Genomic DNA, 72,089 nt, shown 5'->3' with positions numbered 1-72,089 from the left:
GTGTTCAGCTTGTACTTTGTACATGTTGCATAAAGAGATGCACCAGCATTCTCAATGCCTAGCCTCCCCCTTTCAGTCTGGATTTCTTCTTGGATCTGTACACTGGGTACTCGTGTACAAGAGCTAAGTGCAGCCCGCAGTAGTTCCGCCTGCCAGCGCCGAGGTCCTGTTGACAGGGGTTAGGTTGCTAATTTGGTCGGTGGGTAGATGGCATGCCCCCGGCCCCCTTCGCACAACCCTCAGACCTTGCCCCCGGCTAATCTGCATTCGCTGCTGTCATAAATTCCCGTCTAATGGAATGCTTTATTTATTTATTTATTTATTTATTTATTTATTTTATTATTTTGCATGTGTGTTGGTGAGCATCGGGGTGAAATCATGTAAGCCTCTTGCTCTTTTAAAGATTACAAGTGCTTTGAGTCATCGCAGATTGTTAGCAATGTCCTATGATGCATGCTCACCTCCCACAAAGCTGTCAGTAATCCCTAAATCATTTTAATCTGCATTGATTTGAAATGCTAAGGCAAACACCACACGTTCAGGTTGTCTTTGGCAGGTGAGAGCACGCTAAAAGCAAGCACACTTGATGCTTTAGTGAACTTTTGGTGTTGGCAAATTCAGATTGACTGAGATCTTCCTTTGTCTAATAAAGTAAGACCCTCTGTCCTGAACATACCCAAATACCAATATGACAGTAGTTATATCCAACCATTCATTAAATTAGCCCTTCTCACAGACTCCAGACAATGGGGCAATTATCACCTTTCATGTGAGTTTGTCACCAGGGTTGTTGCCATAATGTTCCCTCTCAAAGCATTGTTGCCATGACACTTCTCTGACAGGGAAGACATCCGCCGCTGATTGTAAAAAGGAAATGGCATTCAATTAATTTCTTTAAATGCCACGCAATAATATGTCGCTCATTTTTATACGAGACTCTGCTTAGACTCGGGTAGTTTCAGACTTGGGGGAGAATGTCAGGAGATGGCCTCTCTACAGCTTACCTACATCTCATTTCTCATGTTTGAAACAGACGCAGTCACGCTTGCTGCTGTGCAAAGATATTGTATTAGAAATGGGATGAGTGATGTGTTGTTGTGAAATATACTTACTTTTACCATAATGATGTCATTCTTTACTGTATATCATATCTGCAATCTGTGCCTCTTGGTGGTTTGTTTCTGATGCTTATTTTTATTTCCATGGCTTAGAACATTAGAGACTTTTAAATGATTAAAGATCAAGGTTGGGGCTGGGATTAGGTCTACGACTGAGAGCATATAAACTATACAAACTATACATATGATTGTTGTGTTAAGTAAACATTGTAAAACTGCCTCAGTGACATTTCAAATCACACCATGAATGGCATAATGACCCTGGCTGAATGAACAAGCTGGTTGATGCACAGAATTGCGACATTTGTCTTAGTCTGCATGAAAGACTTTGTCTTCCGACTGTTCCCCAGCCGGTAGAGTTTTTAGATTTCTATTTGTCTCTGTTTCCCTTGCTCTCTTCTTCGTATGCATTAAAGCCGCCTCATTTTTTGGGCCACTGCACTCAATTATGCCATTTCTCTGTCTTACTAAGGAGAATATTCATGCTTTTCATGTAATGGGTTTCATTTATGAATGATCAGTTAGTCATGGGGTAGCACTGCAGATGAGCACGGCTCCTCCGAGTATCAGCCGTAATGCCAGAGCTCCCTAAACTCTCCTGGGTAACTTCATACATTAAATGAGCCTAATAAGTCCATGCTTACCGAGCTCATGCTAGGGCTCACCGGGGCACCAGCAGAGACTCAGAGGCTGCTCCACCTCCAGGGAGCTCACACATGGAAAATAAGCTCCGTGTCCATGCCAACGGGGCTCCACTTTGTGATTTGATTAATAGATAAAAGGGTTCCAGTGTCATGTACTTCTCAAATACAATTGTACTATATACAATATTTATTTATATACACTTTATATTGCAAGATCCCCAATAAACTATCTCCAGATGCTAATTGAACTAAATCTTATGCTCATTTAACTTAATCTTAACAACAATTTATGTTTAAAGTTAAGGTTAGGGGTTGTGTTTGGTTAAGGTGATGGTCAGAAATTGTTCAGCAACAAATTTAAGACTAAACGTGAATTTCAAGAAACCAAGTCTCAACAAACCAACCATCAAAGTACAGTTTTAACTGCATTCCTAAACATAACCTTGCTATTTATCTTTTCTTTGACCTAACTTTACACATGTTTTTTTATGTCATCCTGTTATGTGCTCTGCACAGTCATCTCTATTGGAAGGGTCTGTTGAAGTTAACAGGTAACATATCTTGATGAGATTTACTGTAAATAATGGATTCATTGATGTTAATTTTGGCTTGTTTCAGCCTACTCGAGAAAACCTAAAAATAGGGAAAGATAAAGATCCTTGAATGGAGATAGTATACTGGAAGGCCAAAACTAAGTTTGCTGCCAGAATTGCTGTCTAGGCTTGCAACAGCTCATGGCAAGTCTTGTGAAAAGGGATTATGATATTTACCCCTGTGCTTAAAGTGTTTCTGAAACAAATGTATGGCTCCTCAAAAACAGAAATTCCATAATGGCTACCAGATGCCTGGTTTAAGAGAGTAACCATAGCTGTGAGCACCTTTCTTCTGAAAATTAGCTGATGTAATTCCCATTGAAATCTGTGTTTTAGCTTGTGTTTTACGTTTGGCATGCAAAACACTATTCAAGCCGTTCACCAGTGCTAGTTTACTGCACTTAGAGGGGCCCGTTTGAATGCCGGAGAATAGACAAATGTGACAGGCTTCAGGATTTGTAATAGCATGCTTACAATGTAATTAGGGATCTCTTCATTACATTGTAATTATGAAACATTGGTCATTTAGATTCACATGCGTCATACCTCTTCGACCAAATTGACCATAATTGTAGACAGAATTGAGTACATCGATCATTACAATCAATCTGGCCAACCTGAGTTATGTTACAATATGTTCTCCAACACTAGTATTTTCAGTATCAATTACAGGCTATACAGGCTATGTAACACACACTGTTGTTGATTAAACATCAGACACGTAAGGCTGTGTGGGCCAATTGCGCATTAAACTGAATGACGGTTTCCAGGAAAGGGTGCCGCAGGATTGAATAGATAACACCAGGCACGATGCAGAATGACAAAGCGACTGCAGTTGAGATAAGCCTATTATTGTTCTCTTTAAAAGGCTTCTGCTGCATTTGCATGGCATAGCCTATCCACCTGTGTGCGAGGAGGGAGTTAAAGCACGATTTAAGGCCATTCAGGGGTCAAATCATATTAGGTTCTTTCTGGTTCTTGACATTTTCATTTTTATATCACAAAATGTGCCATTCAAGTGTTCAAAAAGAGAAAATCGTTCATTTTTTTTCTCTAAAAGTGGTTTGTATAATTAAATAAAGTAGTGTCACATTGTTTACTGAAGTTAAGACAATGTTACTTAAATGGTATGTAGGCTAAACTTTTCTTCAAGTCTTTTACTTTTGTCTATGTATAGTTAAGTAATGATTATTCTATTTTTCATATATTGTGTAGCCTGTTGTACTTGAATAAGATATAGATTTACTTTCTGCACTTTCTGCATGTTACAATCTAACTTTACTGTAATGGCAGTACATTGATATCTTTCTTTGTATTTTTGTAGTATCTGTGCTTGGATGTCATGTCTGTGTGCTTATGTGTATGTGTATAACCTATTGGACACCTTAATTTCCTTCTGGATAAATAAAGTATCTCTATCTATCTATCTATCTATCTATCTATCCATCATAATATTATTATTTGAAATGTTTTGTCAAATTTGATATAGTCATCCAAACTCGCAGGCATCTGGCCTGTCTTTGATCTCTGTTCTTTGCTTAGAGCTCGCCTACAGCAAAAATCTGACTCAACGGACACACATAGGCTAGTCCAGTGATAAGCAACAGACTTCTGGGCGCGCCGGCACCGCTCAGAAAACTGGCACGTTATGTTGGGCGCAGTCCAAGCAAGACCCACTGTCACTCGGTGCACACACACTGTTCCAGACGGTCGGGAGAAAAGGTTACGTTTAGGTGGCTTCCCCTGTGCTTAACTGCAGGAAACGTCGCTCTCGCGTAGCCGTTCCGATCAGGTTAAATCACGGCCGTTGACAGCGGAGGACCTCGGACACTGTGACAGCGTGCCCAGGAGGCACTGCGGTCCTCTGCTGCAGCCAGACGCGCGGGAGAAGGTGAATGAGACATTGGTGCATACGCAGAGTTAGTGGGGAGGCAGGGGGAGCACTGTCCCCCCTGGTGGAAACGGGTAATAGCATTGTTTCAAAAATTTGTGAAATAGGCCTACTGTACGTCTAGCATGACCAGATATTTTAAAAATAATTTAAATAACACAAAACAACGATTTAAGGAACGGGCTATGCGGTTGATGATGGGAGCAGCCAGGTTTTCTTCTCTTGCGATCCTTCACATCGAAAGCGACATTACGGCCAACCTGACGAGGCATGCAGGACGCAAAAAACTAAAATTACTGTTGCACTAGTATGGACATCTTGCCGTACCAACGTTGCAATAAAGGTTGCCTAAATACCATGTATATAAATGTCCTGTCAGCTTACTAATTGATTATGCGTTGTGTGTAGATTTGGACTTTTTATTCGACTTTGTTTAAACAGCAAAGTGGCGAAGCCTTGTTCACCTGTTTGGAACTGGCTGGTGAATGTGACGCGTGTAGGCCTGGCTAGATGACCCTTTTTGTGCATCTAGGCCTACTGATCGCTGTGGATTACTTTTTTTCGTGTCATTGGATTACAGCAAAATATGAATATTTTAACATGTCTTCTTAACATGTCTTAACGTAATGGCATGATTGCGCTTCGTTTCTGCGTTTGGAGAGGCATCAGACTGTGAACACTTCCTTTGATTCTTGGAGTTCTCGCTATGATTTAGGTCTGCCCTGCACTCAATAGCCTACAGTTTGGAGTTTACTTACTTTGCCTTTGTAGAATCGAATTTAAGTTTTCAATGACTCGTTCTCCTTAAGCTAAGCATACATGAACCGATGCATCTTATTATTTAAAACTCCACTCTGGAGTCAGGTGGCTCGCATGCCAGCAGCACTCTTGAGGCGGGGTTTACCAGTGTTCCACAAGCACAGCTAAGCTAGCTGGCATCATTTACACTAGGCTATATAGTTCGTATTTAATAGCAAACAGAAATGTCAAGATGGCAACAGGACATTACATTCTTTAATTGACAAAATATGATTGTACAAAATATTCAATCAATGTGGCACAAATGAGGCTAGAGGCGATGGATTAATTTATCAAAAGTGAGCAGCAACCAGACTCTATGGGCTAAGCCCCGAATGTTTTCAACTGCTAGGCGACACCCCTGCGTTTCAAGACAACCGTGCTGCATTGGATTTCATAAGGACGAATTGTTAAATTGTTACAATGTAATTATATATATCTTTATTTAGCATGTTTGTTTTCTCCATATGTACTCATGCTGTGTTCCCCAGGTGGTAGGCCAGGTCTCAGCTGCTACAATTATTTATTTTTTATAAAAATGTATTTATTTTTTGTCTGCCCCCCCTGGCTCGAATGTCAAACTCCGCCTATGCATTGGTGGGAAGGCTGATCTGCGCTGACCTGTCGATCAATAACACTTCTGACCAGTTGAAAAGGTTATAATGTGGGATTATTATGTTATACAATGGAGGAGAAAACTACATGAGAAAAAAAAAACTTTTTTTCTGAAGAAGGCCTAGGCTAGGCTAGACTACAACTTCATCTCCTGTCTCTGTTGGGATGATGATGATAATAGCTATTCTGGAACATGTTCTTAGGGCGGTCGGGTGATGTATATAATGTGTGTCTAGGTCAGGACTGAATCAATGATCAGATTAGTGGGAGGCTGGCTGATTCTAAGAAATGAGAAATATCATTTTGATGGAGGCCAAAAGACCTCAAGTAGCTTCAGGGCAAGTCGGTGACCATGGCAACATTAAGTTAGAAAGAGCAGGGGTTTGCATAGCCGCCTATACAATATGGGGAAATAAGGGCAATTCCATGCAAAGGTCATCTTTACCATGGAAAAAAAAAGTTGTGCACACAAAAATATAACTATTGTTAAAATGTTCATTTAGGTCTATATTTTATTGTTTGTAACTTTTTTGTTTGAATTTCATGGAGAATTACACTCTTTTTACATCATAAATATGCGTGCAACCATACAGAAACAACAGTTTTCACATGGCAATATTATACATACTTAAAAAGGGGATAAATGGGCTCAAGGTTCCAACAAATTGTTATCATTTGACAAATTTAAGATTGACAAGGGAATGGTAGAGCAATGTGTATGCTCAGTTTGCCTTAAGAGCACAGCTCCTTACATTTGTAAGGCTTTTGGTTTTAAGTCAGCAAGTTCCATGGCCATGTCACATCCATAACGTTTTATAGGAAAAGTTTATGCTACACATACAGTGTTGATGCAGCAATGTCCAAAGTGTCTGTGCAAAGCTGATTTATATCAATGTAAAGTATGATTAACAAATTGTGCCCCTTTCTTACTTTTAAAACCTTTAATGGTGCATTATGGATGTGACATTATGGATGTTACATAATGTGAATTTACAGGACTGGAGACTTTATTTTACCTCAAAGCTGATAAATGTCTGTTCTGGTGGCATAATAATGCCTCTGTCTGTTCTGGCGGCAACACATTTCACCTTAGTGTTTACAATTGATGTTTCAGAGATTATTAGGCTGATCAAAACCACAGGACGGCCTCAGCATTAGCAAAACAAAACATAATATTAAAATACCTCCAGTGATTGACATAGCCTATTTTCGAGTGGTCTAATAACGAAAATCTGAGCGATTATCTTCCCGTAATTGTCATACTGTTGTTGTACAGTAACTGGATTATCGTGTTAGCTGGTGAGGATGGCTGACTTTGCAGCTGGAGTTAACGTAGCAGAGTTAACTTCTGTTGCAGATGTGTTCAGCCTGCCGTTCACATCTGTTTAACACAGTTTAATTTTAAATGTGACGTTCATTGACAAAGGTTTACAACACGATATGCCAGCATTTGAAGTGTTAATACCCACAGAGTAACATGAGTAACGCCAGTAATAAACTAGATGTACTGCATAGCAATAGAAAATATGATCGCTGCTTGGTCCTGGACATTCTCTCCGCAAAAATAAATCACGCTTGTCAATTTGTCTCCATCTCCTACTCCTGCAACTCATATGCATGTAAATGAGTGTGTGCATGTGTGAGTTTGCTTTTGTGTATAAAAATGTGTGTGTGTGGCCTCAGCTGTGGCACAACTGGCTGGGGCACCTGCACCGTACGCCGGCGACCTGGGTTTGATTCCCGCCCCGTGGTCCTTTCTGGATCCCACCCCTGCTCTCTCTCCCATTCGCTTCCTCTCACTCTCCACTGTCCTATCATTAAAGGCATAAAAAGCCCAAAAAATATATTTAAAAAAAATGTGTGTGTATGTTTGGGTGTGTGCGTGTGCGCACGTGCTTAGATAGATCGATAGATACTTTATTGATCCCCATGGAGAAATTCAAGGCCTGCTTGCCTGTGTGTGCGGGTGTTTGTGCGTGTATAGTGTGTGTGTGTGTGTGTGTGTGTGTGTGTGTGTGTGTGTGTGTGTGTGTGTGTGGGTGGGTGTGTGTGTGTGGGTGGGCGGGCGGGTGGGTGGGTGTGGGCGCGCGCGCGTGCATGTACTGTATGTGTCCAAATCACAAATGAGTGGGTATGGGCTAGGTTGATGCGGGCTCTTGAGACTAATAAACCATAAGCATTTTATCATCTTGGGTGCATCAGTTCAGGTAGGGCTAGGTATTTAGCCTAGCGCAGTGGAGGTGTGGCCAAAAATGTCATGTTCCCTGGTGTTTCAGTAACCCGGAATCATTGACCAAAATTGACAGTAAAAGAAAAAAACATATTTCTTTTTTATATTTTAAATGACTTGTCCTGATTCTTCCTGTGGATCTTAATGGGCACTGAGGAAGCAATAATTTCATTGCTAGTTTTTCATAATTACTATTTCAATTGTTTTATATCACAATTCACTACTTAAGTATGGGTTTTATGTAGTTTGTGGAGGACTGGTTCAGACAAGTCACATCCATAAAATGAAATTGTCACATCCATAACGGCAGTTTTTCCAACATAATGCATTACGAAAATGACGCATAGTTTCAAAAACAGACTTTTTATGTTCATTCAAATCTCCTTCATGCTACATATATCACGGTTTCGGCAGTTTCCTTCAAAATTCACAGAGTCTGTAGAAAACCTGTAATCTCTCATAAAAGTGTGTCTATTTCATGTCACATCTATAACGCTGATAAAATGCCTTGTATTCTTAGGATGTAAATGATTATATAAAATTTGAGGATTTGTCAGTATTCAGAGGACAGAGGTTACATTAAAAGTTATGCAAATTAATTCACTGATACTAATTTTGCCCCCACTCTAAGGCATTTTGTTTACCAATATGAGTCCAACTGTCACATTCATAACGCTGGAACTGCCCATAAACACACATGCTTTAAACACATATCTGAATCACCCTTTACAATATGTGCTGTGCCTTTGCTCTAAAGAGGGGTTATTTTCATGACTTCGTCTTCAGAGACGAGGCAGACTTTCATAAAGAAAATCACACAACAACCACTGCTACACTGTATAATCCACAAATGGATAACGGGCTACGGTGAGCAAATCATGGCCCAACAGAACAGCTACAGTTGATAGCCTACAAGGCTATTTTGTCATATTTGAATGTTCACCATTATCCAAATCTTTTTGACACCTTTACCTAGACGTAACTTGGTGAACAAGCAATGACTAATGGATTATCACAAATCTGAACAATATGACTAATGGATTATCACAAATCTAGACATCCCAACCTGCAAAAAGTAATTTCAGGGAGGTATCCCGAAGACACTTATAAATAAATAAATACAAAATATATAAATGAATTATTTTAGCCTATAGGTATACTTAGATACTGAAATACACATGAATGTTTGTTAAATAATTTCTAGTCAGTACACCAAATAAGGAAGGCCTATAGATAGAAATTGTGATGATAAAATATGTAGATTTTATAGGCCTGAATAATATGCACATGAAATGACACTTGTTCAACTCACCTCAACATGTCTTTTGTAATCATTTAACCTGCCATGGGCAATAAGTCACTGTTACAAACAGTGCAGCATGCAACTACAGTATCATTATTTTTTACTCTTATGAGACAAGGGTAGGCTTACACTTTCGTGTTGCCCTAGTCTGATGCGAAATGGGTCTTACATTTTCATTTTTTTTGGAACACTCTGACTGCCTAGATACACTGAACTGATTAATTTATTTCGGGATAAAAGACATAAAAGCCTGACAACATTGAAAACTGATTGGTTGATTTAGCAAAACATGCCAATCAGGATGCGTCTTGCTTCAGGCACACGCCCACCACCCCTCTCTCTCTCTCTCTCCGTTGTGTGCGAGCTAAACTCAGATGCATACGTGATTTGAAGTCTCGGTCTTGCGCGCGCGCTTTTGCTCGCTCACTAGATTCTGGGAGATTTCATCTAATTTGCGGGCATCAGGGAGCCGCTATCAATATGAGGAAGACTCCCGGAACTTCCGGGAGACTTGGGATGCCTGCAAATCTGAGTGTTAGTTTTCATCATGGAAACCAGCTGATTTTAGTGATTACACCATCTAATGGTAGTGCTTACACATAACAGTTGTTAGTTGTTACTGTATGTGTCATGTAGTGACAAGCTTATTACAAGTTTACTACAGATAAACATGTAGATATAACTTAACTGAGTTGAATTAACAAGACGATTAGACTAGGTTGAGTCAGCAAGTCATTTTAAGTGTAACCAATGAAGTGTACAGGTGGCACAATTCAGGTTAATGAGCATGGAGAATTCACTGTCGAGGCAATACCTTTTACATGGTAAAATTAAATTGTAATGCTTGCTGCTTTTGCCACATTAGGTGTGCTAAAATCTGTAAGAAAGATAATAGGCAGGGAGGGAATGGCTTTGAGTGCCACGTTGTCGTTGGGACCCCACGTTTAACATATTTTAAAATGTTTGGATTCTCTCTTTCAGGACATCACCTGGGGAAGTCAGGCATCGATACACAGAGCTGTAAAGAATTTGGAGGAAAGACAAGCCTACAGCTCCAGCCAATACAATGAAGCCCAGAGCTACAGTAAACTACAGGTGATTAACCGGCCTTCTGTCACATAGTCCTAGTCAATTATCTGCTCTTCCTTCAAACGACTGCACACAAGACCTGCAAATCAAGATGGCACCTTCTAGAGTCTGTCTACAAACCTTTATGTTCATCATTCTCGGTCCCGCCTTCTGGTCTGCCCAGTCAATCAGTGACATAATGTTTGAGTGGCATGATGCAGTTCAAACCCCCCTCAGTCTTTCTGAGTGTCTGATTGGTTGAAGGCAGGGGTTTGGTTAAGGATGGGAACATTTCTATAATGATGCCTATGACTGCTTAATTAGTCTGCCTCAAAGATACCTGTTGGGAAATATATATCCGTCTGTGTTTGTTAAGTTTTTGTGTGGGTGTGTGTGTGTGTATGTGTGTGAGAACTTCAATGCAGGGACAATATCAGTGTGCACCGAGGTTGTCAAGAGATGATGATAATTGTTATATATTTCATATGTAAAGAAGCTGAGATGAGAACTTCAATGCCTTATATTTCATATGTAAACAAACCTTATATTTCATATGTAAACAAGCCTTGGTTGTCAAACAGCTTCTCAACTTGAAAGCTGTCTGTTTATTCAGATGGTTGTTTACAGTAATCATTCGAGAGCTATTTTAGACATCCCTCTAATTTTATTAAATATTATTATTATTATCCTTTTTTATTTTATTCATTTGATTGCGTTCAGCCTATGTGTTCTCACATACCAGACTAATGGATTCATTTATTATATGGTGTTGAACCTAATGAGGTTAGTTACGCAAAGTTTATTGGCCCTCATATTCCTGGCCTAATTATTAATTCATGTTTAATTAAACGCTTGGACTCTCCACGGGGAAGGAAATGACAATATGGCTGATATTCTGTGTTACATCTGTGTCTAGATCCACTGCCACTGCCCTTTGCTTCTAATGAATGCATTATCCTGCAGCCAACTCTTCCACATTAGTGGCAAGCCACAGATAAAAGTAAGCCTTATTCATGTGAGGGGATATTGCAAATGAAGAGCAGGATGTCGTTTATATGAGCTGACTCTGGCGCTCCATGTGATGTTTCTGATTCTGAGCATGAACTCAGTAACAAGTACAACAGTGCATGTGTGATCTCTCATTGGGAGACCAGTCAGTGTGCAAATTTAGTCAGGCTGAAACTATTATTCTTTTACTTTTCTGACATTTCAGACCGTTTCAGTAGTTTCCTCACGCGTACGACTTTCATTCTCACAGTAATATTTTAATCAGTTCAATGAAGGTGAATCATTCAGCAATGATGTCAAGCGTGAGGACATCACTATTAAAAATATGCCAAATCTGGAGAAAGAATTTGTTATGGACACAGACAATTATCGGATTATCATGACACCCACCATTACAAACCTATTATATTTTCTGTATCTTCAGGTGGACAGCTTGTGAATATAAGGATGTTTAAGTCTGAATTATAGTATCTTGTCCATTTTATGATATGACCAATTATTGCTCAATAGCAGAATCTTGCAAGGTGAAACTGGTGCTTACTTTTGAAGAGGGTGTTTATGGGATAGCTTGTGGAACTAAAAGAACATAATAGTACATATAGAATGAAAGCTAAAATGTAAATGTAAATGTAGCTAAAAGTAACATGATGTAGGAATTTCCCCTTTTATCAATTTCCAACACACTGGGTACCCATTTAACGTTAAAGGTGCTCTAAGCGATGCTGGGTAACGTTAGCCTGGGTGTTCCCATGCTGCCTTGCGCGCGATTTGATTCACGCTGCTAAGGCAGCCTGGAGACCATGGAGCAAATTTTCGCCTGAGATAGGGAACCAATCACAGAACAGGGGGGAAAGCAAGACGATGATGAGCTATGCACAGACGCATTTGATAGACATCCGTGGTACCCAATAAACGGATCTGGGCATTTTTTTCAAATACGAGAAAATGAACGTTTGGTTCCCAGACCACGTCTTATTGAGAAGTGGTGGCGCTAGCCAGGCTAGGGTAACGTCACTTCTGTTGACTTTCAAATAAAACAGAGAGCTAGCTCGCTACTTCCTCCCCCTCCCTCCCGTGCTGCTCCCGTGCAATTGAAAACTCTCCTAAACGTGCATCTTGTCTGTGATTTGCTGGAACAGTTTGTTATGTTTTTATGGGCTAGGTTTGCCTGGGTTGTTTTTGTTGCCGTTTTTGGAGCCTGGGCTGTCCACAGAGATCACGGTTTTTTACAGTGTATTCAGGGCACAGACAGGTAGCGGTTGGTTACAGTAGGTGATGTTTGCAGTAAGTGACATAAAATAGTTTAGCCTAAAAACGTGCGGCATCGCTTAGAGCACCTTTTCGCTTAGAGCACCTTTAGACACCCAGTTAGTCTTCAGTGGGCGACAACATCATGCTCCTCCTAGCAACAGCAACATCACATAGTGCAATACTAGGTGTGCTTGGCGCACATTGATCTTGCCAGACACCATTCTCCCTAATGAAAGTCAGTGTGCCGAGTTAAAGATCTACATTATGTTGCTTCAAAAGATTAAACAGTACTTTGACTAATTGATGACAACCATCATTCATGAACACATCATATAAAACTAAGTATTTGGTATCCTTCAGACTTGTATCTGGGGTCATACTTTTGGCAAGATTATTACAGTTCAATTTACATATTCCTCTGACTTTACAATATTTATGCAACTCAGAATGATTATAATTTAGGCAAACTACTCCATTATGGAAAATCACTCTAAAGTGTTTTAAATGTTGGCCTCCTTGAAATGGCTGTCATCTCTTGGTAATAAACCCAAACATAACTGTGATTTTAGAGGCTGATTAGGGTAAGAATGGTTACACTAATGCCTTTTGCGAGGTTGGAAGCAGTTGTGGTATTGTAGATAAATCATTGCAGTCAGCTGCACCAGATGCATCATTTCTTAATCTCGTCATCAAGAAAATGTGGATAGGATGCCAAGCACGTCTGTCTTTACTTGCACAGAGTGTAGATATCTTCAAGTGTGGCCGTTTTAATGCAGATCGGTTTAGCCGAGAGATTTAGGTGGTGCGATAAACTGATTTACTGTACAAACAGGCACACACTCATGAGTGTGTGTGTGTGTGTGTGTGTGAGAGAGAGAGAGAGAGAGAGAGAGAGAGAGAGAGAGAGAGAGAGAGAGAGAGAGAGAGAGAGAGAGTGTGTGTGTGCAAGAGACACTGATGCTCTCGCTTTGTAATATATGTGGAGTCTGAGGAACAGAGTGAAGAATGGGTCGTAATGCAGTCGGCCTCGTAAGTGACACTAAAAGGTCAGGAGAGAAAGATTGCAGGTGCTGAGTGGGAAAGGGAGTTTTTTAAAGACAGCCCTAACTAATCCAGCCATCAGTCACACTGAATGAATGGGAAGAGTTGTGGGTGCATGTTCTCCTCAAAGAGATACACCCCATGCGGTATGTGTGTGTTTATGCATGTGTGTGTGTGTGTGTGTGAGAGAGAGAGAGAGAGAGAGAGAGAGAGAAAGAGAGAGAATCTGTGTGTGTGTGTGTGAGAGAGAGAGAATATGTGTGTGCGTGTGTGAGAGAGAGAGAGAGAGAGAGAGAGAGAGAGAGAGAGAGAGAGAATGTGTGTGTGTGTGTGTGTGTGTGTGTATGTGTGTGTGTGCACCCCTCTGAGGCAAAAATGAGCATCTCTGATGGCAGTATGAAGCTGAGATCAAAGATGAAAAATATGAGTGGGCTTATTTCTTTGTGATAAGGACATCCAAAAGTTTCTAAATGCATCATTGAAATCACTGATTGCCATTTTTCTTGGCAGATACTTGAAAAACTGTCTGTAAATGTCAAAAGCCAAACATTTTCTATTTCATCCTTGCCCCATCTGTCTCAGGCACAGCACAGTGCGAAACAGTGTGTGTCTGTCGTCTGACTGCCGTACAACAGAATCGCTGCTAAAGTGTTATCACTACGTCAGGAATGACAGTGACTTGGTGACTTCTCTGCACTTAATTGAGAGCTTACACAGAGCCTATGGGTCTATGGGTCAGAGAAACACAATGAGGGTGTTGAGGGATATTATATGGTTCACTGTCAGATCCTGCTCCTGTGATTTAGATGTAGACTAATCAACCAAGCCCTGGAATGTGAAGAACACCATTAGAGTGTGACAACCTCATAGAAGGTTGGTGATAATTGATTACTTTGCCACATTATTCACAATATGACGTCCTATTGGAAATACTGTGAATATTCCAATAGGACGTCATATTGTGAATAAGGTGTTTACATGCCTTGAGCTTACCTCATATTGCGAATAAGATCAGAATACTCCATGCACATACATACTCCACATCCATTACTTCAGTTATGCTTACTCTGAATATGATCATATTCTGGTTAAAGGTGCCATGTGTAATGTCCGCCAAAAAATCAATTCATATTCCACATTCCATAAAAGATGGCGGCAGTATACCTCCAGAAAGTGAGTTGGTCTACCCTAGAGTAACAACCGAGACACGTATATTGCAGTTTGGCTGGCCTCCCATGGCCGAAACTGGTATTATGACACCTGTCGGGCTGTGGCTAGTAATTTAGCATGCTAATTCAGGTTGATATCTCTGCAGCACTATACCACTACACCCTTATTTCTTCTCATTCTTTTGATGCATGTAGCTAATTTTTGGGGATATTTTTACCTCAATTCATGGCACCTTTAAGGCAATCAGAAAATGCTGTTTGCATGGCAGTGTCTCATTATGAATATTGTCTTAACCCGGTTAATATCGGAATATTAATGTCCATGTAAACATAGGCCTACTCACTGTGAGTAACTCCATGTCTATTGGAGTATTACAGTGCTGTTTCAGTTTTTGTGTGCAGGTTCCAGGTGTCTGGAAGGTTCGCTAATTATTAACTAAGCTAGAGAATTTTACCAGCTGTACTCCAGTGTAAATTCTGGTATTCTTTAAGCAAAGTTTGTCATTGCAGCCCATACTATTTATCATTATAGCATCTGTCAAATCAATATTGTTACTGCTATATTGTTATATCTGTCAAATCTATACTACACTGCCTATACACAGTGGTGGAATGTAACAAAGTACAAATACTTCGTTACTGTTCTTAAGTAAATTTTCCACGTATTTGTACTTTACTTAAGTAAAATGTATAGTGCATACTTTTGACTTTTACTTCGTTACATTTTACAGCAATTATCTGTACTTTTACTCCGTTACATTTCTACAACATCATTGTTCCTTTTTACGATACATTTTATGATCAGTTTTTTTTTTCTCTCTGACAAACACGTTTGTTTTACCAGGGGGCGGGGTTGCTACCAAAGATTCTGGAGCGCTACGTGCATTCTTAGAAACATAAGCTTTTAGTCTAGACCAGGCAAAGCGTGAGCTTGTAGCCATCTGCATTCGGTAGGCTATATTCACCAGACCCATGGCTACACTGTACATGCAACTGTGTTCTGTGCCTTTCTCTGTCTGTTATCTGCAGCGTTAGGGCCTCCTCTCCGATGAGATTGCTATCCGCGGATCAGCGAAGTTACAGTCTATGCCCATGCTTCTGTCACACGTCTGATCCTTTACGGCACAAATTAATGGTAGCCTAGACTATTAATGAACCGGTGGCCGGAAAAAACGTAACATTTTCCAGATTAGGAAATATTCCTTAATTGTGTGTGATCAAATAAAGATGCATAGCCTACAATTGGGGGGTAGTAATGTGAGCGCTCATTCAATGTCTATGCGTCTGCGCAAGTGAAACTGAACCTAATCATAAAGACACCTTTCTCAGCAACTTTTCTGTTCAATCAGCATAATTGGCATTACGATCCACCCGACGTTTCCCTTGTCTACCCCGTTAAACTTCAGGCTCTCGTGTTTTGCTGAATGATATTACTCAGCAGATCACCCTAGTAACCAGAATTACAGTCTTGTAGGTCAGAATGTAAACTGGGCCACAGATGGCAAGCACAATTGCATTATCTTAAAACTATCTAGTTGAGTATAACCTAAAACTAGCTTAATTAAAATGCCACAGCCCATACTGATTTTTCCTTTTAGAATATAGATATTAAGAGAATAAATCATTATGCAAATACTTTTACTTTTAATACTTAAAGTACATTTAATAGCAGGTACTTTTTACTTTTACTTAAGTAGGGTTGTCATTGTGGTACTTTTACTTTTACTAAAGTAAATATTTCTCTGTGTATTTGTACTTTTACTTAAGTACTGAGTTTCAGTACTTCCTCCACCACTGCCTGTACATGTTGTTCATACATTCTCTACACATTGTTCATACATTGTTCATACTACATAGCCATATTTATTCTGCTCTTATAAGGTAACTGCTAATACACTGCACATATTTATATTTAATTTATATTCCTTCTGTAAACCAGCTGTATACTACACTGCACTATATCTTGTCCTGTCTATGCACCACCTATCAATACTTTGTGTATCACATTGCACTTTTCTGCTTTTTTTGCACTTCTGGTTAGACGCAAACTGCATTTTGTTGTCTTTGTACTTGTACTCTGCACAATGACAATAAAGTTGAATCTAATCTAATCTAATCTAATCTAATCTAATCAAGATAGATTAGACCTGTGCACATCAAATACAATTACACCAAATTAGCTAATGCTTTGTTTTAATATGAGTAAAATGTGAAAACAGAGGCTTCTGGGATTGTTTTTTTTTTAACAAAGAAGTGTTGTTTCTGCCAGAGTTGTCTGCTTTTTTATCTGTAAGGTAGGACCTTTCTTGAAAAGAGTGATATGCCATTTCACATCTAACAGTCCACTGATTTGGTAGTCTAATACTTTTCCAGGAACCCATACGTTGTTCGTGTAGCCATTAAATGTTAGCGTGAACAACTCTAGTGGTCCCTGTGTTTGGAACATGTACTAATTCACAACATGGGGCACTATATGCTAAATAACTCACTATGTAGTGAATAAGTGGATGTTCCCAGTGCAGGCAAGTTCCTGTTTGCAGTCACTTAATGGAAATCTGGACAATATTGAACACTCCGATTCAAACGTGCAGCTCATTTCTCATCATTCTTGGCTGAAATACAACATGAATTTAAAAGGAGGAAAACCTTAGATGCCACTCTGCAAGAGAAAAACTCTACTACCGCAGCATATGGAGCCAGATATCAGCTCTGTGATGGCTGTCCCATCATGGGCACACTTTGTTCCTGAATCTGACTAAAGCCCGTAAAGCCTCAGGAAGCTTGTCTGATATAGAGTAGATTTGATGTTTTTCCAGCTCCTACTGTAGGTAGGTAGAGCCTTCAATGTTATACCTGGATCTAGTTCAGTAGTCAAATTAAATGCACTCTTTTCCTTGGAAGCACTAAATAGCTGATACAGTTTTGTCAGAATTGCTAACAAGTATTTACCTATACTTACAAGACAGCTTTTGCAAACTCCTAACAGAACAACACATTATTTGTCAATTCACATTTTGTTCTTTATTGTAAATACCAGCTCTACATTTCAAAACAAAGAAAACATTCTTTGCATACTCTATACTGACACAGCAAACCTGATTTAAAATAACTAGCACATTTTCTATCCAAGGGGAATATGTAGTCAATCATAGCACACTAACTTTTCAAAATACTTATAGTTTGATGGTCTATGATAGCCTATCACTTTCTGTTCTACAAGTCCTTAAACAAAACTGTGACAAATAAGTTGAGCATTTTAAAAATGTGAGATTAGACAAAGGGATTAAAATAGCTGTGTGTGTCACTTTTATTTACATATCAAGTTAGATGAATCAATCTGCTGGAAATATGTAAATATGCAAATGTTCACCATATGCTCAGTGTTGCAATGACTATATTTAAGGCTTTCTGTCTGCCATTTCATAACACCCAATTAAAGTGGTTCATGTCACCAGCATCCTAAATGTTGAATTAGATGTTTGTGTGTGTGTGTGTGACGTGTGTGTGTGTGTGTGTGTGTGTGTGTGTGTGTGTGTGTGTGTGTGTGTGTGTGTGTGTGTGTGTGTGTGTCTGTGTGCATGTGTTCACACATGTGTGCGTGTGTGTGTTTCTGTGTGTGTTTGAGTCACACACAAGTGTGTATGCATATGTGTTTGCATTCTCTCTCTCTTTCTGTGTGTGTGTGTGTGTGTGTATGTGCTCGCTCACTTGAGCATGTGCTTGCATATGTGTATGGTTCAAGAGAAAATGACAGGGACGAGACTCATGTATTTTTCGTGTGTTGCCCTCGAGACACTGGTGTGTGATATATGGAGATGTTCCGAGCCCCATAACCCCTCATGTTCCACCTATTACCAATGTGTACAGGGTTGTGTGCTTACGCAACAGTTTCATACATATATTCATGCATATATATATATATATATATATGATGTCTGTCTGATACGTAATCAAGGGAAATCAAAGGAAAACAGCATGTTTGCATTGTGACATGTTGTTCCCTTGTTTGTTTGAAATCTGTGATTGGCCACCTGTTTGCTCGAGCTGCAGGTTTGCGACACCATTCCCCAGCTATTTTTAGCATCGATGTCAACGGAATTATTTTTTAAAAAGGGGAAATATTAATATATAATATCCATTTTTCCGAATAGCCTACCCTGCTATGTATTTCGTGGTCTTAGATTTTCGCTATTGGGTGTTGTACAAGATATTGACAGTGCATTAACTTAAAAAACAAAACAAAAACAAACAGAAAACAATGTTAAGGCATTTGTGGAGAAGAAATTTGGGTGTCTTCCTACGGCTCACAATAAGCTATTTCGTTGCTCTGATTGGTTAGGTCTATCCAATTGAATGCAGAGGCACCCAAACCCCCCCCCCCACCCACCCCCCCGTATCGGTTGAAACATTGAAACACGTCCCATAATCACATCCCAATGGAGCAATATCAGACTCAATTTCTGACTAGAATTGAATATGACAACGTCCGGCTAAATGTGCACACACAGATGAAAACAGAACTTTAGACAAATGGGGCAGCCGTGGCCTACTGCTTAGTGCTTCGGACTTATAACCAGAGGGTTGCCGATTCGAACCCGACCAGTAGGAACGGCTGAAGTGCCCTTGAGCAAGGCATCTAACCTCTCACTGCTCCGGGATTAGTGTGTGCTTCACCTCACTGTGTGTTGAGTGTAATTCACAGATTGGGATAAATGCAGAGACCAAATTTCCCTCACAAGATCAAAAGAGCATATATACTTAACAGATGTTCTCAGTCGCTTTGGTGCTTTTCTCACATCACTATTAACATTTGCACAGCAGTTAGTGCATTTCTCAAAACAATTAGAGCAAACTGCAAAACCTAGTGGATAACCTGCAAAAGCACGTAACTTGCTCAAAATGGATAGTCCATTCCTCAAAAGCAAGTCTTCATGTCAATGAAACTGCCAGTGTCATCAAAATGAGAAGTCTTGACACCATTGTTTATGAACAAGATAGTCAAATGGTTTTGTCATGTTTTCATTATGACAGTTTATTCTCTCAGTGTTTTCCCATGCAAAAAAAAAGGTCAGAACTCGGTGACACTACCTGAACATGCTCAAGACAGCACTATACACTACTTGTACAGCCATTTGAAAACTACAGATAAGTTACACATTGCTGTAGTTAGGGGAGTAAGCGAGTACAAGACACTGAATAGCCTACGTACGTTTCACATTTTTACTGTATATGCTCTTTGCAATTCTACAGCATTGTGACAGAATTTGATAACTAGTTCAACAATTTTGTGTCAGACACCAAACAGGACGAGGACCACAATTGCGTCACGTTCAAAAGTTTATTTAAGGGTTGGGGGTTTCAGGGGTTCCGGGGGGGGGTACAGGAGTTCCAAGAGTCTGCGTGTGTGTGTTCCCCCAGTAGCCGAACAGCGAAGGCAGGAGCTGGATGATCCGGGAAGTCCTGGGGGAAACACACACACAACAGCAATTGAAACGAAGCAGCAGTACAGTCAAGGACTAGGCGGTATTCGTAGAAGAGGGACGGAAGGCAGGTCAAGATTACCGGGGCTGGAGAACACAGAAGTAGTCGAGCGGGTCCGGGATCACAGGCAAAGAGTCAGAGGCGTTTTCAATAAACAGGCAGGTAACTGGTGCTGGTTGCAGACGATCTGACAAGTGTGGACTGAAAAGCAAGGCTTTATATAGAGGGCATGATGAGTGGTGAATGCAGTGCAGCTGGTAGGTAACGAGGGTGAGGCAGAGCAGAGCAGGAACAGGTGGAGGTCATCAGACTTCAATCAGCACGTGTTACCAGGCAGAGAGAGAGCTCATGACAGAACCCCCCCCCTAAGGGACGGCCCCAGAAGTCCCCAAGAGTGACACCACGTCGGGAGGGCGGAGGGGAGCCGGTGGAGGGCTAGAATTCCTCCGAGCGGTCCGAGTGAACATCCTCATCCTCGGAGGGAGCTGGAGGGTCGTGGACAGAAGACGGGACAGGTACCGAGACAGGGTCAGGGTCAGGCACATGACAGGAAGCCGGGCGGGCAGGACGGTTAGGGACCCCTCTGGGGCGGCCCCTACGGATTGCAGGTTGATCAGGATGCAGACGGTGGAAGTCGGCGATGAGTGTCCGGTCCACAATCCGACTGGCTGGCACCCAGGTTCTCTCCTCAGGTCCATAGCCCTCCCAGTCGACGAGATACTGGAGGCCCCTACCTCGCCGTCTGGACCGAAGCAGGCGTCGAACGGTGTACACCAGCCCACCGTCAACGAGGCGAGGAGGAGGAGGAGGAAGCGGCACGGGGACCAGCGGGCTTTCATGCGTCGGCTTGACTTTCGAAACATGGAAAGTAGGGTGCACCCTCATGGAGGTTGGCAACTGGAGCCGGACTGCGGTTGGGCTGATGACCCTCTGGATAGGGAACGGGCCGAGGAATCGAGGTGCCAGTTTACGCGATTCCACCCGCAGTGGGAGATCCTTGGCTGACAGCCACACCTTCTGGCCAACACGGTAGGCGGGTGCCGGCGATCTTCGGCGGTTAGCCCCAGTGGCATAGCTGACAGCTGACTTGAGTAGCGTGGCACGAGCTTGTGACCAGGTACGACGGCAACGGCGGGCATAGGCGAGGGCAGACGGGCAGGACACATCTCCTTCCTGGCTGGGGAACAGGGGGGGCTGGTAGCCATACACACACTGGAAAGGTGACATACCAGTGGCAGAGCAGGTGAGGGAGTTGTGAGCATACTCTATCCACATCAGTTGTTGTGCCCAAGCCTGGGGTTTGCGAGAAACCATGCACCGCAGCGCCTTCTCCAGCTCCTGGTTTGCCCGCTCGGATTGACCATTGGACTGGGGGTGGAACCCAGAGGTGAGACTCACTGTGGCCCCTAGAAGACGGCAGAACTCCTTCCAGAATGTAGAGGTAAATTGCGGGCCTCGGTCAGAGACAACATCCCTGGGCAGCCCGTGTAGACGGAAGACATGATCAAGAACAGCCTGGGCAGTCTCTCTGGCAGATGGCAGTTTAGGGAGGGGAATGAAGTGTGCCATCTTGCTAAACCGGTCAACCACAGTGAGAATGACAGTCATCCCACCTGATGGTGGGAGGCCAGTTACAAAGTCCAAGGAGACGTGGGACCAGGGTCGTGTGGGCACAGGCAAGGGCTGGAGTAAACCAGCGGGGGGCCGAGTGGAGGACTTGTTCTGATTGCAGGTGGGGCAGGCACGGACGAATTCTCGGACATCCCTTCTCAAAGACGACCACCAAAAGCGCTGGGCAAGGAGATGGCAGGTGCGGGCGGAGCCCGGGTGGCAGGCAAGGCGGGAGTTGTGTCCCCACTGTATGACCCGGGACCTCAAATTATCTGGGACGAAGAGACGACCGTCTGGGCATGCACTGGGACTGGGATGGTCACGGAGGGCCTCTTGAATTTCCTCCTCGATATCCCAGGTCAGGGCAGCTACGACGCAGGGATCGGGCAGAATTGATGCAGGTTCCTGGGAAGGGGCGTCATCCTTATGAAACTGACGGGAGAGAGCGTCCGGCTTGGTGTTCCGAGAACCTGGGCGGTATGACAGGGTGAAGTTGAATCTGGTGAAAAACAAGGCCCAGCGGGACTGTCTGGGGTTAAGACGTTTGGCATTGCGGATGTATTCGAGGTTTTTGTGATCGGTCCAGACCAGGAACGGAACTGTGGACCCCTCCAGCCAGTGACGCCACTCCTCCAGGGCAAGCTTGACAGCCAACAGCTCACGGTTTCCAACATCATAATTGCGCTCTGCAGGTGAAAGCCGGCGAGAGAAAAATGCACAGGGGTGCAACTTGTTGTCCTCCTCTGCCCGTTGAGAGAGTATGGCCCCGACTCCCACGTCTGAGGCATCCACCTCGACAACGAACTGCCGGTCTGAATCCGGCATCTGGAGGATGGGGGCAGTGGTGAACCGGGCCTTGAGGGTATGAAAGGCTGTGTTGGCCTCTGGGGTCCAGGAAAAGGGGTGTTTGATGCTGGTCAGAGCTGTGAGGGGAGCGGCGACGGAGCTGTAGTTCCGGATGAATTTCCGGTAGAAATTGGCAAAACCGAGGAATTGCTGCAGCTTCTTCCTATTCCCCGGAACTGGCCAGGAGGTAACTGCCGAGACCTTTGCGGGGTCCATCTGGATATTGCCTTCAGCGACGATGTATCCCAGGAATGACACAGTCTGAGCATGGAACTCGCATTTCTCCGCCTTGACATAGAGAGAGTTCTCCAGGAGCCGTCGAAGAACCAGCTGGACATGACGGGTGTGTTCGGACAGAGTTCTGGAGAAAATTAAGATGTCGTCCAGGTACACGAAGACGAATTTATTCAGCATGTCCCGCAGCACATCATTCACCAGCGCCTGGAATACCGCTGGGGCGTTGGTGAGGCCAAATGGCATTACCAGGTACTCATAATGGCCGGTGTGGGTGTTGAATGCTGTCTTCCACTCGTCACCCTCCCTTACTCGCACTAGGTGGTAAGCATTTCTAAGGTCCAGTTTGGTGAAAATAGTGGATCCCTGGAGCAATTCAAAAGCAGAGGTGAGTAAAGGCAGAGGGTACCGGTTCTTCACTGTGACATCATTCAGACCTCGATAATCAATGCAGGGGCGAAGAGAACCATCTTTCTTTCCCACAAAGAAGAACCCGGCACCAGCAGGAGAGGAAGACGGGCGGATGAGTCCAGCTGCCAGGGAGTCCCTGATGTAATCCTCCATAGTTTTTCTTTCAGGAGGGGATAGTGAGTAGAGGTGACCTTTGGGTGGAGCAGTCCCAGGGAGGAGATCAATGGCACAGTCGTACGGACGGTGTGGGGGCAGAGATGTGGCTTTGGTCTTGTTGAACACCTCTCGGAGGCCATGGTAACATTCAGGGACATTAGAAATGTCGTGGGCAATGCTGGGGGGTACTGAGCCGGGGGGCAGCGAGGCAGCACGCAAACAGGTCAGGTGGCAGGCATTTCCCCACTCTTTCACAGTTCCGGAGGCCCAATCGAGGTGAGGATTGTGGAGACGGAGCCAAGGGTAGCCCAGGATTAGGGGTTGGCCTGGAGAGCTGAGCAGGTGGAAGCGGATGGTCTCTCGGTGGTTTCCTGACACCATCATTGAGATGGGGGCTGTGATGCTGGTAACTGTGCCAATTGCGTGACCGTCCAGGGCCCGGGCTGGAACAGGAGTGGACAAGCGATGGCTTTCCAAGCCCAGCTGACGAGCAAGTCCTGTGTCAATAATGTTTGCTTCTGCGCCAGAGTCCACCAGGGCTGCCAGGGTGTGGGTGGAATCAGACAGGTGAAGACAGACTTGGATGAGGGGTTTACGGCTGATGGAGGGCTGAATGTTCATTGAGCTCATCCGGATTCCTCCTACATCTGGTGAGCTCCGGCTTTTGCTGGACAGGTGGCGACTCGATGACCATCACCACCACAGTACAGGCACAAGTTGGAGGTGATGCGTCGCTGGCGCTCTGCAGGGGTTAGGGAGGTGCGGCCGATCTCCATCGGTTCAGACTGGTCCGGCTGGCTAGATGGTGTGGCAGGTGCGGACAGAAGGGCAGTTGGGACACTCCGTGTGCTGGTGGATGGACTCTGGCGCCCTCTCTCATGACGGCGGGCCTGGATCCTGCGGTCGATGCGGACAGCCAGAGCAATGGCTTCATCAAGAGTGGGGGGTTGATCATGGGAAACCAGCTCGTCCTTTATGTAGTCCGCCAGGCTGTGGAGGAAAGCATCCACCAATGCTTCCATGTTCCAGGAGCTTCGACTTGCCACGGTTCGAAAGTCGATGGAGTAATCCGCAACAGTCCTTCTGCCTTGGCGAATACTCATCAGGATCCGAGATGCCTCGGCTATTGTGGATTCCAAATCGAATACCTTGAGCATCTCCTCTGCGAATAGGTTGAAGGTTGCACATGCTGGGGTCTGGCGCTCGAACTCCGCCGTTCCCCAGAGTCGAGCTCGGCCCGTCAGGTGAGTGATCACGTAACCGACCCTCGCCCCTTCAGTGGCAAAAGTCCTGGGTTGCAGGGTAAACTGGACACGGCAGCTCGTCAGGAACGCCCGTACCTGGGTTGGGTCGCCGCTGAACCGCTCTGGATTGCCGATCCTGGGTTCTGGGGCTCCGGCAGCCACGGTAGCAGTGGACTGGGCAGGAGACTCGGGTGCTGGGCCGGTGAGCAGGCTGGCTGGGGCTGGGCCGGTGGGAGCAGGCAGAGGAGAAAGGTTGGTGAGAAGTTGAATGATCATTGCAAGTTGTTGCTGTTGCTGCTGGAACTGCTGACGCTGGCTCAAGCCGGCTTGAAGTAGGGAGGCAATGTCAGCAGTGTTGCGGTTTACCTCTCTCTCTGTCTCTTCCAGGCGTTGCATGGCGGTGGGTGGTTCTGGTTCGTCGGTTTCCATGCTGGTTCGACCGTGCGCTGGGTCCATGTTTGGTCAGATCGTACTGTCAGACACCAAACAGGACGAGGACCACAATTGCGTCACGTTCAAAAGTTTATTTAAAGGTTGGGGGTTTCAGGGGTTCCGGGGGGGGTACAGGAGTTCCAAGAGTCTGCGTGTGTGTGTTCCCCCAGTAGCCGAACAGCGAAGGCAGGAGCTGGATGATCCGGGAAGTCCTGGGGGAAACACACACACAACAGCAATTGAAACGAAGCAGCAGTACAGTCAAGGACTAGGCGGTATTCGTAGAAGAGGGACGGAAGGCAGGTCAAGATTACCGGGGCTGGAGAACACAGAAGTAGTCGAGCGGGTCCGGGATCACAGGCAAAGAGTCAGAGGCGTTTTCAATAAACAGGCAGGTAACTGGTGCTGGTTGCAGACGATCTGACAAGTGTGGACTGAAAAGCAAGGCTTTATATAGAGGGCATGATGAGTGGTGAATGCAGTGCAGCTGGTAGGTAACGAGGGTGAGGCAGAGCAGAGCAGGAACAGGTGGAGGTCATCAGACTTCAATCAGCACGTGTTACCAGGCAGAGAGAGAGCTCATGACAATTTTGTATGTAATGACTCAAGCAATGAAATGAAGACTATTCGTTTAATTGGGAATGACTATTCAGCATCCATAAGTATAGTTCATTTTGACTGACATGACATAAGCAAATGATAATGTTATAAAAAGCATTTGCAATTTGTTCAGAGGAAGGATAAATTGCTACTATGATGTGCACAAATGACTAAATGTTGTGGAGGTTAGTTAGTTAGTTTATTTGTCCTTACATAGGAAATTTGTTTTCACATACCATACAAGCCTCACAGACATGAAATACATAGGTACACACAGTTACGGTTCTTCACCCACCACCCTGTCACCACATACCCCACCCACATAGATGTTAACAGCACATATACAGCACATATATCACGACAGCACATATACAGCACATATACATCACATTACACAGATACAAACAAGAAAACCATCACCAGTTGGCATTACAGAGGAATGAGGGCGGCACAGTGATCCATCACCGCTGTGACCTGTTGTTCAGTGCTGCTATTGCAGAGGGCACAAAGCATTTCCCAAAGCGTACTCGCTTCCACCCCATAGAACCTGTATCTGCGTCTTGATGGAAGCAGAATGAAGAAGGGATTGAGGGGGTGGGTGGGGTCATGAGTGATGGTCTGTGCTCTGTTCTTGGTGAGTTTACTGTTGAGGTCTGATAGATTAGGGGTGGGGAGGCCTATTGCTTTGGCTGCGGTATGAGTGATGCATGTGAGTCTGTTTCTGTTGGCAGCAGTTAGCATGTTGAAAAAGCAGGGAAGGCAGTAGAGGAGGATTGGCTGGACTATGCTTTTGTACAGAAGGAGCAGGTGACAGGGGGCAACAGAAAGTGATCTGAGTGATGGCATAGAGTCTCTGTTGACTGTGTTTTTGTATGTCAGTGGTGTGTTGCTCAAAGCTGAGTTTATTGTCCAGGGTGAGTCCAAGGTATTTGAAACAGTCCACTATTTCTACGGTGTCGTTGTTGATGCAGGTGGGGTTGTGGATTGTGTCAGATGGTGTTCTGGTGTTGGTGATTAGAAGTTCCTTGGTTTTACTGATGTTAAGCTGTAGTTGTCAGTGCACCATTGTGTGAGGTGGGAAATGGAGTCTGCAGATATGGAGTTATTGTCATTGAGAAGTGCAAGTACAGCAGTCATCAGAGTATTTGAAATATGTGGTGATGGGTGTGGGACTGACGCAGTCATTGGTGTAGAGGGTGAAGAGGAAGGGGCTTAGGACACACCCCTGCGGGGCGCCGGTGTTAATTGTGGTGAGTGGTGATGTAACTGTACTTATCTTGACGGCTTGTGGTCTGTCACTGAGGAAGTTGTGGATCCAGTGGATGAGGGTCAGGGGGACGTGCAGGTGGTGGAGTTTGTTGATCATCAGGTGGCGTTGGATGGTGTTGAAGGCAGAACTGAAGTCAATGAAGAGTAATCTGGCGAAGTTTGTAGTTGTTTCAAGATGTTGGAGGAGGGAGTGGAGGAGACATGCCATCCTCCGTCCCTCTCCTGGCCTTGTAGGCAAACTGGTGGCTGTCCAGCTGTGGGCTGACAACTGGGAGGAGGGTTCTGAGGATCAGTTTTTCCAGGCATTTCATGATTATTGAGGTGAGTGCAACTGGTTGAGTTAGGAGGGGCGGGGGGCGGAGTTTCTTGGGTATTGGTATGATAGTAGATGTTTTCCACAGCACTGGTACAGTAGCGGTTTTGTATGACTCGGCAAACAGCGAATAGATGATGGGGGAGAGCTCAGCTGCGCAGTCCCTCAGCACCCGGGCAAGGATGCCATCTGGCCCCAGGGCTTTTCCAGGCTTGCATCTGAACTATTAGTTATGAGAATTTTCATTCTGATCTGAGAAAAGCACCAAAGCGACTGAGAAAAACTGTAATTGGTCTTTGGTACATCTGCTTTACAATCCTAGTTCCCTGGGATAGTGTTGGAAAAAAGATAGATAGAAAGATAAAAGTTCACATTGTCTGACAAAAATAAAATAGGAAAGATACGACTCAAATCATCTTTGTTTCTGGTATTGTTTTGGCACACAAGAGCAGATGTGGCAAAAGATTGACTGTTGCAAGGACTACAATAACAAGTATTATTATTATTATTATTATTATTATTATTATTATTATTATTATTGTAAAAGACTTGCAGAGAAGAGAAATGTGTCCCTCCCTCTGCTTAGGATGTGTCACAGATAAACTGAAAAAATAAAACTGTCATTTTACTGTGCAAATATCTCTGTGGAGGCCATTTTTAAAAGTGTTGACAGATATTTTTCCTCTGCTACCTACAAGCGGTTTGCTTTTGCAGATAGAGATCTCCGAGAGACATTTACATGGAAAGGTAGGAGTGATTCCAGGGATCTGAATGTCATTGGAAGGGCAGCTTCCAACACACACACACATCAGAAGATATCCAAGTAGGTGTAGGTTGAGCCAGAGGGCTGACGACTCTCAACTTGAAAAAGTTTTCTACCGCTGATTACACTGACGCACAACTTTTAGGCTGTCTTCATATGATGACTGATACCTGTAAAAGTTGACTTTTCACTTTAACAAGTTATCTTGTCACTTCCACTGAGTCTGGCTTGAGTCTAATGCATAATAACACCTCAACTTGTTGTCTATCTTACTGCAGAAAAAAATAGGGTTGGCATTTGCATATACAGGAAAACAAAGTTGCTGTGATTGATAGAGTGGGAGTGAATAATTTAGAAAATCTGTGTAGATACTTGTATCTGTGTTTCTGTTAACTCTTTGTATTGTTGACAAATTGACATTTGACCATCCAACAGTTACAATGGAATATATTTTCACTCTATTTGTATGCTTTACTCATATTTGCAATCCATCCACACATTTATGGCACAATATTCAGTTCAGAACTGATACTTTTGTAAACTTCTTTCCCTTTGAGATTAAGCCCTATTTTACAGCTGCATAATCTGCCATGGGCCTTTGTAAAATAACATTGTGCAATGTAGTTCTGAATGGCATTAGATTTGGCCTTGGAGTGGTATTCTTCCTCCTCCTAACTTATTTGGGAGATTAGTTAAAAAAGGAAAGTAACAAAGGCACTCTGTTTCGAAAAGATGTGAAAAAAGCCTTTAAGCCTTAAAGGAGTACCGTCACACCGGTGTGACGGGAATGTTGAGAAATGAACATTCTAAAGAATATCTGGGTTCATTGAATTCAACATAGAATTTTAGAACCTTCAATTGTTGCGGAACTTAGAATGTTCAAAAACCTACACCTTTAAGGGTTACAGTTTTTTCTGAATGCTTAAACACATTTTTTGTAACTATGGCTTTTTTTGCAAAACTCTACACACAAATGGCAAAACCACTCACTGAGTTTGCAAAACTAAAAGCACAAACACTGCTTTGCACTCAGTTTGCAATTTTGTAACACACACTTTGCACAACTGTAGGCACAATGGCTATTATTTACACTATTTTGCCAACTCTCTGGCACACTTTCTCATGTGAAAACTGTTTTAGATAATTAGTTCACTTTGCAATCAGCCTAAGCACTATAAATAAGCCACAGGTAATGTACAATGGGTACGATGGAGTGAGCAGGAAGAGTGAGAAGAGAAAAAAACAGACAAAAAAACAGTCTACATGTGGGGATATTGTCATGTCAGGCCTGGATACGTCATTCCAGAATATATTTTCCCCGGTGCCTTGGACTAGGACATTGCATGTGATGTAGACAGAATTTTGAGAGAGACGACCCGATGTAGACTGATTTGTTTTGTCTCAGTGAAATGCTATTTTGTGTTTTGACTTGGAAAAACACACTTGTGTTTGTTTTGATGTGTGTAAATAAACACTAATACTTGAAGTTGGGATCCCTGTATGTTTACAGAACTATGACAAAAGTATGACCTCAAACTGACATAGTCTACCTTGTGCACAGAGAAAGCAAAAGCCAGATGTGTTGTTTATTCATACCATCAGTGTGTTGTTGGCACATTGTGTGCTTACTATTGTGATGGCTTGTGTTTACTGTTAGATACGAAAACACCATTTTTACGAAGGTGTGAAGAGTTAAGCAAGGTGTGTTAGCTTTTGCAAGAGAACTACAATGTTTTGCTGATTGGGTGAGAGGTTTTGCCATTTGTGTGTAGAGTTTTGCAAAAAAAGCCATAGTTACAAAAAATGTGCTTAAGCAATCAGAAAAAACTGTAATTAAACATGGCAACTGGTTAACAGTGCATGGACCTACAAGCAAGGTTCAACCTTCCATTTGTGTCACAGGTCATATGATCAACAAGGAGATCAAACACTTAGTTACCCACAAACATCCATTACAGTTTTTTCTGATTGCTTAAGCACATTTTTTGTAACTATGGCTTTTTTTGCTAAACTCTACACACAAATGGCAAAACCTCTCACCCAATCAGCAAAACATTGTAGTTCTCTTGCAAAAGCTAACACACCTTGCTTAACTCTTCACACCTTCGTAAAAATGGTGTTTTCGTATCTAACAGTAAACACAAGCCATCACAATAGTAAGCACACAATGTGCCAACAACACACTGATGGTATGAATAAACAACACATCTGGCTTTTGCTTTCTCTGTGCACAAGGTAGACTATGTCAGTTTGAGGTCATACTTTTGTCATAGTTCTGTAAACATACAGGGATCCCAACTTCAAGTATTACTGTAGTGTTTATTTACACACATCAAAACAAACACAAGTGTGTTTTTCCAAGTCAAAACACAAAATAGCATTTCACTGAGACAAAACAAATCAGTCTACATCGGGTCGTCTCTCTCAAAATTCTGTCTACATCACATGCAATGTCCTAGTCCAAGGCACCGGGAAAAATATATTCTGGAATGACGTATCCAGGCCTGACATGGCAATATCCCCACATTTAGACTGTTTTTTTGTCTGTTTTTTTCTCTTCTCACTCTTCCTGCTCACTCCATCGTACCCATTGTACATTACCTGTGGCTTATTTATAGTGCTTAGGCTGATTGCAAAGTGAACTAATTATCTAAAACAGTTTTCACATGAGAAAGTGTGCCAGAGAGTTGGCAAAATAGTGTAAATAACAGCCATTGTGCCTACAGTTGTGCAAAGTGTGTGTTACAAAATTGCAAACTGAGTGCAAAGCAGTGTTTGTGCTTTTAGTTTTGCGAACTCAGTGAGTGGTTTTGCCATTTGTGTGTAGAGTTTTGCAAAAAAAGCCATAGTTACAAAAAATGTGTTTAAGCATTCAGAAAAAACTGTAATACCAAATACAACATACCACAGTCTAAAGGACACAGATCATGTCCAAGCATACTGGAAAAGTTGCTGTTTTAACATATGGCATATACAATTCACAAAAAAGGAGTTTATAACAGTTCCATTTGTTTGGATGTCTCTAAAAGTATATATATATATATAAAAAAAAATGTTTTACAATTTTTTATACCAATTTCCTGACTTACCAAGGTCAACACAATTGTCCCTTGTTTGAATTGTGTATTGTTGTCTTTTCCATGTTGAAGAATGACTATGCTGTTTGACTTTTGTGTGACATTTTTTATTTGATTTAATTTTTTTATATACATTAATGAAACAGGATATTGTGGATTACTGCTTGAAAGTTCATAAGTATCCTGATTACCTTAAATAAGCTGAATGTAAGTTTTTATTTATTTATTTATTTTTACAGTTTTTTTTGATTGCTTAAGCACATTTTTTGTAACTATGGCTTTTTTGCAAAACTCTACACACAAATGGCAAAACCTCTCACCCAATCAGCAAAACATTGTAGTTCTCTTGCAAAAGCTAACACACCTTGCTTAACTCTTCACACCTTCGTAAAAATGGTGTTTTCGTATCTAACAGTAAACACAAGCCATCACAATAGTAAGCACACAATGTGCCAACAACACACTGATGGTATGAATAAAAAACACATCTGGCTTTTGCTTTCTCTGTGCACAAGGTAGACTATGTCAGTTTGAGGTCATACTTTTGTCATAGTTCTGTAAACATACAGGGATCCCAACTTCAAGTATTAGTGTTTATTTACACACATCAAAACAAACACAAGTGTGTTTTTCCAAGTCAAAACACAAAATATAATTTCACTGAGACAAAACAAATCAGTCTACATCGGGTCGTCTCTCTCAAAATTCTGTCTACATCACATGCAATGTCCTAGTCCAAGGCACCGGGAAAAATATATTCTGGAATGACGTATCCAGGCCTGACATGACAATATCCCCACATGTAGACTGTTTTTTGTCTGTTTTTTTCTCTTCTCACTCTTCCTGCTCACTCCATCGTACCCATTTTACATTACCTGTGGCTTATTTATAGTGCTTAGGCTGATTGCAAAGTGAACTAATTATCTAAAACAGTTTTCACATGAGAAAGTGTGCCAGAGAGTTGGCAAAATAGTGTAAATAATAGCCATTGTGCCTACAGTTGTGCAAAGTGTGTGTTACAAAATTGCAAACTGAGTGCAAAGCAGTGTTTGTGCTTTTAGTTTTGCGAACTCAGTGAGTGGTTTTGCCATTTGTGTGTAGAGTTTTGCAAAAAAAGCCATAGTTACAAAAAATGTGTTTAAGCATTCAGAAAAAACTGTAAACACTTACATTTTGTTCATACAAGTTTCTAGGGGTGCCAATAATTGTCACGTGTTTTTGTTAACAAATGTTCATTTCTTCATGAGGATTTGGCTTTTTTTGTTCTCTGCCATACAGAACATTTCAAAACTTTCCTCCTGAAAATTTCAAATATTCGCTTGGCACACAATAACATTTTTCCAATGGAGGCAAATTAATCATTTTTTATTTCAACCTGCAGCAAAATCTCCTTTTTTTATCGCTGTTCATAATATCTCCCCCTCTGACTTACTTTCTTTTTTTGTTACAAGTTTGTACCCACCATTTTAAGATGTCTTTTTCTTTATTAGTGGAAGCTGCAACAGTGTGGCTAACGCAAGAGGCCCTTTTGGATGTGCAGTTAGTCATATTTGATTTAAAGACGCTGGTGCCCCCATGGTATGATCCATCACCCAGCCTGTCTCTCTGTCTACATCTCCCCGACTCTTTGCTGTGCCCCACACTCTCAATTGCTGAAGCCCCTGCAAATAGCTTTGGCAATACATTGGGATCACTGGAGAGCAATTGGCCAACAATTCCCTCCAATTTCATGTGATCGGAGCTTATTCCTCTAGCGTCTCGGCAGTGCTCCATGTTTAACAGGCAATTATAGCCGCTGGTTTCCAGGGGTCTGCCAGGGAGAGGCGACAGCTATGCATCTCTCTTTTTGTTCAATGCCATTTCATTCAGTGAATGTAGGGGAGGGGGGAGTCCCGCGGTTGATTTACAATATGGCATTATTGTGCAAATTGCATTTCTGATGAAGCCAAGAATTACGGCTATTTTTCCGCCAGTGTGTGCCGGATCCGCGCAAGGCAGGCACTGACTTCCATTCTCACGGCACACAAAGCCAAATTTGTATGAAAGGCCAATGACACATAGGAGGGGAAATTCATCACGTTTTAAAAAGTTAAATGTCAGCCAAATTTTTGCTGATTTGTGAAAGACCTGAGGAGCATTTTAAACGAGCCCCCTCCTCACCAGCATTAGAGCCCATGATTCTTCTAGGGTGGTAGGAATGAGCAGGGGAGAGAAAGCCAAACCTTTGAAAAGCAAGTGTCAGAAAGACTATGCACCTGCGTTTAACGAAAGCCTTTTTACTTTTAAACTAGAATGATTTTCGGACAATTACCGTCAGCAGAACCACATAGTAGTTTGTTCATACAGTAGGTCGAATCAGGACTTGATCAGAACTGCATCGGTTTTAGATTCAACTGTTGAACAATAGAACATGAAGTGAGTGGTTTGGAGCTAGCAGACGCAAGACACATTCCTGAATAAATAAAATGTGCTCTGTTTTTTTCTCTATTGATATGATGTAAGGGCCTCCAGCAATGCCCACTGGAAACCTCAAATGGTTAGGATGTTTGCTTACAGAAAAGTGAAACTTTGACAACTTCATCACACTAATAAATATCAATTTATCTCATAATATATCTGCATACATATTAAAAATAAATGTGCAGTACGAGTGAGTAAGAATTATTAATCATTCAACACTTTTGGTTTCACACTGTTACACTGCACAGGGCTCAACTCCAATATAGACCCCTTCGCAACGGTGGTGAAAACATAAACATTCGGGTGGGCGTGACGTCACTGGAGGCAGAAACAATCGTTTGGATAGTGAGGCGGCTATTTGAATAGTACTAGTGAGGCGGCTAAAATCAGACAGTAATCTAAAATCTTTGCTAAAATGTGTAACAATATAACACAATACGTACATACACTCAGTGTACGTGATCGGGAGGATTATTTGAAAAAACTAAGGCTACATTATCAGATGGGACCATCCTGACAGACCCAATACCGTCAGTGATTGGAAAGACAGGTTTGCCATCAGTTGAATGGCCAGACATTATTGAAAAACCGAGTGTCTACAGTAAGGAGAAGCTGAGGGTGTATAAATCATTGAATGCATATAACTATCTCCTAAATGGTCATGTCCAAGACTTACAATAGGCCTACAGTGACGTGGTGAGTTTTGTGTTTGCCGAACCGACATTTTACCGAGCCAGCGCCCGCCCATGTCACAAGGCAAAGATGTATTGCAAACGTGCTAATTACCAACCATTTCGTTTGAAAATTCTAAAACAACAATGTTTTTTAATACTTCAAAATAACATTTGATAAATGAACCTCTCTCTCTCTCTCTCTCTCTCTCTCTCTCTCTCTCCTCGTTTCTGATGCAGTCTTCTCTGTCAGGTGTCAGTCAGGTATGACAGAGAAAAGAGTCTGGGACACCGTTCAGCAGCAAGGCAATGCAGAAAGTAAAACCTCCCTCATTTGTTGACCCATGCGTCAGCTGAATTTTAAAAAGTCTGGGCCTCTGTTAGCAAAAGGAAGACTTTGTTGCCATAGAAACAGACTCATCACATGATTGCAGTTCCTGGGCTGTCACTAAGGATTCTTCTCTCGGTAAAAGACTTGCTGGTGACAGTTCTTTATGAGTCCTGCAGAATAACAATTGTCAGTTGAGCATTTTAAACTGTAAATCTCTGTTGTGCTGTTGTTGTTTTTGCCTCCCCACGGCATAGATTACTTTTCCCAAAAACGAAGACTCCCTCATCTGTCAGAGCTGCTTTTCCCCAGTGTAATGTTTGTAGGTTAGCTGATACCATGACTGGCTGTCAACATTGCATTTATAGTGAACAAGACATGCCATGTGTTGAGTGTTACTGCAGGCTACCAATCTGTTTGTTTTGATAGGAATTTGAGTGTGTGGGAGTGCGTGTCGACATGGTTTTCAGAAAAAAAAATATTTGCGGTAAGCAACAAGTTGCTGTACACCAATACATGTTTTTTTTTTTTTTTTTGTTCTGCTGCAATGTACTGTTTGCTATTTAGTAATGCAATTATGGTACAACAATGGGTGCCAGAAAAGACAGTAATTACATGTATATACAACACTTAAAATCAAACTCCCACTCTAACCCTCCCTCACAATGTAATTTAAAGCTGAGGACTTTTGCAAGGAAGTTTTGCATACCTGTCAAAAGATTCCCCCCTCCAAACACATACACACACACACACACACACACACATGAAAGGATTGTTTGCATATCTGTCTAAAGATTCCCACCTCCACTCTCTCACTCCCTCACACACACACACACACACACACACACACAGACAGACACACACTAGCACAAACTTAGCCCTTGTTTTATTTTCTTGCCAACACCATCCTGCGCAGCGCAGCACAGCACAGCACAGCACAGCACAGCACATGTGTGCATGGCATCGTTTCCTCTGATTGCTTATGCTGCTCACCCACGCTGTATTGCTTAGCATAAATTACCTAGCCACCATAACAGCCCTATCCATCTGAATGTGTTTTTATGTTGTGATAGGCAGGACCCTCCTCCTCTCGTGGAGGGGCTGTGCTTCACACACACACACACACACACACACACACACACACACACACACACACACACACACACACACTGCGGGGGGAAACATAATGACACCGATACACACTTTGCAATCACGGCTCCTGCACCCACAGAGATCTGCCGCGGCCGCAAGCAGAGGGAGGTCTGAGAGCTGCGGACACTAGAGCAGCAGATAGGCTACGCGGGGGACTGAGAGCTGCGGACACTAGAGCAGCAGATAGGCTACGCGGGGGACTGAGAGCTGCGGACACTAGAGCAGCAGATAGGCCGCGCGGGGGACACTAGAGCAGCAGATAGGCTACGCGGGGGACACTAGAGCAGCAGCAGCAGATAGGCTACGCGGGGGACACTAGAGCAGCAGATAGGCTACGCGGGGGACTGAGAGCTGCGGACACTAGAGCAGCAGATACGCGGGGGACTGGCTGTCAGACGCGGTCAATCCTCAGGACCATTTTTTTGGGGGGGGGGGCTTTCAGATGAAGCAACTGATATTGTGTTAAAGCAAAGGTGATGGGCTAATGGTTGTGTGCATGCGTGTGTGTGTGTGTTTATGTGTGTGTGTGTGTGTGTGCATTTGTGTGTCTGTGTGTGTGTGCGTTTGTGTGCATGTGTGTGTGTGTGTCTGTCTGTCTGTCTGTCAGCATAAGTCTGTGCCTCTGTTTTTTTAAATAAACCATTACAGATCCCCGCGCTCTTGCTGAATCTCATCACCTGCCCTGCCCTGTGCAGAGGAACTGTGCCCAGCTTGCCTAACAGAGCTACACATTTAGCTTAACTCCTCCACACATCCAGTACCTCCACACACCTAGATTTCATGAAACAGCAGGGAAGTTTTCTTTCCCCATATGCTGATAGTCCAAGACGAATATATACATCCTCAAATCCCATTTGCTTAATTGCTTTTAATACCAGGTGTGAATATTTGTCTCTCCCCGAGGGCCAGTGTCAGCATGGAGGTCCTGGTTGACATGATGAGTGAGCCGTAGCACTTAGCTGGCTCTGAGGACAACAACTGTTGCATAAACAGCATGGAGTTGAGTGGGGAGATAATACAGATGGATTATGGGCATGGGGGGGGTAGGATGAATAGCATGAGACACCTTAGAACGGCTCCACTCCCTCTGCAGCACCCTCACACACACACACACACATAGACACACACACACACACACACACACACACACACACACACACACACACACATAGACACACACACACACACACGCACATGCATAGACACACACACACACACATGCAAAGACACACACACGCACATGCATAGACACACACACACACACATGCATAGACACACACACACACACACACACATACACATGCATAGACACACACACACACACACACACATGCATAGACACAGACACATAGACACACACACACAGACACACAGTATGCTCACTAGCATACAGACACTCATCAGAATCAGAATCAGCTTTATTGGCCAGGTTTGCGTGTACACACAAGGAGTTTGACTCTGGTGCTCTTTGGTCTCAAGTACACAATAATAATAATTTTACATAAGAGTAAAAACAGAAAGGACAGTAAGACATATGCAAAAATACTGTTAAAAATATACAATATACAATACAATAAAATATACAAAAAATATATACACAATAACAATGAAGAGAGGGAAGTAATCGTGTCCAAGCACACACACACACTCCTTCACCACTTGAGTGAGTATAGTGGAGAGGAACCGCCTGACTTTTATTCCAAATTCATCCATTACTTTAGAATTTAGCACTAATCAGAACTGGACTGAGGCACCTTTGATAGCTCTCAGGCTCTGCAGCAGCTTTGCATGCCACGTTTAATTTGCATGGTTTCCCCACACCAGCACTCTCTCTATCTCTCTCTCTCTCTCCCCCTCTCTCTCTCTCTATCTCTCTCTTCCTCCCTCTCTCTCCCTCCCTCTCTCTCTCTCTTACTCTCTCTCTCCCCCCTCTCTCTATCTCTCTATCTTTCTTACTCTCTCTCTCTCTCTTACTCTCTCGCTCTCTCTCTCTATCTCTCTCTCCCACTCTCCCTCCCTCTCTCTCTCCCTCCCCTCTCTCTCTCTCCCCCCTCCCTCTCTCTCTCTCTATCTTTCTTACTCTCTCTCTCTCTCTCTTACTCTCTCGCTCTCTCTCTCTCTCTCTCTCTTACTCTCTATGCTCCAAATAAAGCCGACTCACAAAGTTGTCCCACCTCCCTTAGGGAAAAAAAAACTCCCCTCCTCTCCCTGGGCAGTCATATGAGTGCTCTAAGGCAGAGAACATTTAATACAGTTCAGGGCTGGGTCACCCACTCACAGTCATTCACATTGGCAGGAGGATGTTTGAGGCTTTCTCCACTGGCTGCCTAAGTGGCCTTTGAGCATTGTTTGACCAGTGTCCTGCGTACACACAGCCTTAGCGGCTAGTTGGGATCACCAAAACAGACCGGCTTGCCACCGGAAAAGTGGCCCCTGGATGTCGCATTCATAATCCTCTGGCTTTTTATTTTTTTATTTTTGCCAGAGGCACAACAACAGATAGGATTTAGGGCTATATTGCTTTGTTTAATGGCGGATGACACGACTGCTTTAATCCACAAGGCCAGACCAGCAGGTGGCTGGGAAAGGACAATAATCTTGGGTCTTATCCGTGGTTAAAACCTGCATCCTTCTCCAGCCGCCTCCACCCCTCACCCCTGTCTCTCTCTCTCTCTCTCTCTCTCTCACTCTCTCCTCTTTTCTCTCTCTCTCTCTCTCATCTCTTCTCTCTCACTCTCTCCTCTCTTCTCTCTCTCCTCTCTTCTCTCTTCTCTCTCTCCTCCCTTCTCTCTTCTCTCTCACTCTCTCCTCTCTTCTCTCTCTCCTCTCTTCTCTCTTCTCTCTCTCCTCCCTTCTCTCTTCTCTCTCTCTCTCATTCTCATTCAGGAGGGACTTACTGCCACAGGCAGGGGTAAGTGGGCAGCCTAACTGGCACTGGGCAGAGAGAGTTTTATCAACACACTGCTGGGCTGCAGCGAAGGGCAGCTTGAGCCGCTGCTCAAGGCGTCTAATTCTTGCACCACCGACGCATATTTCCTCATCCTCATGGTGAGGGTTTCACCAGCTGTAACTGACAGGGAAAGTGGCTAAATGCCCAATAAGACTGCAGGTGTTATCGACAAGACAGATATGCTGCGCACACCAGTGACTGAGAAACAGTCCACCTGCACCAAAACACATGCTCCAGTGGGTCAGGAAGGGCTACTGCTGGAAACTCTCAGCTGTATGGAGGTGGTTTGTCTGTAAGTGTTTGTTTTAGTTTGTCCAGATTGGCCAGTTTCACAACCGACTTTCCACCTGTTGATTCCCAGCGTTGGGGAAGAGGTTACACAAGGCCAGTTCAGTTTTACTGTGAATACATTTTAAAACATTCTACATTAATATCTGTCAAATAAATGCTCAAACATTTAAAGATGACTAACTTAAAATAACTTGAAATAGAAATAAAGCACACAAAATTAAATATATGTAAATGCAATAAAAAATCAATCTTAGATGAAGTTGATTGGATCATAGACCTTTTAGTAATGAGTGACCCAAACTTTGGCAATAGACTTGCCAGGCTAGCTTCTCCCTTTGATTGGATTTTTCCAAGCCTCTTAGAGAAGTTCCCCAACACATGTGCTCTTGCATGACTGATGAGATTATCAACTTCTTTTCTGACTCGTAATGTACATTTGTACGTTTTGCCATCAACCATTTCTTATTTGAGTGCTTTGTTGTCATTTTGCTCAAATTGTCTGTAATAGGCCATTTCACGTGGATAAATAGGACTGACGTCAGTCTGAGGTGGGAGTGCCAGCACTGGGCACAACACAGCTACACAGAGAGGAGAGTGGGGGGGGGGTTGTGTGTGTGTGTGTGTGTGTGTGTGTGTGTGTGTGTGTGTGTGTGTGTGTGTGTGTGTGAGAGGGAGAGAAAGAGAGAGAGGGACAGAGAAAGAGTGACTATGAGAGAGGGGGATAAGAGAGCAAAAAAGAGAGAGAGAGGGAAAAGAAAGGGTGGAGAGAGGGAGAGAAAAAGAGAGAGGGAGCACGAGATCAAGGCCAAGGCTAATCTGCTCCCAACGCTCCGTAGCAAACAGACCTCCATAAGCTTAGTGTCACAACCCCACAATGTTTTGGCAAATCCGCCTGAATCTCAAGGCCATTCACTGTGGTGGGCAAGAGCAGGCTCTGGAACGTGTCCAAGCCAGATCCTCTGCTAACCAGCGGTCAGACTAGGCCTGGCGGCAGCGGTTCTGAGGGCTCGCCTGGTTCCAACCCCATTTCAAATGAATAGATGAATTTAGACTAAAAATAAGATGGGTTCTCTTTTCCCAATCACAGTTCAATGATGAGTGTGTAGGTGTATGTGTGTGTGTGTGTGTGTGTGTGTGTGTGTGTGTGTGAGAGAGACAGAGGTAGAAAGAGTGTATGTGTGTGTATATGTATCTATGTCTCTGAGCATGTGTGTGTGTGTGTGTGCGTGCGTGTGTGTGTGTGTGTGTGTGTGTGTGTGAGAGAGAGACAGAAATAGAAAGAGTGTATGTGTGTGTATATGTATCTATGTCTCTGAGCATGTGTGTGTGTGTGTGCGTGTGTGTGTGTGTGTGTGTGTGTGTGCGTGTGTGAGAGAGAGAGACAGAGATATAAAGAGTGCATGTGTGTGTATATGTATCTATGTCTCTGAGCATGTGTGTGTGTGTGTGTGCGTGCGTGTGTGTGTGTATGTGTGTGTGTGCGTGCGTGCGTGCGTGTGTGCGTGCGTGCGTGCGTGCGCGCGTGCGTGCGAGCGTGCGTGCGTGCGTGCGTGCGTGTGTGTGTGTGTGTTTGTGTGTGTGTGTGTGTGTGTGTGTGTGTGAGGGCACAATCTGTTCTGGAGTTAGAACAGATATTAAACCGCACAATTTCAATTCTCACTGTGAAAGCAGTTGTTAAAAAAACTGTAGTCTAGTTGAACATGAATAAGAAACACTGTGTTGAAATGATGGAATGGACATCATTTCTAAAAGGCCAAAACAAATGTTTGTGCGCTGAGGTTGCAGCGATAAAGAGAGGTGCTGAGTTGTATGTGTGTGTGTGTGTGTGTGTGTGTGTGTGTGTGTGTGTGTGTGTGTGTCTGTGTGTGTCTGTGTGTGTGTGTGTGTGTGTGTGTGGCTGTGTGTGTCTGTGTGTGTGTGTGTGTGTGTGTCTATGTCATCAGTGATCTAGGCAGCATGCTGGGTATCCTGTGTTCCTCCGTGCTGCAATCTGGAGTCCCAGAAGTAGATGGGGGTTGTGGGGGGGGGGGGATGGTGGGGGACAAGGAGGGAGCGTAACTCAAACCGAGGTTTTGACAGATCATTTTTCAGACCTATGAAAGGCAGTACTCCGGGAGGAGCAGAGGAGCAGGGATATCGGATGGACCAGTGTCACCAGAGAGACTCGCAGAGAGCCAGACAGGGCCAGGACAGGGCTCCCCCCCTCCCCCCACCCGCCCCACCCGCCCCGCGCCCCTTACTGAGTCTGGAGCATTGGAGCATCCCTTCCCCCCTTTTACCGTTCCATCAGCAAACCACAGAGGCTCATGTGATACCTGCAGTCTGAGACTGAAGATACCACTTTATAGTATTTCTGAAGGGGGGTGGGGGTGGGATGCACTTTCGATCGATAGATGGCCTTTGCAGGGGTCTACGTCAGTTTTTCCCCCTTTGTGAATACGTATAAATGTAGGTACATGCTGGTTAGGTCTGAATCAGAAGAAGATGCTGAAATGTCCAATCTCTTTTTTTTCTGCTTATGCCGTGGGTTGGGGACATTTTTTGATGTGTAACACATTTCTGCTCTGCCTGTGAAATCTATCTGTTTAACCTTGAAAGCGAAAGCTGCCTAATCCATCATGTATCGATTATAATGACACAATTTTCCACACAATTACGGCCCTTAGAGCAATTCTGAGAGATTTACACCGCACAGCCCCGCATGGTTGTTTCTGTCATTTACATATAGCAATGAACTTAACCCTTCGGCCCTGCTCAGTCTATTCATTATCTGGGATCGATGCAGTCCAGCCCAGCCCTGACTCGCAGATTGATCAGTCTGTCTGACTCCAAAGCTCTCTTTACCAGACACCAGTGTTATGGACGCCTGTGAACTACTATCCTCTCAGAGGTTATTAGCTTTGTTTATTACTCCACCTGTCCATAACAAAACAGCACCGTTTGTTTGTAAAAGCGTATCTACACATACAGTGTTATGCCATGGTCAGGATCTGAAATGCTAGGCTAATATGCAGTGCATGCATCCTCAGGAGAACAAGCTCCCTCTGGAACTGGAGTCTGAAACAGCCATCAATCAGAATCTGAATTGGTTCTGGTGCCACAAATTCCACAGTAGATCACACAGACTACTGGTAGTAGCAGGAAAAGCAGGAAAATGGTTTGCAGTTGGCAGCTAGTGAGGTGGGAGTTGAGTGAGTGATGAACTTGGTTCAACCTCCAGATTGCAAAGTGATGCTCCTCAATGTCAGTTCAATGTATTTTAGGAATTTGTCAAGGAGTATGACCAAAGCAATAAGTTTATTTCTATGGGCTTGACATTTCTTTCTGCTGTACAAAATGATAGTATGCCTACTTCACATCACTTAGCAACAAGCTGGGACTCTGTTTAAACTAATTGACTATGATGAGTTTATAACAAGTTAATTACTCTAGTTGTGATTTTATTACAAATGATTATGGACGGCACTTTGTTATTTTCTCTGTGGTTCCTGGCTGAGCTGAGGCCTGGGTTTTCTCAGTCTCTGTTTCACGGTCACCATTAGAGTCTCTATCCCCCGTATCCCCCCCCCCGGGCCACGTCTCAGAACATCAGGATGAGTCTGACACCGGTTGGCCAGAGACTACACTGACAGCAAGATGTATGGCTCAGGGGATATACGTGTTTCAGTGTGTCACGCCCAAATCTAGGCAAGCTGATTAACTGACTCCTGTAACTCCTGTAGCTGGTGGGACAGCCGATGACAAATAACTTCCTGGGGAGTCTTGGCAGTGGTGTGCCATATATTTTGAGAGGGTCACCTTGCTACCACTTGTGCAGTGTGATGAATATGAGAAGGTATCGAGAAAGCATTGTATACAGTAGCGAAGCCAGTGCTCTTTAGCCGTTCCAATTACTCAGCTAAACAAATGCTGTTGGAATGCTTCCCCGCAAAGCTCCAACAGCATACATCTTTGTCTGTGGTCTTTTTTTATTCATTCATTGTTTATTCATGTACTGCATGCTTTTACATAAAGCATCTTAGTCGAGTCCAGTGTGGCCCCTGTATATGTTGTATCACCACAGTATGTGTGTGCACTGGGCATTCATTCTCTGTCCTTGGTGTTGATACCACCTTGATCAACCAGCTCAGATGCAGAATCCTTTTTTTCTTCTTTTTCAGTTTGAACTCCACCAGACTGACACGTTTATCTTTTGAGACTAGATGAGAGCTGAGCGAGCCAACGATCAGCAGTAATTATAGTGAGGTGATGTGACGCCGAGCCCAGATGCCAGCATGACTCAGAGACAAACCGACAGCCTGACCTCATGTAGCCGCTAACACTGCCCAGCACTGCCCGCCACTGCTGCTGCCGCTGCCCGCTGCTTGGGTTTGCCCATCTCCACTGCTCCGGCCGTCTCTTAAGCTGATGGCCCGGGCCTCTTCTCTGTCTGGCTGGTGTGACCACGCTACAAGGCAAGGTGGCTAAACCAGTTCACCTGGGACAGAGAGAGTCAGCCGTTTTGTCTGGGCGTGAGGCCCTTGCTTGCTGACCCCCGAATCTTCCGAAACCCTGACCGAGGATTAAAAGCCAAGACCCTCTCAGCCCTCTCTGCCAGCCAGTAGAAACGGCCAGCACTCATTTGCAGGATTCAGTGATCTACATGACTGCCTCCAGCTGGCAAATCAAAAGTCTCTTCTGTCTGAATTATAAAAGATCTCCGCATCATATCAGGCCAGTGGCATGCTGGGTAAATGAAAGGCTAGCGGTGTGATGCTGTGCCGTTTCCCACAAGTCACTAGTTTTTAGTAGCCTGGGTTTTCCCATGCTGCCTTATGCATGCGATGTTATTCACGCTGCTAGGCAAGCTGGATTCCATGGACTTCGTTTTCACCTCAACGAAGGAACCAATCACAGAACGGAGGGGGGACAGCAAGACGATGACGACGTACAGACGCATTTGATAGACATTTGTAGCGCCCAATTAACGTGTAGTTCCCAGACCTCAATGAGATGAGGTTTTGCGTTACCTAAAATGACTTTCCCGAGGGAGTGAGCACCAGCATAATAGATTCAAAAGAAATGGAAATAAAATACCATAATGATGGCAAAAAATGCACTTATAGGTTCTTATATATTCAGCTTTTTTATGGTGCATGCATCATTTCTCACTTCGGAATGAAGAATAACCCCCTTATATTCCCTTGATGTGTGTGTGTGTGCGTGTGTGTGTGTGTTTTCTTCCCTGGTTTCTGCAAATTGCATGGCTCTTCATTTTAATCCCCTCCACATGGGTCACCTCAGCACACACAGTTAGCAAGAGCTGGTGTTTAATCACGTTGGGCCTGGGGTCTCCTCAGTACGCTGCTTTGCCGTCCGCGCCGTGGGTCAGAGGGGAATAGGTGGGGAATCTGAGTTGGTTTCTGCGGCAGAGTGTGACATGGTGAAAGATGCCGCGTGTCGTGTGTGCCGCTAACAGCTGTCTCTCCCCGAGCGACCACCGCACCCCTACGCTCCGCTGAGCTTAAGTGAACAGATGGATCGCACTCTCGCTGCTGGTATCCTGCAAACGACCATACCAAATGCAAAGTTTGAGATGATTCAACGGCACACAATATATATTTTTTCTTTGTTTGTTATTTGTTGTTGTCATTGTCTGTTTATGCTTTCAATGTTTCAAGCAGACGTACAGTGAGGGATATTTTGATTTCTAAAAGCAGTTAGAGATGCAGTAACTGAAAAAAAACACCTGTGCCTCAGTTTCTATGAGTCAGCTGGTGCTTGTCGTGTTGCCAGTGTTTCACAACACAAGTCAGAATCACGTTTTAGATTTAGATGCAGAAATGGAAATGTGGAATTGAAACTTGGCTTTCAATCACCCCAGAAATGTCTTCTTGTGCCTGCGTAATCATTCTATCTTCTCCCTATTCAAATTATATTTTGTGCTAAAAAAAGGGCTTTGGAGCCTGGAGCAGATGGCCTCATAGAATCCAGTTATAAAATGGTGAGAGACTGCACTTGTAGCAGAGTTAGCCCCAAAAAATAGGTCTGTCACCTCATCTCTCATTTCAAGTACTCTTCACACAACCATGCCTTGCTAGACACCAGTGTGCTCGTGAGTTGTGCACCCTCCATTATGATTCAAATGATCTCATCCAACAGTCTCTCTTTGTCTGACTATTTACATGTGTAGGTAGAGAGGGGGAATTTATTCTGCTCACATCAAGGGTGATTGGCAAACTGCTCCTACTTTGTATTGTAACAGCGATCTCCTCTCACGCCACTTTTCTTCTATTAATTCCAGCACAGTTCAAACACAGCCCCCATAACTCCATGCCTCAATCACTTAGATATTTTATTATTATTAGAATAGATATTTTATCTATTCTATCTAAATAATTATGTCTAAATATTCATAACCTGTGGAGGAGCCACAGCCCTTTACTTCAAATCAGGAGTTTTTTGTTTTTTTTTCACCCCACTCTCTGGTATTCTCTGTATCTCAGCCTCAACCTTGACCCAGCGCTTATACATGCAGAGGAGGAATGCAAAATCTCATTCTAAGAACCCGGATGACCTTTGACCTCTAGCTACGAAGGAACACAAGCTCTTAGCTGGTCTTTGACCCGCCTCTCTGGCAGCCTTCCCACCAGCACCGTTCATTTCATTACTGTCTGTCTTACTCCATCTGGGAGCTGCGTGTCCTCCAACAATAGGGGATCTGTTCGGCGTGGGCAGGCAGACGGGTGGCCCACTCCAGCGTACGCAATTACCTCCTAAAAACCCACCGAGTTGAGTGATGAAACTTGCGCCATCGCAGCTCCAGTGGCCAGACGAAGATGTTCATTAGTGTGTTTATTGGGAGAGAGCTTCCAGAGAGAGTGTGGGCTGCATGCTGTTGATTAATGTTATGACGAATACATGTTATCAGAACAGCATGATCCGAGTTTTGATCTTTGCTGCCAACATACAAAAACGAGCCAGTTTTTTCCTATAATTTTCGTTCCCCATTCTCAGTATGGCACATACTTGTAAAAAAAAAAACATGGACTTTGCATTCTGCAGTCGTGGCAGATGAGAGTGGAAATGCATTTACCTTTTAATCATGCAGTTAAATGTTGCTCTCTATCTCTGTCCACAGAAACACAGTCAATCATTGCATTACTGCAAAATCTCACTCAACGACGAATACTAATGTGTCTTTAATAGTGCTTCTCCGTCCACTGAGAGTGGAAGGAAGGTGTTTGGGTGTAGCAGAGAGCCTTGTGCATCTCCAGACCGAACTGAACGAGACAGCCGTGCCCGACCCGGTTCCTTTGTGTTGTGTTCCAGAACACACACACACACACACACACACACACACACCAGTAGATGCAGTCATTGCCCTCTCTGTCTGTCTGATTATGCAGTAGCAAATCAATGGCCTTACTCCCACAGACCCAATGGAGGGGCCGGTGACAAAGCGATCGGGTTTCACGTGCGGGGGAGAGAGGGACCCTCAGACCACAAGCCCAGCTCTTTTCTTCTGCTGTCACAGGCTTCCATTTCCAATTTCCAATCCTTTTGTCTCTCCCCCCTCAGATATGTGATTTAAAAGGGCCTCATGCTGCACCAGCCTCCAGAGTGCCCTCTGGACGGCTGGCTCCAAAAAATAAGGATAGGAACACAGACACCAGCTTTTCTCTTTTACTTTCTCTCTCTCTCTCTCTCTCTCTCTACCCCTGTGTCTCTGTCTTTCTTTTGCTCTCTTTCCCCCTTGTCTCTCTACCTTTCTCTCTCGGTCTCTTTCCCTCTCTGTCTCTTTCCCTCTCTGTCTCTTTCCCTCTGTCTCTTTCCCTCTCTGTCTCTTTCCCTCTGTCTCTTTCCCGCTCTCACTTTCTGTCAGCCAAGCACGTAATGTTCAGTGAAACACTGTTAGCAAGCTTTCGGTAGCGGGCTCTTGTTGTGCAGATGTGCGGGTAAATGGATTGCAGGGAGATTCTGTCACATTTTCTAAATGGAGGACCCCTTTAGCAAACTGTGCTCTCAGACGCATACAAATTGTCCAGAGAAAATAATGGCCATGGTTTCACCAGTGAGTTTCCAAGTCCACTTTCTAAAGAAACACCTTAACTGATTTATAATTAAAAGGATTAAAGGAATACAATATACCAGTAATCAGATTGTTGTACCCAAGAATCAAATAATTGGACCCACAATTATTTCTATGTGCTATTAGGCTTCTCTTGTGTAATCACTGTGTAGCACGTCCCAATTAACTAATTTAACTGTCCAGATAGCTCAGTCATTTATACAGTAAATATAACCAGCTGTATGCTTGTTGCTCCGCACATGAAAAATAGTGCTTGAGGTAAAATGCTAATTGCATTTCATCTGCTTTGGCCCCATAATCTCATCTAAAAACAAGGATGAGCATGTTTTTTTTTTGTTGTTTTTAATTTGTCTTTATGGTATTAGTATGAATAGCAAAAATAAAGTGATTTTAATCGTCACTAAAACGATGTAGCACAGTGCCATGTTGGTCCTGATGTGTGGATGCAACAAGGTCTGATGAGTGGCAGGTTACAGCAAAGAGACGTTATTTACGAGCAGAGGCCATCAGACTCACGAGCCCCTCCGCTAGGCCAGGGGGAAGGAGTCGGCACCAGAGTACATAAACTGATTTATCCTTTATTGAATTTGCTGGCATGAGGACCTTGGCTGAGAAGGAAGAGAACATGGTGGTGGAGGAGAGAGATTGCTTTTGGTGACAGATGCAATTCCACCTCAGCCAGACTTTGCTGGGCACCTCGTGATGAGTGAATTAGAAGAACATGCGATTAGAGTTTAAAGAAGAAGGAGAAGAAGAAAAAAAAAAGTCACTGAATTCTCACAGAAGCAGTCGAATCGGAGTCAGTTCTCTTGATCAGATGAGTTTGAACTGAAAAATGTTGAGTAATCACACTCTGAGGCATGAACTTGCCTTCCCAGAGTCAGCAGACAAAACTAAACACTTCTGACAGCATGCCGACTCTTTTCTTTCTTAAGAGAGTAAGAACCATTATCTGAATATATTATATTCCTGTATTATCATCAGGTTATCGTGGAGCTCTTGTAGAGTATTTTTGTACAGCAGGCCAGATGCTTCATTATTCAGGTCTGCTCTGCTGCAGTGATTCAATGATGACACGAGCTCACCATGGTCTCTAACTATTATATCAGGTTAAATTTAATCACTCTTGTACTGTGTATGTTAAGACTCTGCAATGAGTGTTGAACTCAAGAAGAGGGCAAGTTAAAAATGGTCAGTGCCTTCCATGTGATTCTGCAGAGTTGAGACCGATACAGCAGCGTGCATATCATAAAGACCCCCGCAGAAAGGTCAGCAATGATTCAGACTTAGAAAGAGAGATGGGAGACAGAGCAGAATGGGCAAAGCAGTACTATATTGGCACTTCAGAAGAATTTACAAAAATAATTTGTCTCATAAACAAATCAAAATGTTTTTTTCTTTTTTTTTTATCGCTGCTGCTGTTGTTTTGATGCCCCAGAACAGATCTTTGACTTAGACCCCATGGTTTACATAGACATCCGCTCTCTGTACTGGATGGTAGCTAATTGGTTGAATTGGGATTCAGATGTATTAGGTGCTTGACACAGCCCTTTATTTAGCCTAATGAGGGGGCTATGTGAAGTTGAAAATTAACGAGATCATAATCACATGGTTCGGTCTCCACTTCATTTGGGTGGTGCTGTAATTTTATTACCTGCCTAAGTAGATTACCTCAGTCGGACTTTATGGCATGAAAGTCCCTTCTCTGAACTCCGAGAGGCTTATCTGTGTGGCCTACAGTGGCATTTTACTGGTTTTTATATAATTTCATGTTGCTCATAATTCTCAAATTGTCTCTTTATGAAATACTTCGGCTAAGCTGGAAGGATATCCTTTCACTTGTCATTTCAATAGATGCTCTTGTACTCTTCAAGGCTCCACAATCAGTAAACCAAAAATTGTAGAGGCGGCTGCTGTTTACAAGCTAATCAGAAAAAAAGAGAGATGGACCTGTTGAGATGCTGCCTGCCTGTTATTGTGAGTTGTCACAGAATTTGTTTACGGCATCTTTAAAGGTTTCACCTCTCAGCTGCGGTCTTATGCACACACCCACACTCAGATGGATGCAGGGAGACAGCTCGACATTTGTTGTAGTGACAAAGAGAGAGTGAGAGAAAGGGGGAAAGAGAGAGAGAGAAAGAAAGACAGAGTAAAAAAAACCCTCTGTTTGGCAGCGGTTGTGACTATGCACTCTACTCATCCTCACAAAGATATGTCACTTGCCAATGGCAGTGACAGAGGCATCTGTTGAGCAACTCCCGGTGATTGATGTAGCGTTAATTTGATGAGTAACATTCTGGTTTCTCAGCCCCTGGTCCTGTTGCTAAGAAGAGAGGCCTGCATCATCCAGAGCTCCGTGGAGGGGGCGCCACGTCGGGGCTGCCTGGTGTGGACTGGTGAGGCACAGGCTCAAGTGTGACTGATTTAAAGCGGATTTACGTGTCGCATCGCAGCCTCTTCCACACTCTGTTTTTTTGTATGCGTATAGTCTTCCACAACTAGATACTCACAGGTCATAACGGTCACATAAAACACTGAAAAAAACGTAAATAACAGTAAAAAAACCAGTAAAATATATACAACACTATTGCAGGCAAATATTAACTATAACCATGACTGGATGATCCACATATTGACCACATAAATATGCTTTCAGTACAGATAGCTTTTTTTATTTCAAAGAAAGCAAGTCATTTTATTCTCTCTGATACATCTGATTTCATATTCCTTGATGAGTTTTTCTTTTGCATATTCATCAAAGTTAAGTCGGGTAGAGCTAAGTCAAGTTATGCCAAAATTTAAGAGAGAAGACTAGAAGTCAGGGGAGAAAGAGAGAGAGAGAAAAAACAGAGCGAGAGAGAGAGAGAGAGAGAGAAGTGTCAAGCTCTCATGAATTCTGCAGGCAAACTCCTCTCCAAAAAGAGAAAGAGTAGGAGTCTAATCTTGTTGGACATGGTCCACTGAAAGTCCTCCCATGTTGCGGGCCTCCATGCCTGCCGAGGATTTCAGCATTTTCCTGCAGCTCCGTATCGGTCTGGAAATGCTGGCGCCACTATTCACTCCAGTGTCGTGAGTCAGAGATACTCACGCCATCTGTCAGTGGAAGTACCTTGAGAGATGCTCTAATATGTCTAATATTAGCGTTATTTTTTTCTCTCTTTTTTTCACTTTTTTTTTTTTCACCCGTTGCACATCCCTTTGGAAGCAATATCCTGGGGGAGACCATCTGGCCTCACAATTTTGGATCTGGTCACACACTGCGGGTGTGGGGGGGGGGGAGGGGGGGTGGCACGTGTGTGTGTGTGTGTGGGGGGGGGGGGGGGTGCAGCAGTTATGCAGGCCGTTTCAAAATGTCTAAATGGTGCTTTGAGCAGAATTTTTAAAATTATACAGAAAAAACAGCCTGGTATTCTTGTATAGCGCAATATCTTACTAACATAATAAAGGCATTCACAGTGTGATGCACAGATCTTTATTAAAATGGTCACAAAGATATTAAGTAGAAATAGAGAAGATATGCTATCCTGTTAGAAAAAGATAAATGGTTTTGCGCATTGCCTTTGTTCTCCTGTGGGAAGCAAAGCTTTCTACATTCATTTGCAGGGCACAAAGGGTGACCTCCTTAATGACCACAGGACATGATTTGGGCAGGACAGCAACCACACACATACACATACACACACACACACACACACACACACACACACACACACACACACACACACACACACACACACACCTACACACGCACACATACAGACACTTACACACACACAAAGACACACAATGGACACTAAATGCCTTGTTTGTCCTTATGTTTAAGTTGTTTCTATATCAGTTACAGTGCAGTATACTGTAATATGCGACAGCACAAAGCAACACTCCCTTTATCTATCACAGAGGGCAAGTATCTGTTAACACCCAGGAAGGAATGTGTGCATTTATGTTTATGCTTTTTGCTTGCCAGGGATCTTTCACCAAAAGATGAAGTCAGCATTCTGGGCTCAATAATGTCATAGCATTATGAATGTGTGTGTACTGCAACCTAAAGCAGATTTCGCTTTCCCCTTGTTTTGTCTCTGCAGTCAACAGTCTGCGGAGGCCAAAGTAGCGTCCAAGCAAATCTCTTAAATTCACTCCCTACTAGGCTATAATTTGTTCCGCCATTTAAGTGAGGCATGTGTACAATTTGGTCATGGAAAAAGAATCTCACATCTGCGTCTTCGAGTGCTGAAAGGTCACCTCCAAACCCCCATGGAGGCAGACGCATCACTAAAATCAATCATCATCTTTAATGTCCATCAGGGCTCGGGGAGAATGGGACCCATTTCCTCCTAAACATGGGAAATAGCTCAAATGACCTAATTTAGCGGATTATTATACTTATACATTTATGTAATAAAAACAGTGCCTGGAAGGGCCTGGAAGATTTGCACAAAAAAAAATTGTCTCATTGCGTTGTCATATTTCTAGACAGACCTTCTGAAACATATATTGTACACCCTTTTTCGAATTAGGAATATCTAATTAATTCAATAGAGATTAAATGTATTATTTTTATTTGTTTCTTTTTTCGTAGGATGTTATAAGGGCTAATTCCATGGTCATGTCTCTATTATTATTATTATTATTTATTTAAAGAGGAATGCCTCTTGAGATGTGGCATCTCATTTTCGAGAGGGTCCTCGATAGGACTGGACAAAGACAAAGGTACAAGGACAAGATACTACAGTACAGTACAATACAACATACACATTCACTCACATACAGCCCCCTTCCCAGCTCCCATTCCCTAAAAATACATACATATACACATATATACAACAAGCATACATCTTCATATCCACATATATACATACAGAGACACATATATGCATGCGCACAGTACATACATACACATATACGAAAATATAGACACGTACGCTCACATATCTATAACAGAGCATATTGACAGATCAAAGACACACAAAAAAGCATTAATGAAAACAATTACAACGGTTATTTGCTTTCAGATATGTGAACAAAGATGTCTTGAAGCGACTCAAAGATGTAATTGATCTTAAGGCCCCAGGCAGGCTATTCCAGTCAAAGGGAGCCTTGTATTTAAATGAACGCTTGCCGCTTTCTTTGGAGATATGTGGTACTGTAAGTGATAGATATTCGGTGTGCCTCAAAATATAGTTTGTTTGGTAAGGTATTAAATGTTGTTGCAGGTAGAGTGGATAACTAAGATGTATGCACTTAAAAATAAGCTGGAACCAATGAAACTGTCTCCTGGCGTTGGGTGACAGAATATTCAATGAATCATACGGGATACAGTGATGCGTCCTGTATGAACATTTCAATACAAATCTGCAAATACTATTAAAGACAACAGTCAAAGGCTTAAGACAAGTCTCAGTGGAGTTCTGATATACTACATCAGCATAGTCTATAACTGGAAATAATAATTGCTTCACAATTCTCAACCTGATCTGCTGTGTAAAACAATTATTGAAACGATACAGCATCCTTATATTACAATTCAGCTTTCTTATAGTATGATTGATGTGGGTTTTATAGGAGAGTTGAGAATCAAGCCAAAAGCCCTAGTATTTAAATTCATCTACTCTGCCAAGAGCGGTGCCATCTAAAAAGTTAATTGACAAATGTGTTTGTTTAACAGTAGATCTTGTTGGGAAAAGCATACAGTATGATTTCTTTTTATTCAACAGGAGGTCATTACATTGGAACCATTTTTGAATAATATCAAAGTCTGTCTGAAGAGTGTTCTGTATCTTAGAAATATTAGAGTTGGAATTATAGATCACTGTGTCATCAGCATATAAGTGAATAGAACAGTCCGAGCAAGCTTGTGGAAGGTCATTGATAAAGACTGAAAATAGGAGAGGCCCTAACGAGGATCCTTGAGGGACACCCTTTTCCATAATGGCAAAGGAGGATAGACTACCCTGAAAAAGGACACACTGTTGCCGAAAATGTAAATAAGAGCTAAACCAAAGAAGAGCTTGCTTAGAGAGCCCAATAGCATGAAGTTTGTCTAAAAGCATGTAGTGATTAACAAGATCAAAAGCTTTGGTTAAGTCTATAAAAATCGCTCCAGTAGACATATTATCATCGAGGGATGATGATACATCATTGGTGAACTTTAATAAGGCAGTTGTGGTGGAAAATTTAGGTCTGAAACCTGTTTGATGTTGAGACAAAATAGAAGACGCATTAATATAATTATATAATTGATTAAATATTAGCTTTTCGAAAACTTTTGCCACGCTACTAATAATGGAAATGGGTCTATAATTGTTAAGGTCAAATGGATCACCTCCTTTATGGATTGGGGTTACCCTGGCACATTTCCATCTTAATGGGACCTCACCAGTGGTTAAAGATTGGTTAAATAAATCAGATAGTGGATATGACAATATATCAGAGGCGACCTTGATGAACTTGGTTTCCAGACCATCTAAGTCTCTACCACTGCCTGTTTTTAGTTCAGATATAGCTCTCTGTACATCGACGGGACTAATAATTGAAAAAGAAAAAGAGGTAGGCCTATCACAAGAGTATTGAGCCATATTTAAGATGTTGTTGGAATTAGAAGACTGGGTTTTGCAGATGGAAGCAAAATGCTGATTAAAAGCATTAGCTATTGCAAGTGGATCAGAAAGAGTATCATTTTTTAATCTAATTTTAGCTGGAGCACTTGGATTAGATTTGTTAAATAACTCATTAAGATTTCTCCAAAATTTCTTGGGATTATTATAGTTATTTGATAGAGAACTTTTAAAATACTCAGATTTAGCATTCCTTGTTTTTGTAGTACATATGTTCCTTAAATGTTTATATGTTTCCCAATCTACAAGGTCCTTAGTCGAACGATATTTGCCCCATGCCTTATCCCTTTGTTTAAATAGTGTAAGTCTCTATTGATGGATCAAAAGCTCCTGTGTCAACTTCAACCACCAGGGACACCACAGACTTTGATTAAACGTGGGATGACTTCTAAATAAATAGAACTGCCTCACATCTTTGTTTGTGAGTAATATGTGAATCCAGGGCATTTTTTTCGTCATGCTTTCAGGCCGGTCGCTTGGTTAGAGGGTCCTTTAAGTGGTTTGTTTTTCTCCATAGTGGTGTTCTAATGATATCCACCCGGGACTGGGCAATCATTCCCTATACTCTTGAGCCAAGGAACGGGATATCTTATCTGTGGGCCATTAGAGCGCTTTGCCACCAGAACACAGCTTTGCATTCAAGGAATTAAAAATTAACCAGGCTGATATCTTTTTTCTGTCCCTCTCTGGGGGGAATTGGTGGTGTTCCTCTGTGCGTTCAGATTTTGTGGAGATGACGTCAGGGACCTAATCAGCCAAGAAGTGCTGACTGAAAACTAAGAAACAAACGAGGCATGCAACCAATTATAATTATTAACACATTCAGTGAGACAGCGGCATCCTTGCCGGAGTCCACAAGGCCACATTGAATAATCCTAGAGAACCGCACAGCATCGCATTGCAGTATGCAATTACAAAGATTGTCACCACGGCCATGATTATTAAATAATTTGGAAGGATTATTACAAGAAACACATAATCGCTGAGTATCACATAATATCAAAACATTTGGACACTAATGAGCACAGACTCTGTCTATGCTGTACCTATGAACACAATTAGTAGGATGGCTGATTACTTATCAACCATCATGTACAACTGGACAGCTGAAAATGATATGCCTGTAGATAGTGCTTTCAAGCAAATCATTTCTTTTAGTTTTCCAGATGCTCTAATCGGTCTAATTCTCAAGGCTCTAATATGTCGGTATATTATGATAATGCATGAGATATGATCACTTCAGCATTGGGGAAATTGTTGTTATAAAATGACATTTGCTAAGCATCACAAAATAGTTTTCACTTTGCCCTGCCCCACTGTCAGTGCTGATGTCTCAGTGCTTTTCCTTACCATCTTATTCATCGATAGCTTCAAGGTTGTGTGTCAAGTTGAGTTAAAACGAATCCTCTCCATTGTCAAATGCATTGCTGAATCACAATTGACTCATGTCTTCAGACCCTGCAAACATTAAATAACTAGCAGCATTACTACAACATATCCCTCCTGCACAGGGAATAAAACTGCACAGTTTAAAACAGTAACAGACAAAGTGCTTTAGTCTATAGTGCTCCAAGTAAACTATGCATGACTGATAGAGTAAATACATAATTATGCTACATTAAGGTGAGATGGCACTGCATGGTGGGCCCAGTGCAAGTAGACTGCAAAAAGAAAATGGATGAGGAATCCAAGCACTACAAAGGGGGGGAGAAAAAAAACACTTTGTCATGGTGAGGATCGAGAGAAAGAGCCCATTTTCGTCATGTGGGGGAGAACAATAAGAGTACCTGACAATCAAAGCGCAACCTTTGCTCCCGGGCTGCTGTGAGAGTTTTGGCACCGCTGGAAGCTGCAGATATTGTTCTGCAGCCCAGAAAGAGCCTGACGCTTGGCTCCGACAAGCTCGACCCACCTTAGCCCACATCTTTCGGAGGGCAGAGGGGGGGGGGGGGCTTAAATGGGGGACTGGCCCCATGCTGTGGCATTAGCTTCAGGGCCAGGGCGTGTTACCTGCCACAGTGGCCCTGCCGACTGGTGTCTGAGTGGGTCGACCGAGGACTCGGAGAGAGAGCACATACTGTACCCAGAACTGGCTGACAAATTCATCATCTGCTCTGCATCAAAAAAAAAAAAGCCAATCGCAGAAATTAAAACATAATTGCGAGCCTTGAGAACTTGCAAGAGAGTTCAAAGATACAGCACGCACATCCAAAAACGATGAATACTGGGTGCTGGACAGAGAAGCAGATGCAAAGATAAGAATGATGAGTCCGCACACCAGAATCTGCTCCTTAGCGTTTTTTTAATGGTATATCACCACGTGTAACGTTTCGGGCCTTAGCCCTTCATCAGACATAAAACAAGTGAGGAGACACACCTCCAGCCTTGAGAACTTGACATTTAAACTGTCAAAAAGTTATTTTTAATATTTTCCTGTCACTGTTCAAAAAAATAAATAAACAACACCTTCTACAGCTGTCTTGCATATGGATTACTGTGTCAAGATTAAATATGTCTGTCAAATGTACAGCAAAATATAAATAAGTCGACCACGCATGCCCTTGAAAAGCTTTCCCTTATGAGAGGTCTAGGACAAATGGTGACAGGTTACTCTAGCACAGTGCTGTGGTCGTGCCATAATTTTGCTCATGGGCACTTATTAGAGCCAGCCCAGTGTGCAGGGCATTCCCCTGGGCGCATGGACAAAACTTAGCGGAGCATGTTCACTCCAGGCGTTCCCCAGAGTTCCCTGTGCTGTAGGGATGAGCCATGGAAACAGATGGGGGGAACTCTTCTTTGATTTGCCTTTCTTACTCTCTCAATCTTTCCCTCTTTCTCTTTCTCTCTCTCTCTCTCTTTCTATCTTTCTCTCTCTCTCTCTCTCTCTCTGCACAAACAGGAGTATCCATCGACTGTGTGGTGTGGTGTCAATCCATCTTTGCAAACAGAGTCAATGCTGCTTGTAATTTTATATGAGAAAAGGATTTAATTACAGTGCTGGAATGGACCGCATTGTCTCATGTTTGTTTTGTTTTTGTTTCTGTTTTGCTTTTGTTTTTTGCTAAATAAAAAGAATCCAAAGTGATGAAATAGAACGGAAAAAAAATAAATAAAAAATCTTGCAAGGAGATTTGTGCTCGCTTTTTTTGTTTTGTTTAGGCAGTGGACACATCAAAGCAGTAATCAACATCATGCAACCCCAGATCGAATCAAGATTGTCTGTAGTACATGTCTGCTGTCCGACTGCATAAATAACACATACTGTAGGAGAGATTTGGAAGCCGGGAAGAGGAGATGGACGTGGGTTAATACAGCTCTAATGACCTCCACCGCGTCCTCGGCCCAAGTTGAGGGCCGCCGCCTCTAATGTTTGCGCCATCACTCCCACTCCTCTGCTATATAATTACAGTGCCTCTCAGCTCTCTTGCTAGTACTAATGCATCACACTCTCTCGCTTTCACAGACAGACAAGCACACACACACACACACACACACACACATACACACATACTGTACACACATGCATAAGTGTGCACACACACACACACACACACACACACACACACACACACACACACACATACACACATGCATAAGTGCATCACACACACACACACACACACACACACATACACACATGCATAAGTGTGCACACACACACACACACACACACACACACACACACAAACAGAAGCCAACACTCCTACTGCTGTATATCAGCTCTCAAACTGGTTTCCCTTCACAGAGGATCAGAACAGATTGGGAGCTATTTTTCTGGATTCCTCAGCTTTACTTAAACTTGACTATTCATCACTAAAGATGTTGATGCCATCAGTATCCTTGGTTCAGGAATCTGAAGAGGCATCTGGCCGAAAGACAGACGGGTTAATGTGTCACCACTTTATTAGACCAAACGCCCTGCGTGTGTGCTGTATAGCCTGGTTTGATTAGCCGCAGAGTGGTTTTGTATGCTGAGGTGGTTTAAGAGGTAACTATGACAGCGCTGGCCTGAAAAGGTCAACATCTTTAAATAGGGCCAAGATTTCCGTGACAACTTGAGGTTGAGTTGGGTTTTCTCTTCAAGATTGAGAGAAATAGCTCCTCCTGCACTGCTCTCTCTCTCTCTCTCTCTCTCTCTCTCTCTCTCTCTCTCTCTCTCTCTCTCTCTCTGTATTGAGTGTTCTCATAGTAGAGTCGTCTCTTACAGTTTTTTCTGAATGCTTAAACACAGCTGTGATTCTTATAGCACAATTTCTAAAACTATTAATACTTATAGCAAAACCACTCACTGAGTTTGCAAAACTAAAAGCACAAACACTGTTTTGCACTCAGTTTCCAATTTTGTAACACACACTTTGCACAACAGTAGGCACAATTCACTACACAGCACTCTTTTTGCAGAACTGTAAACACAACTCATGCTTTACAATCAATTTCCAAATGATCAACACACTCCTAGCAAATCTATACACATGTATGGCTATTATTTTCGATATTTTGCCAACTCTTTGGCACACTTTCTCATGTGAAAACTGTTTTAGATAATTAGTTCACTTTGCAATCAGCCTAAGCACTAAGCCACAGGTAATGTACAATGGGTACAATAGAGGGAGCAGGAAGAGTGAGAAAGGTAAGAATTAGAGTAGGCTGAAGAATAGGACATGGAGGTGAAGAAGTAGGAAGAAGAAGAGGAGGAAGAGGATGCAGAGGTGAAGAAGTGAGAGGGAGAGAATGATAAGGACAAGGAGGTAAAGTTAGAGGAAGAGGACAAGGAGGAGCAAGAGGAGGATGGGGAGGGGAAAGAGGAAGGGTAAGAAGAGAAAGAATTAGCCCTTTTACAGGCAAAAAAATCAGTCTACATGTGGGGATATTGTCATGTCAGGCCTGGATACGGCATTCCAGAAGATATTTTCCCCGGTGCCTTGGACTAGGACATCGCATGTGATGTAGATGAAATTTTGTGGCCGGACCCAGAGAGACGACACGATGTAGACTGATTTTTTTGTTTTTCTCTGTGAAATTACTATTTTGTGTTTTGACTTGGAAAAAAACACTTGTGTTTGTTTTTATGTGTCTAAATAAACACTAATACTTGATGTTTGGATCCCTGTATGTTTACAGAACTATGACAAAAGTATTACCTCAAACTGACATAGCCTACCTTGTGCACAGAGAAAGCAAAAGCCAGATGTGTTTTTTATTTATACCATTAGTGTGTAGTTGGCACATTGTGTGCTTATTATTGTGATGGCTTGTGTTTACTGTTTGATACGAAAACACCATTTTTACGAAGTTGTGAAGAGTTAAGCAAGGTGTGTTAGCTTTTGCAAGAGAACTACAATGTTTTGCTGATTGGGTGAGAGGTTGACACTGATGATGGCTTAGGCCGAAACGCGTCTGTGGACATGGCATTAATAAATAAGTAAAGAGAATATACTTGAGAGTGCGTTTTTTCTATTCTAAGTTGTCACCTTTTGGCTCGCACCCGAAATTGCTATGAGATTTGGAGTTGAGCGCGCCTGCTCCCACTGCTACTGGGTGAGAGGTTTTGCCATTTGTGTGTAGAGTTTTGCAAAAAAATCCATAGTTACAAAAAATTTGCTTTAGCAATCAGAAAAAACTGTAAGTAATAAATAACTATGTCAACATCGTTGAGTAGGCCCAAGATTTCCGTGACAACTGAGGTTGAGTTGGGTTTTCTCTTCAAGCTTGAAAGAAGAAGCTCCTCCTGCTCTGCTCTCCCGGCAATAAGTGTTCTTTTTGTAAAGTCGTCTCTTAAGCAATAAATGCCACTCCTGCTCCTGACCCACTGACGCAGGTGCGTGTTATCATATGTTACTACAGCCTATCCCTCACCCAGAAACATCTCATGACGACATCTACAGTGTAGTTATCAGCTAAACACACACACCTCCTTTCCGTGTTCCTGAAGCATGGTGCTGATTGGCTGGGACTGTTTACGGCTTGAACTGAGTCACTATGTTCCCGTCCCATTTACAGAGCTAGAGTTATATATCAACACCAGAGATTTGGACAGCAAGAGAACGGTGTGGAGCACTTCGCTAAATTTGACAAAAAGTCCTTTAAAATTGGATTTACAATTGAAAACTGTACCTTTAAATGTACAGGTCTTGAGGGCAGTAAGGACACGTATAGAATAAAAGGTTGTCTCATGTCTTGATGATTTTTGAGTATTAGAGAGGTCAGGGCAAGCTGATCATGTCTTTAGAGGTCCTGCAGACCTCTTTCATCAGACGCATCCGTCTCTTCTCTTGTTGAGTGTGTCTTAACTTCACTCAGTCTTGAACAGGCACAACAGAAAATGATTCTGGTCACTCACCGCTAATATTACTTGCTCATGCTGTCTTCAGAGCACTTGTGGATGATGCACGACTATGAGACGCTTGTTTGTCCTTAACTCTCCCTTCCCCCTCCTCCAAGCCTTTTTCCTCTCACACACAAAGGAAACAAAAGCAGTAGCTGCTCAACAACACTGAAAGAATTTGATGTCTTAATGCAGAGTCTTTTCATCCATAGTATTGTGTTCTCCAGAGTCTTGTTGAAAATTAGTGTAGAGAATGATCATAACATTCTGCCATGTTTTGGTGAAGAGATACAGCACAATCATCATGTTTTGCCACAGATTTGAGACTGCCAGCCAATGAGAGATTGTTTTTTAATGATGCCCAAATAAATCTACACACTTAATACATTTGTCTTGTTCACTAAAGATACCTTACATGTATTTGACAGAAACCATGAACCCTTCTTACTCAGAAATACCCTGAACCGTCACTGTCAAGTCCAACATAAAGCACTCACTAAACTTCTAAATTAATTTCTGTCTCTCCAGTTTTGGATTATTGTCTTTTTAAATAAGACGGCTTTATCTTCCTGGCTGGTTGTTCAGATGAGTGACTATTGTATCCGTTTTTCTTATCCACGAAACCAGGCACAGCACGGGCAAGAGGAGTACATGCCACGGCAGCCAGCACCACAGCCTGCGAGGATTGGGAGAAGTGTAATGGGAGGACACCAGTAATCACACAACAATGGCACGGCCAGTACCCTCCTCTCACAAGCACCTAATGCTGCTGCGCTTTCAGCTGATGCGCAATCGGCAGCCGCCCGGGACAGTAGACACTCTCATTGTCACAGAGCACTCCTGCATTCATAGTAGAGACCACAGGCAAAACAAAGGAGCTCGGAGCCCACTGCTATCCCTCTTAATTAAATCAACAGATTGAAATAAGAGGCACGGCAACATCCTCTTGAGTGAGAGGAAGAAAAAATGCTTTCAAGGGGGTTAGGGTAAGCTACTAATGAAACGTGAGGCTTTCAGTGATGTGATTAGGGGGCGGGTCACTCATTTTAATTGAATTGTTGGCCTGACCCATTCTTTGTGTGCAGGTATAAAGTGATTGAGGAGATTGCCCTACAGTTCATAAGGGGCCAAATGCTGTCAAAAAGGGGGAAAGTGACGTCCCTCTGGGGCCCAGGAAATGGGGGCCATGCTGTTTTACCTTTTGTGTGTAGCCATCTGCACAGTCTGCTGCTGAAGCTATTACAGCTCCGATCAATCCATCCATATTAGAGTGGAAGGGTTCAACAAAATGTCGGGTGCATGTTTTAAACGAGTGACGTTATGTCTGTCCGTACACAAGTGAGAGGGCAGACGAGAAAGCAATATCTTCTTTAATTACTGTAAAAATAACAGTTAGTGATAACATCAATTGTATTTTCTAATGATCAACATTTTATTGAATTCCACATACAAGAGCAAATAAGGCATTTATGCATTGTTGCTGAAACAATGAAACGTCAGTGTTCAGTCCATATGTGGGTATTTTAAGAGCCCAGATTCAGTAACAGCACACTTAATGCAGGCACAACTGTGAATAGGTCTTGCCTGGAAACACTTACAGCATATCCAGTAAGGATCGCTCTGTGTGTGTGGGTGTTAACTGTAAGCACAGAGCCAGCAGTCAATAAATCTTATTTTGCAGTGATTATGTTAATTAAAATGCAACACAAACACATGCCTGTTTATATTGCATTTCAATTAAAATATGACACAACAGTATACAATATATAGACAACGTGTGTAGTTTCATGTCACTCCTACACCTCATTCTGTCTTGAAGCTGTAAGAGCATTTTTATGTATTCAGCAACAAAATTCTCATTTTTTGTCAGCTCATGAAAACCGTCCATCTCCAATGCAGCTTTGTTTCATTTTGTTTTTGCTGTTACTACCCACACAAAGACTTCTCAAAAGATCAAATGAATCCTTTTATTGCAAAACACTGAATCTGTATTTTTCCACGCAGAGTAATCTGATTTCACCTTGGCCAACAGCATATTTCTTTCCTCTTGCATTTTATTTTTAAGCCTGACTGGGTGCAACCCACCAGCAAACCTCTATCCCAGTTTTGGATGTTCTACCTCCCATTCTTAAGGCGTCTCGAAGGGCCGTAGTCAGAAATAGCCTTGCTGCTTAAAAAAGGTAATTGCTATGTAATTTTTCAGCACTCCCATATAAGGGCATGCCATTAAAGTCACATTGAGTAACAATCGTTTCCCTGTCCGAGTTGACTAATACTACTCTGTGCACATAGAGAGGTATTAACATACTGACGATGGCACAGATGTAATGGCTGTGCTACTTTGTAAACAAGCCTACACTGATACAGAAGGGATATTAAACAGTATGCAAATTCAGTTCTCTTTCAAGGAACAGTTTAATTGTTTCACTGAGTCATTATATCATACATCGAGGCTGTGACAAAACAAACAGTTTTATTTTGTGCTGATCCAGCTTATTTCTCTTATGTCACAAATTAATGTATATGCCATCTATTTGAATGAGAATTCAGCCTGAAAGTATTTGAATTGATGCATTTGCATGGACATCTGTCAGTCACTTTGTAGTTTTTACGCAGGCCTGTGAATGGCCTTTGGAAACGGGTTAGGATCTTTGACATCCTCTCATCTCTTAGGTTGCATTTCCTGTCTACTGAACCTGAAACCTTTTACAGACAAGTGAGCTATATGTAGAGTGCAATACGTCAATCTGTGCCTGCTCAGAACACATGGATGGGTAAAAGACTGCCATTTGATAACTGAGTAAGTGAGGTGAGAAACCCCATTGCATTACTTACTTATATTTAAGAAACACTTCTTTCCTCCTTGATATAGGATCACATATTAACATATTAATACTTAACAACATATTAATACTTAACAATAAAATATCATCAAGTCATTTTGATATGCTAAAATGTATATCACATTAAGCACGCAAGTGAGACTTTGTAAACTTTCCCCTGAAGAATGTCTAGATTGCAGACACGCCTGCTTAGAGCTAATGGACGAGGGACACTCAGTGTCTGAAGGAGAGTCAGGTAAGCCATCTTAATTAAAGACATCTTGCCATTCGTGAATCACACGAATAGAGTGCATTGTCACAGCTTGAAGATGCAAGGGGGGGGGGGGGGGGGATATGACATTCCCTTCATACGCATCCTTTTTGAGTACACACATACTGTACATATGTCAACCGCTAGCACAGTACGTTCATGCCATAATCAACCGCTAGCACACTAAGTTCATGCCATAATCAAAATATATTTTTAGTCAAGGGGTGAAAGGAAAACAGACTGACAAGCAAACCTTTTTAGCTCATTTGTCTTTAATGAACTTATTTTAAATATAATTAGCATATGAATTTTTCACACTTGATTGAATAAACTAATCTGGTTTTCAGGACATGCAGAACTTGTTACTCAGTAATTGTAAACAGGTCAATGTTTGGATGGGGAGAATCTTAAAATAGCTCTCTGATGTGTTTTGACTCATATGACTGGGTATCAATATGTCTGTGTATCAATATATTCTCTTGTATTTGTCTAAACATATTTTTAACGTTAGGCTACTGACTTTCATCACTGATCTTTTCAGTCACGGTCCAAGCTCCAAACACTTTTTCCACATTTCGCTATTTTCGAACAGACTTGCCTACATTTGACTTTATTTGACTTTAGCCCATTATCCTAAATGATAGCATAATATCACACCTATAAAATAACAAATACATTTTGGAAAAAAAGAAGGAAAAAATGCCCCTAATGCCCCCCTCCCCCCCTAGCATCATCTATGACATCATTGCCCCAAACATCATCTATGACCATGAGTCATAAGTTGTTTCTGACATGGCTTCAGGGGTAGTTCTGATCTGTTCACAGTGTAACTGAGGCATGCTAAGATGATGATCCCGCTGTGTACACAGAAATAGTCATAAACAGCAAAAAAATCTTGCACATGCTGCACTCCCTAATATTATGATATATCTGAGCTACATCAACACAAAATCCCACAGAACATTGGGATAAAAATAGGCTTTAGCTCTCACATTTATAAAGTGTCTTATTATCTTTTTAGCACTGAGATGCATTCCCTAGTTCCACTGAGAGGATCTGAAAGAGTAAATTATTCCTTTCTACACTAATTACTACAGCAGCCTACTGCATTTGACTTAATATGTTATATGAATAATTGGCACAAACCGAATTAGTTCTGTACTAGTCTAACTAGATATGGGCATGTTTTTTTCTTTTTAAAGGAAATGTTAATTGTTTGGTTATATATGATGCCTGATTATTATGGTGAAGTTATTTGTTTTTGTTTGAAACTGAACACAATTAACATTATTTTGGATAAATTAAAGAGCAAATCTCACTAAATGGTATTAAATGTGGGCTATGCTCTGACACAGATATTTAGATGAATTTGATTGCGTTGAATTGGTAACAATGAGAATCACAAATTATTCTCAGAAATTCCGTAAATAACCGATGGGGTACGAGAGAGCCCGAGAATGTCAGCGAGCAACCTGTGAGCCAAAGGGAGCGAGCGAGAGCGAGACCGTGACCAACTGAGAGCGCGCGAGAGAAAAGAACCTGTCACAGCGCGGGGGACAGAGGGCGAAAGACTGAATGAGCAAAACTCGGAAACACGCCGCTTCAACTCGGGGAGAATATACGTTTTAAAAAAGACTTTTACCAACGATACGATTCACGCTTTGGACTGTTTTGCTTCAAAGCACCATAAGGAATATACACGAATTTCGCTGGGTGCGAGAAGGCTTTAAAGGACGCCTATTTTAAAGCTTCGGAATCGCACTAGGTTTCTTGAACTGAGGGGAAGGGATATTATTTCTCTTTCAAGTCGACCGGGGACGCGAAGTGGTTACTGTTTACTTAAGAATATGAAAACGACCGAGGACACCAAAGACAGTGAGTTTTTGTGCTTTCAGTGTTGTTATGCGCTTTCTTGTAACCAACATTATGGCTGAGCGTAAGTTGAAATGGTCGCTGGTCTGGTCTCGTGTAAAATTGTGGACTGTTGTTGTAAGTAGCTAATGCACGCGATTGTTTCTGTTCCAGAGTTCAGATATCATTGATGTGAAGACGTATTGTTTTATGTCCCACTATAAGCTTTCTACAGACCAGTGTGCATCGATTCACAGATTGTCAGAGATCGATACGGCTATGTACACGCCTCATGGGCAAATACCAGGACCAAGGCATCTCCGGTCGGGCAGTCCGTGTACTGGAACCTGTTACGTTGAACTGGGCATATGCTATGATTCTAATTTCAGTAAGAAGAAGATTAACGGATTCACCTGTATGCACGGTGTCACATCAGCTGTCTCAATCTTTAACGTTCTCCGAGAAATGCCATGTAACATTGCTTAACACAGTGTTGTCTCAGGTCTCTGTGCTTGATTTAGACAACTTATAAAGTAGACTTTAAGAAACCATCAGTGATAAGAACTTATATGAGTATATATATATTTCCTCCCCAAATAGAAACGCTACGTGATAAGCCACAGTTAAATGGTCGTTAATTGCATGGTGATGTTTTAAATGAGCGTGGCATAACATACAACATGAGTGACCTATCGTTGAATGATGCTTTCTTGTAGACTAATGTGAATTCAATGTTTTTAAACTTATTATCTTGCCAGTTTACCTTTCCTATAGGTAAATGATTTAAGAATATATCGTTGGCGAAGAGTGTCAGCCTACAAGGCCAGAGTTAAAATCATTGAGATAATGATCAATTATTACGGACTTGAGTGAACATGAACTGTATGCAGCGCCCATCGTGTCGTTGTCGAACGCTACACATATGTTGTCATGTCCAGCAATATCGAACCGAAATGAGACGCATCACCTAGTTTGTCTTCAAAAAGCCTTTTGACTTTACCACGATCCGCAATATACATTTAGCTACCGGGAAGAAATAACGGTACTTTCACCCGGACTTTCCGCCATTTGCTTTCCAATCTAAATACCACCTTTGAACGAAGGTCGTAATGTTTTTAGTTATGAGGGTGCAAATTGGGTTTGATATCCAATTTTGGCGCATTCGTTTACACTCATGTGTATTTTGCATGCGCAACGCTTCTTTAGGAATTACAGACGGAATGCACTAGCACGTCAGCCTCTGTCGACATTGAATGCACGACATTGCATGGTCATTGGAATTAGACTTGTTTGGCTTGTATTTCGTTTTTTATTTCAAAGGTCGAGTGGAATCTTGTCTCTAATGCGTCGCCCAGTATCAGTCGGTGATCAGTTTTATGCTATCCCTAGAGGCGTTGGATAGCCTTGTCAATAATTTCTATAAATTTGGCAATGTGTAACTGATTTGGGTGCATGTATGTTGGTCCACTGTAGTCTTGCTATATACCATGTCCGGTCAGTTGTAAAATAAAATACACTTGCTTAATACTATGACGTATGGCAGAGCTGCAAGTGCGGAATGGGTGGCAGTCTTTGCGCATCCACCAACTTCAGCTCCATACTTAAACGCTCGGAAAATCCTGTACCAAATTACTGCCTTTTGCGTCATTTAGCATAATGATGATAGTTTTGCGTCTTGTTAATCATTGCAGTGGTCGGATGGCATATCAGTCTTGCTTATACAATTAGACGAGGATAGATAGACGCTGCAAGCTTTCTGCATTAAAATATCTTACTTTTGTGCATAACTTCATTGTTTTTCTTTTAGCTGTCTGAACCAGTATACAAATGTGTTATAGAATAGTTTTTTTGGCGAATTTGTTTAATGTATGATGCTCATCTTAAAAGTAAACGGAATCTAATGTGATTTACTTCTCCTGATGTGTTCAACAGAAGCATAAATTGCTCCCCGTCATTGCTAGATTTTTTAATATGCAGCCAGAGGGCAGCCAGACTGTATTGCAAGCAGTGTTGTGTGCCCACGGATGTAGTGGCGTGGGCCCGGTGCTGTGTGTGTGTGTGTGTGTGTGTGTGTGTGTTGCCCTGAAGTGATACCAGGGGTCAAGCCTGGCTGTTGCCAGGGCAGCTGTTTTTTTTTTTTTGCCTCTGCCCTCTGTTAATGAATTTCTGGGCCCTGTCAACAGTGAGCAGCCCCTCAGTAGTAAACAGAAAGCAAAGTACTGTTGGTAATTAGTACTATGGCATCTATCCACTCTGCATCCCTACCTATCACGCCACACTCTGCCCTTTGCTTTTCTATGGAGTGGACCCTCACTCTACCTCTCACTCTCTCTCTCTCTCTCTCTCTCTCTCTCTCTCTCTCTCTCTGTGCATCTCTGTCTCTCTCTCTCTCTCTCTGTGCCTGTGCTCACTCATGCACTCCACATTGGTAAATTATGTGTAATTTCAGGGATGAGTGGTAGCGTAAACATATTAAAGGGGAGGGTGTGTGTGTGTTTGAAATCTCTGTTTTGGCCCGTATTTGTTTATTAATTAATTAATTTATTTATTTATTTATTTATGTGTGTTTTGCACCACCCAGGCTGGTTGACGCAGCAGGTAGCCACGCTGTGCTAATGAGATTGAGCACCCAGCACAGTGGAGGTGAAGCACTCTTTGGATGGGGCGGAGTTTGGGTTGAGTTGCGGATAGCATTTGAGAGGCCTCTCTTGAGAACGTCAAGAGAGAAAAGGCTGGTGGTTGTTGGTTTGTTGTGGCTAGTGCTAACTATTTAATTGGGTTTATTTGAACCTGGTGTGTGTGTGTGTGTGTGTGTGTGTGTGTGTGTGTGTGTGTGTGTGATCGACCAAGAGAGAAAGAGAATGTTTGTGTCTGTTTGTCAAGGGGGTAGGCAGCAAATGCATTGAATTCACAGTTTGTGTGTGTTTGTGTATGTCAAGGGGGAGGAGGCAGTAAATGCATGGAATTCACACTTTGTGTAAATGTGTGTGTGTGTGTCAAGGGGGAGGATTCAGCAAATGCACTAAATTCACAGTTTGTGTAAATAGCTGTTGCACAGTGAGCACAGAGGGACGAGGCATCTGCTGTGTGTGTGAGTGTGTGTGTGTGTTGGGGGTAGGGGGGTGTTGTTTTCGTTGGCTCCTGCCATCTTGCTCACACATAGCCGATAGCCTGCTTCCAAGCCGACGGCAGCTGACAAGGGAACCGATCTGGCCGGAACAGAGCTGCTCCACCTCAGTCAGCTGCTTGCCGTGGAGTCCTTCGGAGTCACCGTGACCGTGCTTGTTAAGTGTGCCCCAGTTTTTTCGGAAAGTGTGTTAGGGAGGAATGTGACGATGAGCGAGCAGTGGTGGCCGATGAAAGTGTTTCCTCTGCAGAAGCTCTCGCAGGCTTGATGCCTTACCGTATTTACTGTGCTGTATTTACCCACAATCCCATCCTGTCATGAAATGATGCTGCTTCGCACAAAGTGAACAATTTTGCCCAATACAGATCAGTCTCACAAATGTGGGGGAGAAATAAGTCTGTAGGATTTAAAAAGCTGTGTACATCTAGCCTTTAGGTCTTGTCTGTTTAGATTATTGACTTGGATGTCTAGATACTGCAGTTTCAACACTGCATACTGACAACATTTCTTATATGTGCCATCCAGCACAGTAATTGTAATTTACGTTACTTGTCAAATCTGACCAAATGAGCAAAAACGTTGATAAAATATAAGCTATTTAAACTCTTAAAGAAATGAAATGCGTCGAGGCCAAGCCATGCTGGCCTGTAAGACCACTAACGGTGGTTAGAATGTATCTGGACAGGTTGTAAATACATCACATTTGTCACCCCAGCAACTTTGTGCTCTTAATGCATATAATGGCATGTTTTTAGTGTTGCCAGAGGCTTTACTGTTATGGTTCCAGCCGCATTACTGACAGTGAGATTTATGATTGCGTCAGCATAGTGGGAAGTCAATTGGGAAGCAAATCACTCCTGGTGCTGTGCCAGCCACTTATCCATCACATTTGCAATGACGTACCCTAATGTTTAAACATAATGTTAAAGGCCTGGTTCAGCAAAAAATAGAATTTCTGTCATAATTTAACTGTTAAATAAAACATAATAAATATAATGGTGTGCAAGGTGTCAACATTCACTATATGTAACAGTAGTCAGCAGGCACACAATGCTGTGCAGTGAATAAACCTCACTCCCTGAAACCTTAAATAGACATGCTAGCAACAGACGCTGGTCCCATTAATTTTTAGCCTCCTTGCTAGAATGCCTGCCTCCATTGGCTGAGGTTGCAAGTGTGAGTTCAGACCAGTTCAATGTTCACAGTGCAGGGTGCATGTAGTTCTTTTGAGCTGTGTGGCTGATAGTGGTAGCCATTTGTTTCTGTTCCGTGTGATTTTCACTCTGGAAGATATTTTGTGCTACTGCTACTGAAACCTCCACATCCCAGAGTGCGCTCCCCCCAGTGCCATGAAAGTAGCACCTGTTAGTCTTTGTTTTGGCAGTGGCAGATGTAGCCATGTTGACCTGAAACTACTGAGGCTTCCGCTCATCTAGGTCTGCCGTCTCCAATGTGTGTTTATGTAACTGGAGCCTGGGGCAGTCGTCACCATGGCTTCACTTGGGTTCATTGCTGAGCCAACGATTTGCTCAATTTCATTTATTGGCTGTATTATGTTTTTTGTTTTTGTTTTTTTTGTCCTGTGTTTTTGAGGCCTTGAGGGGGGAAAGTGAGACTTAAGATAGTGGACAGAGCTACGGGCAATGTTTTCTTGTTTTGTTTTTATGGGAACCCTTGGTGATTACACGTTGAAAAGAGACGTGTTGTGTAATGGGAAACCAACAGTTTTGGGAGATTGTAACGCCATACTGCCCTCTGTGCATCAGGAGCCACTTCCCAACTTCTGTTTTTGCCAAGTGCATATTGGCTTGTGATGCCAAGTGAGACATCAGTCTCTAAATGTTCTTTCTTTACTGCTAAACCATTGCAGTAGCACTGTTATTGTTACTGTTATCACCCCTTGGTGGTGGTGGTGGCTATGGCGATGTAATGTCCATCAGGGTAGCCACTTACAGGGTCTGTGGGAGGTAGATTTCACACTGTGAGATCTCAAAGATCTTAAGTGGATAAGTGATATTTGAGCTTGTAAATGCAAATACAAATGCAAATCCCAAACAGCATTTGGGGTGATAAATGACCATAGACATGAGAAATGTTGTTGTTGTTGTTTTTGTCAGGACTATCTTTTTTTTATCATCCCATTTAAAACACTATATTCAGTGGTTGCTCTGTGTTCACCAGGAAGAGACCGGAATCCACAATACATCACTGGCCAGCCATTGTGCTGTACATCTGCTGATTGAACTATCAGCCGAACAGTCGAGGTGCTCCCACAAAGAACAACAAGCCCAGAGAACAGAGTAGCCAGGGTTTTCAATTACTGTCGCCATTGTTTGTTGTTCGACCAACGTCTGGCTGGCAATGTTGTTGTTTCATCCCTCCATAGATCAAGGGGCGGACTCCATCGTTTTGGTCACAAGCAGGAGATACCCTCTTTGGGTAAAAAAGCACTAGTACAATACCCACCGTCTGTGCAGACTGTAAGCCAGCAGAGGTATCTGCAAATACTTGTACCCTGGAGATCAGGCTAAAAATAAAGTATGCCGAAAGCACACACGGCATTATTTGATATGAGAATTACCAGGAGTAATTGGGTTTTTTATCTGACCCTAGCAGCAGTCCCTACGTTGTTAGTCATCTCGAACGTCGTTAGTCCCTTATGATAAAGCCGTGGTCATATCGTGAGGTGAAAACTCACCTGTTGATCTGAATGAAACAGCTCTGTTTTCCGTCAGCCACTGCTGCCTCGCAGTAAAGAAAATATTTTTCAGTGTGGATGTGATTTTATTTAGCTTTTTTTTTTATTTATTTATATTTTAAATTAAGTCTTTCTGGAGCATTGACATGTTTACACTCCCGCTGAATCTTTCGTAAGCATGACCTGTCTGTACATAAAGATGTTTCCATCATGGAGGGCTGATTATCCTCTTGTAGGTCTGATGAACATTCTCAATGTGTGCAAGTGGATTTTTGCCACGCTATTCTAGCTGTTAAGGTGATTTTGCCGCTTTGAAGTAAAAACTGTCAGCTCGACGAAGAGGGGCGGCACTTTGTAGTTTTTCAGCATGGCATTAAAATGTTAACACAAGCGCGCTGTTTGCGTCTTGAATCAGTGCAGGTTCTTTTGATCAGACGCTGAGAGGCACCAAAGACTGGCGAAGCTCAACCGCCGGGATTGTTCTAACAAATGTAGAAATGGGAGGGGGAAATGATGACATGTTGTTGATGTATTTGAATTCCCTCTCCCTCCCTCCCTCCCTCCCCTGCGACAGTTTTTAAAAAGTTATATGGAACTGGGCCTCGCTAGTGGGAGGATGTCTGAGGGTGTGTGTGTGTGTGTGTGTGTGTGTTTTCCCTCTTCTGTTATTGTGTTCACCTCATTGCGCCAGCGCTCCCTGTCACCACATATCATCAATTAATGAGACGTCAGTGAGGATGACTGGCTCTCTGAAAAGCAGTGTGCTTGTCAGGCCTAGCAGAGCAGCTCCCCCTACATGTTAGCTTAAAAGACTCATTTCGCTTCTCTCACGTGTTCCTTTTCATAAAGAGCCAATTTGAGGCTCTTTTTTTTGTTGTTGCTTCATTTCTTTCCATTCATGTCAGCAGGGTGAGTCGGGCACCAAATGTGTGAAAAATAAAGTTGAGAAAAAGGGTCTTTATTTGCAGTTTCTGCTCAAAGGCAGGTGCCTGATAGTTCTGCTCGGAGTCCGCAGCCATTTTGTCACTGCCATAGAAACCTCTATAACATCTCGCAGTTCTACCTTGTGACGTCACGTGACTATGAATCACTAAGGAAGTAATGAATTTCATGTTGGATTGATCTAAATGCTAAGTCTTATTAGCCTACATGGCGGTGCTGAGGATTTTACAGTGTAAGTGGATTAAAAGCAGTTGCCCTCCGTATTTCTGGAAATCTCAGTGGCAAGTTTCATTTGCTCAAGCTTGTAAGCAAGGACAACACCATTAACAAAACATCACAAAATCCTTTTC

General features: G+C 42.8%; 1 long non-coding RNA gene across 1 annotated transcript; it reads right to left on the bottom strand.

Annotated features, from left to right (window-relative positions):
- Window positions 1–26,453: 26,453 nt before the first annotated feature.
- On the bottom strand, window positions 26,454–52,341 carry LOC121677775. The gene is made up of 3 exons (XR_006021092.1): window positions 52,331–52,341; window positions 44,028–44,036; window positions 26,454–26,521 (listed from the first exon to the last, which is right to left on the bottom strand). It is a non-coding gene; the product is annotated as an uncharacterized LOC121677775 (long non-coding RNA).
- Window positions 52,342–72,089: the final 19,748 nt, after the last annotated feature.

Source organism: Alosa sapidissima, chromosome 12 (genome assembly GCF_018492685.1).
Source record: "Alosa sapidissima isolate fAloSap1 chromosome 12, fAloSap1.pri, whole genome shotgun sequence".
In the NCBI taxonomy this organism is placed as follows: Eukaryota; Metazoa; Chordata; class Actinopteri; order Clupeiformes; family Clupeidae; genus Alosa; species Alosa sapidissima.
This window is presented reverse-complemented; position numbering and strand designations above follow the sequence as displayed.